Source organism: Salminus brasiliensis, chromosome 10, assembly GCF_030463535.1.
Source record: "Salminus brasiliensis chromosome 10, fSalBra1.hap2, whole genome shotgun sequence".
In the NCBI taxonomy this organism is placed as follows: Eukaryota; Metazoa; Chordata; class Actinopteri; order Characiformes; family Bryconidae; genus Salminus; species Salminus brasiliensis.
Window position 1 is genome coordinate 14591429 of NC_132887.1, and position 71351 is coordinate 14662779.

A 71351-nucleotide genomic window follows, 5' to 3' on the forward strand; every position below is an offset into this window, starting at 1 on the left:
GAATACAAATCCTCACATCTGCACAGGTCCTCTCTGCAGCACTAGTTCTGGTTTACTGGGAGTCTTAACATTGGAAAAATGCTGCAATATCTGCTCTATCTGTTCAACACACACGGTGAGGGGAATATTATGCTCCATTATGAAGGTTAGGCACTCTAGACTGAACTTATGGGCCATGCAATTACGATTCTAACGCCATATGAAATTACTGTGAATCTGATTGTCACATTCACATCTATATATTTTTTTACAGGTTTACAGCAAGCAAGGTAAAGTCTGAAGTGGAATGTCATGGTTGGTGATGGTTATTTAAGTAAATTAAGTTTTTCTTGAGGTCTAGCAGACAAAATGTAGGTTTTTGGAATTGCTTTCAGACAATTATGGCATGTATATATTTGAAGCAAAAAGTCCCCTTAGGTTTAACCCGGACACATTCAGACATCGAGATGTATGTATTATTTGTATTATTGCAACAACTGCAAATACTTTCTAAACTATGCTGTGCTCTGGTCTAATTGAGCTTTCGGGTTTAAGTAGTCCTTTAATCTTAAGTCTTGCTATATTCTAAAGCGATCAAGAGGCCACGCATTAGCATGGTTACCCAAGATGCCAAGTAGGGTAGAAATCACTGACAACACAAACTTACATTATTATAAAACAGCATTAATACACAAGATAACTGGAATTTCACCTCCATCTTTAACCCATCTGTGCAGTGAACACACACTCTAGTGAGCGATCACACAAGCTCAGAGCAGTGGGCAGCCTTTAATGCGGTACCCAGGACCTTGGTAACTTAGCAAACCTGGGTGTTGAACCCACAACCCTGTAATCAATGATGCAATCTTTTAACCACTGAGCCACTACTGCCCCCAAATAACTGCAAATGCTGCAAATCAAAGCAGGTCTGCATTCTGGCTTTGGTGCGATTGTTCTGATCTTGTGAAAATGTGAATCAATAGAAAATGGTTTGCAAATCAAAACTCACCAAACATGAAATTTATTAGTTAAAATTGCTTTCTATAAACCTTAAAACTTAGCTTCAGACTTCGGTTTCCAAAACACTCAAATTCACATTTCTAATTCTCCATATCAACATGCCACAGAACTGGCTGCCTGTCTAAGCAGTAACGGTCCAAGTATAAACAAATTATACAATATTATACACACAAATCTTAAAGATTTGTTTTTTTATTTACAGACACCTCTTTAAAAATAAGAGGAAGAACACAGAAGAAGAAACAGGTTTTCCTACTGCTCAAAATCAGAATACAAACATATTCCTCTCTGCTCTGTTGGAAAATAACAGGCACAAAAAGTACGCAATGCTGATGCAGGGCATGAGGAGATGCACTCTGAAACAAATAAATAACAGACATTCTGTGTACTCTGTAATGCATACATACACACGGGTGAAAAATTCCTGACTGACTGGTCATTACATATGTGCACTACGTAGATTAGGCAGCTGTGTGCCAGGTTTGCTGGCATGAGGATTTACAGTTTTATTCTGCCCACTCTCCTGTGTCTTAAGCCCCAAAGGTGCGAGCTTGGGCATGGGCCGCCATGACACGCCAACTTGCTCCTTCAAAGTGTCTGATGTGGTTCCCCCTCCTGCTTTCATCTGTAGCAGAGGAGGAGGAGATGGGGCATCACTTTTAACTCGGCCATGGTTGCCATCATCGCTGGCTCCTGCAGTGACATCAGACTCTGATGAATTTGGAGGAGAGTCTGACCCAAATATAACTTTGACAAGGTCATCCACCTTAGGAGGAATATCATCTAGCTCATCCTTTGAGGTGGTTGACACCATTAGATCCTCATCTAATCGGAGAAACAAGGGGCTGAGGGAACGTTCATCATCTATGTCTACACCCGCCTTTTTCTCAGTAAGCAGATCAGTCGGTACACTGCTGGCCTTTGTATCACTCGAATCTCCTCCTTGTGGCTGAGAGGGTTCACTGTTGAGCTGCTGATTAAGGAAATCCAGCTCATCAAGCAAGGACATCAGATTTTCTACTTCCGTCTCATTGTTAGCTTTATCTTTCCTTTCTTCCTTTCGCTTGGCTGTAGCATCTGCCATGTTGACCTTAGTACCCTGTTCAGGCTGCTTGGACTCAACCACAGTGTTGCAGCTTGCTTGTGTCTCAACAGGTGGAACGTCTGTCGTCTGCAGAACAACTGGTGGGGTCACAAGCAGCTTCTCTGATTGCACTAAAGAAACCACACTGGAAATCTTGGGGAGGTTTACAGTTTTCCCTGGAATTGGAAAAAAAATAAAAAGCTTATTTACAACATGTTATTATCAAAGCATATAAAAATTTATCTGTTTACACGGATTATGATCTATTTAAACCCAGGGCAGTAATTGAGATAGTAATAAGCTAAATAAGCTCCCTGGACAAAAAAAAATTGTCATCCTGCAGGTTTAGCGGTTTCATAAGGATGATTGGGCAGCAGTGGCAATCCCAGTCTACAGAAAATTCTCATCATAACTGTGGCCAAAACACAAAAGATAGGGACTGCCAGCATGTTTCCCGGCTTGTTAATAAAAATCTGCTTCCAGGCAAGAACACATTTCTGAAAGAATACTCCACAAGGAACTGTACACCATGATCATATAGAGCAGAGTGGCACGCAAGAAGTATTAGTGCTCTTGAGCAGAAGTGCTCACTTCTGCTCAAGAATGATGAGAATTTCCACACATCAAACAAGATGTTTACTCCACTTTATCACCTCTGCTCAATCTCTAAATCCTATTGCACAACACACACATATTTATAATCTTTTCATCCTTGTACAACGCCATCTGCAGGAGATCTTACTACCACCTTAAACACGCAAGGTGGTTAATGTTTTTTATCCAGAGACCTTACATACAAAACGATAATTTATGGGATACTTCCTACTGGGTGGTGATTGTCCCAAGTTAAAATTAAGATAGTTTTTTCTTTATTTTTAGTTTATATATTAAGTAAACTTAGTTTTAATTAAATAAAAAAATGCAATTTAATATTAATAGTTAAATATTTGGAACCAACACATAATGAGCATTTTAGGAAACTACCTGGACTGTTGATTTTAAGTGGGCTAAGGACCTGAGGCTGCAAAACAACTGGAACTGGATTCTCCACTTTTATTGGGTGAGATACGGCAGGAACAGATATAGACACAGCTGCAACACCTTGTTGGTTTAAAGAGGGGAAAAAGTTAGTTAATCAAAGTATGAAATACATGTTAATGTCTGAATGTTATGGGCTGAAATCATGTAAATAACGAGTCTAAGAGCTGACCTGGTGTGGCTGACTGCCTTTCACCTAAAGAAGTGATGCCAATGGGCTGAAGAGGATTACTTATAGTTATGATCTGATTACATGGCACCATGGTTTCCACCAGTGGAATTACTTGAGGAACAAATGCTGAAGAAGAAAAACAAACAAACAAACAAACAAAAAAAAAAACAGGAGACAATAAAATGTAAGGAATAAAAATGACCAACACACAAATAAATAAAGAGTAGTAGAGTTTTTGATTCTATACTGAATTTGCATTCAATGCATCCTTAATTATGTTAAGCAAAATGTTCTTATCTCCAGGCAGAGAGAACAGGATTGGTGGCCAAAGAAGACTAATGAGCACCCTTCTCAATGTGGGATCCACCTTGAGGAGGGACTGACATTGACTGAATTTGTGACCAGTGACGTCTAATGTTTTCATGTAAGAAAATGAATATTCATTTACTAATTTTGTAAAAATATGTAAAGGCCAAAGGGAATTCAGAAAGCCCAGACAATTATATTTTCCACCACTAGCTAGCACCTGCCCTAGGTTTGACTGGCACAAAACATGTATTATAATTTCCCCTCACCAACCTTGCTCTTTATCTGGAGAAACTGGCAGGGATTGAGACTTGCTTCGGGACAGGATGTTAGGTCTTGTTCTCTCGCGTAGCAACAAAGCTGGAGGAAGATGCCTTTCCAGAAGTGGTTTGGCCGCCTGACTGGGTCTCCCTATGGAATCTTTCCCTTTTTTCTCAGCTTCAGACAATTTCTGCTTAGCACTGAAATTTATGTCCTGGGACCCCAGCCTTTTCTGTCTGATGATACTAAGGTCCACTGGCTTGGAGTTAGAGGAAAGCTTAACACATCTATGCACGGTATCTTTCACATTGTCCTTGGACTGCAGCCTGTTCTGTTCTGTCCTGACATCAATGAGCGAGTGCTTTGGGACTGGCTGTGTTGTATTTCTTGCCATGTCTTGGCTCTCCAGGGATTTCTGTTTAGTGATGATTTCGCGCAGCTTCCAAGAGATGGATTCCTTAGTCTTTCCTGTAATAAGGAACACACCAACATCAGTCAATTATACATTACACAACAAAGAATACATTTTCTTCTGTGTCGAATCTACGCTTATAGCCTACACACAGTTGTGGCCTTGTGCACATTTCCCCAGAAACCTCCACAGACTACAACAACTGAGATTTGTCTGCTTGGTAGCACTGTTTTTCCACATTCACAGCCATTTTTTAATTCAGTATCTACCTGCATTTTCTCATCCGTGTCACTCAGTGGCCAGACAAACACTAAAAATTCACTCTTTCTCTGCCTCAATTAAGTGGCCACACAGATCATCCCCTCCGTCGCCATCTCTTTGTTTTGTTGCAGACATTTTGAGAAAGCAACAACAGCTAAAAGTAATCAACCAGCAAGATTCTCTTGATTTGAAGCAACTGCCTTTACTGTACAGACCTTTACTCGCGACACACAACAATCCACATGCCCACGCACTCCTCACCCCCACCCCCATCTCTGAGCTTGTCCAGAAATGCTGTGTGTACACTTTTCAACTGTAGGGGGAGCTCAGGATCAAGAAATATTAAATTTTATCTAATGCTGCTTGAAGACTGAGGACAGTGATGTTTAGGTTTTATGAGTCTGCAGTCCTTAGATTATAACAAGTCTACACAAACTGTAGAGGAATTAATACATGCCAGATAGAAAATTAAACCTGACGCACCAGATAACTGAGAAGCTAGGTGAAGGTAGTACGCCCTTTTCTTCTTCAGCTCTTCTTCCAATTTTTCCAGCTCATCTGTTTGTTTAGAAAGAGTGTGGATTTCATCGCAGGCCTAAAAAAGAAGCAAAGACAGACAGAACGACAATTTTGAGAATAAATTACTATGTTCATAATAATGAAAGGACAATGCTAATATTTGTTTTGTCCAACCAACCAGTTTGAGAATTGTCATTTTGGAGGCTTTGCTATCCTCAAGATTTATGGTCATTTGCAACTTGTGAAACCACTCTTTAAGACAGCTGCGCCTCTCCATTTCCTGCTCCTTCAGCTTCTGCTTCCTATGCTAAAGAAGGAACAGCCAAGTTTCATTTATTATTATTTCATTAAAATCAGCACATAGTTATGCATAATTTTGTTGTAGTTATAGAAGTAGAAGAATTAGTGGTAGGGACATACCAAAGCCTTGTCATGCTCCTTTAATGGACTTTGATCACTGCTGAAATTAAACAAGAGAAAAGAAGATTTACTTTGGCTTTAATTTTGAGGATTAAAACAAAGGATTGGAGGATTGGAGTAGGATACAAAAATGGTACAACAATGGTTTTCTACACACTTTGGTTCAGTATTCTTCTCATCCCGTTCTTCACATGTTTCAATATCAACTAGCTCATCAGCCTCCTTCTGTTCTAAATCCTGCATACGTAAAACCACAGATCTTCGTTTCTGGTTCTCCTCCCCATCAGAATCCTAGAACATAAGGCAGTGAGAGTGAGACAGAAGACAAAACAAGAATTACTACACAATCAAAAAGTATTGTGGTGTATATATATGTATATAATTTTTTTTTTTAATACCTTACCGTGTCTATATAGAGATCTTCCTGGTCACTGGTGTTGGATTCGTCGTACATGTCAGAGTCTTCGGTTAACTCTGAATCAATCTCATCTTCCTGCAGATCTCCAGATAACTCTGCCTTAGACTTGCCAACAGGCTCAGGCCCTAAGGTTGCATCGGTGTCAGATTCATCTTCCTCAATAGGAGCAAATTCCAACACATCTTCAGGGAGCATCTTTGGAGAACAGGCATCTGCACTTGAATCATCTTTAGGGACATGTCCAGGCTTTTCACGTGAGGTGCTGGTCTTCTTTGCCTCAAAGGTGTAGCAGTGGTCTTCAAGAACCACACTTTCAGAAGACTTTTCTGAGCAATTAGAGGATTGAATATTCTGTTTTGAACCCTCTGCCTGAACAGGGGTAATGTGGACACTGCTGTCGGCTTTCATTTCCAGGCTGTCCTGATTCTGTGTGGTTAAGGAACTAATCAAAATAAAGCCCCTATTTGCAGGGCCAGGGTTCAAAGTGTTTTTTGTTGATAAAGTGGTCACTGTAATACTAGGATTTTTTGAATCCTTGAGAACAGCCTGAGGTACAATTTTAACAATGCCTGTGCCAGAACATTCAATGATTCTTGGGACTAAATTCAGAGTACTGGGTTGGCTCAACTTGGTGCTAGAAAGAGAAGCAACTGTTTCAGCCACAGAAGCAGTAATGGCTTTAGTTGTACTGACTGTTGTAGTACTGTGTACGACTGCTGAAGTACTGTGTACTGGGGTTGGATTCTGAGCTTTCAGTAGAAGAGTAGAGGAGGTGGCAGGACTGGATGAAGTGAAAGAACTGCCATTTTGAGGCTTACTGGCAGTAGTGGCAGGAAAACGGACAATGGTGGCTACAAAAGACAAGTGCAGAGAAAAAAATGAAGTAACAAGAAAAGAGTAACTTCTACTTTATGTGAAGATACCTTAGGTGCAGCCAATTTGTATAACTTATGGTTCAACTGGTTTGCATTATCTGAATTATCCTTTTTATTAAATACAATTATCAGAATCATTTTTCATTGTAAATGAAGGCATCATCAGAATCATTACTCTTATCTAAATTCATTTTATTTGTTAGATTAAAATAGTCACTAAACAAAAATGTGAATCCAAACACTTACTTTGCCTGGGTAAGAGGGCCCTGAACTGGTTGAGGGGAACCAGCTGGATGAGCTGACCATTGGGATTGCGATAGAGTGTGCTCCCATTTGCTGTCTTTAACATCTGAAATACCATCTTCTGGCCTGGAACTGGTGGTTGAACAGATGTTACAGGCTGCATCAACCTGACTCCACCACCAGGGGTCACTGTGTGAGAGCCAGCAGTAGTGATCACAACAGTCTTCTTTACTGATGCAGTTGATGCAGACACTGGTATTGACTTAATGGTGGGGCCATCTGATCAAAAAAAGGATGAGAATCCATATCAGAATAAGCATTTCTGAAACCTTGCTTTTCACAGAGGATATACTTGTATATCTAATGGTCTCTATGGAACAGACAAGACAAGCAATCAAAGAAGGAAAATCTTTATATTAATTAAAAAAAACTATTTTTAAGGAAGTTTTGAAGGCAAAGTTGTCAACTAAGAATATAGTAAGAACCCAATCAAACACCACTTGAAGAGCAATATTCACTCAGAGTACTCTAGCAATGGATTCACAACTTGTGGGTAACGTAGTTCAAAACCCTTGTAGGCAGGGCTGAGCAAATATGGTTTGAGAAATCTGATACAAGAGAATCATTTTAAAGAAAGGGGGAGCCTCTTACTTAGCCTTTAGCATGGACACCAGACCACTTTTCTTATGTTTTATTAAAAGTAGTTTTCACGAAAGACACAGAGGGGCATATCAGCGAAATTACCTACTACTATTTTCTATGGTTTTTGCCATAGAAACAATAAATGCACGGTTAAAGGTCATGTAAACGTGGGTGCTACTGCCTGCAACTGAAGATACAGGCATTGTGGCCACTGAACTTATTATGAAAGCTAGAGGTACCTGTGAGGCCAGATGCGGCAGCTGCTTGGGAAGTCACATTTGCATTTTGAGGTGCGTTGGAGGACACAGAGACATCAGTCACTGAAGAGGAAGAGGGTTTGATAATATTTTTACAAGTACTAGTGCTGGGCAGCTTTTGTTGTTGGGAGTTCATATGGTTGATCACAACTTGGGTGAAGACCGTTCCCACTGGGGGCTTGGTCACTGTACAAAAACATTAATTGAAGAGGTGGTTATTTTTATCCTAACATATCCCTGAAGTCTCTCTGTATTACAATAATGTGTTTTGCATACTTTTATACAACAAGGTCCTGTCGTAGTTTTGTTTTCCAGGAAACTATATTCATAAGAAAGGACTTCAATGACTTAAACAAAAAAACTTAAATTGCCCCAAAAGAACGAACCTACACAAAAAAAAATCTGTATGTGTGTTAAAAATCAGACAGTTTAATCAGTTGTCTTACCTTTGGGCTTGACCGACATGACAACTGAAGGTGTGCTGGTAACAGAACTTGTAGTAGCCACAGCAGTTGTGGTGGTGGTAGTAGTAGTGGTAGGTGCTGTAGGAGACGTTGTCAAAACGGTGGCTGTGGTTACAGTCTTCGAGGCATTTTGGTTAGCCAGGCAAACCCTTCCTGTGATATAAGCAGCCAGTCTATTGGCTGGGTGCAAAGCCCCCATCTGGCCCAGTTCTAGCTTGGCTTGAGGGTATGGTTTTCCATTTACCTACATATATATAAAATAAACAAACAAACAAAACAGTAAAAAGTTAAATTTAGTATTGACAAGAATTTTGTAACAATTTGAAAACTTTTAACAGTCATTTCTGACAAGCTTTAAAATGGTAGTGTATACATGCCGTTATCTGCCCTGAAGCACCAGGAGGCTTTTTCTCAGCCTTTAGTAAACCTGCAGGAGTGACATGGGACAGAAGAGGGAGGCCTTTCACTTCACTCTTCCCTATGGTCTTAAACAATTGGTCTTCTAGCTGTTTTATCCTCTCGTTCTCTTTATTCTTTTGGACGTTCTTTTGAAGATTGGGCTGAGAGATGGAAATTTTGTATGTGATTGTGGATCCTTTGTCTGTCTCTTGGACAGTCTTAGATATGGGCTCGATTTGGTACTTTCCAACCCAGAAAGGGTGCCTCAGTCGGTCCTGAGCCATACGCTCGCACACCACACGCAAAACGACATTCCTGCTGCCTGCTGTTGTCCACTTGCACTTGGACACAATTTCCAGCCGTTTGGTAGGGCCGAACAGAGCAGGTGGTCGAAGTTCTCCTTCTTCCATCTCTGCAACACAAAAGTCCACAAGATGTTTCAATGAGCTTTAAAAAAAAAAATCATTTGAACACGAGAACAGCTTTCCATTTTTTTAATCATTACCTAAACATGGACACTTCTGATCAATATTTAGATTTCTCTCAATCTTCAATTACTATTCAGTGCACTAATACTGACCTTCTATGGAGTCCTTTGGACCAGGATGTGGACCACCCTGTTTAAACAACGAAAATATCAAGTTACGGCAAACGCTCCCCCGCACTACTGTTCAAAAGTTGTGTGTTATTCAGTTGCGAATAAATATATAATTACAAATAAATAATTATAATATCCAGTTTTAAAATAACTGGTAGATAACTATGAATATATGGAGAATAAATAACACTTTCATAAGTGGCCACAATGAAGAATATAGCTATAGTAATGATTCTAAAATAACATCAAGAATAAAACAAGTTGTAGTGCAGAATGTGTCAAAAGTGGATCAAATCTCAAAGCAGATGTCCTAAAAAAAAAAAAAAAAAAAAAAAACCCAACTACAAATAAAATCATCACAAAACTGTCTAAACAGACATGTATTATAGTGAGAGATTCCAAGGTGTAACTACTGATCAATCAACATTAGATTCTCACTTTTGTGCCCTGTTGATCTGCATTAGGCAGATCTTTCCTGCAAAATGGTCTCACACGAGCACACGCCAGACTCTCCTTGTTTCCTCGCATCGTGCTCATCCCTCTTCCATGTGTCTGGAGACAGAGGAGTTTATTTAAAGAATATATATATATAATCTAGCTTAGTGTCCCCAGTGTCCTCCACACACCAATAACAGAAATTATTCACAGAGGGTAAAAACACATTAATAAATTACACTACCACCTTGCTAGGTTGGGGACAATTCTCCAACTCTTTCTGCAAATCTGGAGAACAATGTGGCCTGGCAGGCAAAGGAACGAAAATACACTCTGGATCAGTGTAATTTTTCTCATAATTCCATAAGCGTTTAACGTGTGTGGCTGGCTCAGGTGCTGCTTCAGGACCAGAGAGAACTGCAAAGACATCATAAAATGATACATCAATTAATTTTATAGACATATTATCTACCTGCTGAGAAGCATTATATATCGGCTGAGAAACAAAATAAATGAAAATTGTTATAACATGAGAAATATATATATTTAATACCTTCAACTTTATATAGGCATACTCACTATAGGCTTTCTTCCTCTTTTTTTTCTTTGTCATATCATATCCCTTTTCATCTTGTTGATCTTCAGATACAGCTGCCCCATTTGAATTTTCATTCTTAGTAGGATTTCTTAAGAGGACAACTTTACGTCGAAGGCAGTCGCAACCCAGCATGCACTGTGGTTTGCCACAGTGGTGCTGACGCCTGTCCTGAGCCAGACTAGCACATACACACCCCAATCTGCAAAAGTCGTTCAGGCAAGGGGGGGCACGCCTCTTAATGATGGGAGAAGGGCTGCCTTTTATTTTATCCTGAAACCAAATAGAAAGAGGTGGTAAAAACGAAGAAAGTAAAGTACGACCAAAATGCATGGAGGTTGTTTTAAGCTCAACACATACCTCTGCTGTGACAAGGGAGGATAAAGCAATGGCTGCACGTTCCTCAGTGATGAAGGTACGTCGTTTCCCCTCCCAGACTGCACCATCTTCCACATCCAGTAGTTTAACCACATACTTGGACAAACGCCCCCCTGCTACAGAACCAGGGCTACCAGAGTCCTGGCCCACGGCCGCCACCAATATACTATTTATAGCTTTTCCCTCGGGTCGTACAGATGCTTGTGCGGTCTTGGATCCCTTCTTGGTCTTAATTTTATCCAAAGATTTTTTGCTTGGAGACAGACTAAACGGGGCTGATGTGTATACTGGTTTTGAAGGAACAGACTTCATAGACCTCTTTGAGGAGTTTTCCCCTGTCCTGGGGCCGTCTTTGCTGGAGGTAGCTGTTGGCTTGACTGTGCTGGAGGCTGTTTTTGCTGCACCAGATCTGATGGATTGCCTTGAAGCATTCTTTCCCAACTTTCCAAGCTCTTTGCTTTTAGAGGTCAGTGTCGATTTTGTTGACGCTACAGTAGGACTGAGTGTGTTGGCTGTGGATTGAGGTGCCTGTTTTTTTAACACACTGTCCAGGGTACGAACATAGCTTGTACTTTTGGTGGGGAGCTGGTAGGCAACTGGAGTGACAACAGCTTGGGAAAAGCTGGCAGCTCGTTCATCAATAAGCTTGCCCTCACTTTCCAGATACTCATCGAGCATGTCACTGCAGAAGGCAGAAAGATTCTTTTGCCCGGTGTCCGAGCTGGTACCTATTGCGCGGAATACATAGCTCTGGATTACTTTCTCACTCTCAAGTAATTTAAACATTTTAGACAAGCTTATACAGTTATTTACAAAATCAATCACTAGTTGATACTCCATTAGCATCAATTAATACAAGGTGAGAAGAAGCACCTCCAGGAAGAGCTGATGAGTTTGAGGAGGAAAACTTATCTCTCCAGCCTTTGATTTTAGTGAAGTCAGTCGTTTTTCCTGTCCTAGAAACAAAGGGGACTGGAAAGTCCAAGAAAGAAATATTAAGCACAAAGGGCAGAACTTTAATTGAAAAGTATATGATCATTACAGGTGCTAGTGATTTCTTAAATCATTTCACTGAGCTTTGCTACTCACCCTGTGATGAGGCCGAACTCCCAGAGTTTTCCCCAGGTAAGAGGACAGGAGGAGGAATAGGCAAGCACACACCCAGATACTGCAGATCAATGGCCAGAGAAAGATCCAACAGGTGCAACTTTAGGCCAACTGTAAACACAGTACACACTTAGCCACAATATTTATGTTTTAGACAATTCCAATTTCCACCCACTAGTTAGGACATCATCGAAAATCTGTATTATTGGGACCCCCAAAAAAAACCCAACAAAAAATAAACCTGGTCTGTTGACCCAAGACAGGTCAGGTTTACAGATTCTCAGATTCAGATATGCTTTGGCACCAAATGAGCAATGTCAATGTCCCTCAGCAGAAAGATTCATTAGATCAGGCTATGTTTTCCAGTTTTCAATTGTACCATTTTAGTGAGCCTGTGCCAACAGCAGCCTCAGCTGTCTGTTCTTGGCTGACAGAAGTGGAACCTGCCACAGTGGCCCATTTGCCTTCAATGTGTTCAGAGACGCTTTACTGCTCACCACAATTGTACAAAGCAGTTTTCAGAGTTATTGCCTTTCTGTCAGCTCTAATCAATCTGGCCATTCTCTGACCTGCATATGTTACAATGCTGCCACACAACTGGATGATTAAATAATTAATCCTAACTCTTTCTTCATAAAGCAAAGAAGTCCTCTTGTATCCCATACAGAAACACAAAACAACAACAAATACATTTTGAATTACGTGGTTCAACCACTGTGAATAAAATGATCATTCCCTTTCTTAATGGACATTATATATATATCCTATATTCATACCTGCTTGAAGCACAGGGTGAATGACCTGTCTGTGCTTCATCATTTTTAAGTCACGTAGAAGGACCTTTTCTAGTGCATCAATTCTTTCTTCTATACTTTGATGTTTTTCACCTGTTTTTTTTTTCAAAAAGACAATGAGACAAAATGAAAATACAGCTGAACAACACATTTGTAGTGGGAGTTACCATGTAGTTAAACATACAATTGTAATTCATTATTTACCATATATATTTTCTGTTTTCTGTAAAGCTTCTTCTTTAACCTCATCCCCAAGATGAATTTCAAGAGCTTTCTGTTTAAAGAATACATATCACTGAAATGATTATGTGGATAACATACTCAAATAGAACATGTTTGGTTTTATACAATGATTTAAGAAAACCAAACCAATTCTCACAACAAAAAAGCTGAAACTAAGTGGAAATTACCTTTGACATGAAGGAAACAAATAGCTGGCCCTCCACGTCCTCAAGGCTTGGCTGCATTGGGACAGGTATGGGGCCTTCAGCCACCTCTGCATCATCACTGAGCTTACTTTTTCCACCTCTCTTATGCTTCACCTTGGACTTCTTGCTCACATTCTCTGGCTTGGACTGTTTGCCGTCCTTTGAAATGCATGGTTCAGGGGCAGGCGTAAGAGAGGTCAACTCAGTACTGGCACTCTGGCTTCTAAAATGTGAATCTCCAGGACATCCAGGTTTGGTGAAAATTAAACTTACTGGTACTGATTCTAGTACGTCCACAGGTGGTCTTGGTCTATCAAATGATAGGCATGGTGGAAATGGGTCAAGTGACTTTCGAGGAGGTATTGGTCTGTCACAGAACAAGCCAGGTGGAAATGGGTCAGGTGAGGAAGGAGTTGGGCTAGGTATAGAAAACCCTGCAGATGATGGTGACAATGGGACATTGATGTCGTCTTCGGACAAAGGGGACTGATAAGGAGCCTCGGGAACAAATTCGGCACATGGGACAATACAGGAGTCCAAGGTAGCGTCAGCACTGGAATCTGTGGTATTGACATTACTGCAAACAACTTCATTTTGTGGCCCATCGAATACAGAAGCAATGGTCTTAGAAGGTGAACTGGGTGAAGGGGCACAGGGAGCATCAGATAATACTTCTGAGATAGCAACGGTGTCAGTGGTAGCGCCTGAAGAAATGCTATCGGGTACAATATCATTTGCAAATGAAGACAAACTGACAGGTGCATCTTCTTGCTTGGAAACAAGCACTGTATCAGAGGTCATATTTTCTGTGGGGACGGTGACAAAATTAGTGTCAGAATGTAGCGTTGGGGTATTTGTATATTCAGGGTCAAGGTCAGAGTCAGAGTCAGGACCTTGGTCAGGGTCTGCGACAACTAGGGAAGGAGCAGGCCTGAAAGGTATAGTCATGTCTGGTAATGTGGGGGATGTAGTCAATGATGTAGAGGATGATGTAGCTGGCAATAAAGACAAGCATGGAGATACTGTGGTGTTGGCTACAGGACTCGTCGAAGCGGGTGGGGCGGAGGTTTCTGGAGTTGGGGATGCTGCGGTTTGTACATTTGATTGTGTGGTAAGTGTGGGGCTCAGGGATGCTGTAGAGGGTGATACGTTCTCAGCAATTGAAGGGGTTTTACATGATTTTTCAGAGTGTGAAGGTGAACTAGAAGTTTCACATTTTGACTTTGGTCTGGCGGGTCTTGTTTTTGATTTCAACTGCTGTAGAAATAGTGCAAGAAGAGGTAAAGGCACAGGCTCAGCCCGCTTCTTCTTAACTTCTCCACCATCAAGGGGTTTTACCATGGTCTGTGAATCCTCTTTACCATCATTTTTTTCGGCTGTTTCACTTAATGCCGTGTCCACCTTTTCATTTACAAATGCATCAGAGTACTTACTGGAGGAGCAAATTTGCATGTTGGTTGTAATTGAATGACATGAGTCTGTTGTACTTTTAACTGTGGACACGTCTGAGGCGTTTGAGTTTGACACAGTGTTGGCATTCAGTGGCCCTTCTGCTTCAGTGACATTTTTCACATCACTGATTCCACTGCCTTTCTTTAGCTTCTTTTTGTCTTCCGTTACCTCCGTGTCTACCGGTGCAACTGAAAGGTTTTCCAGCTCACCGCCATCAGATGAAGAATCTTTCTTCATCTCTCCTTCAGGCAGACAAACAGTGTTCATCGGCTGGTCACTGCCATCATGGACTTTCTCAAGAGATATCCTTTTTACCTTAACATGAGCTCCCTTAATCAACTCAGACAACCCCTCTGCCAAAGGACGCTTCTTACTGTTAAAATCAGACAAAAAACAGAACTCATAATTAAAACAATTGCAATAAAATCCATTTAACTCTGAAGAAAATAAATACTTTATTTAATGCAGATATATAGTCACTTTTGTTTTAACATCGAACGTTTGTTGCAGAACCTTTTACTGCGTTCCATTTGAACTAGGAGGTAGGATTTTCTGAGTTCCAAGTAAGAAATTCAATTGAACACCCCCGCAAGTCGGATTGCATACTTGTGAAAGTCAGGGGAGCCTCACAAACACAGCGTTAGTAATAAGACAATACAGTTTATCAGCACTTTTATCTATTAATGTTTCATTAAATCAGTTGTCCATTCAGTACTGTCCAACATCTATCTGAGGACGTGTTTCCATGATGTTTGGATGCACAAAATTCCATATAAAGCATTATCAACTGGTATCGCCAACAGTGAAATCGTGTACATTTACTGGAATGTTTAACTGGATCGCAGTGAACTCAGATGTGAGATCATTTCCAGTTCTGTCATCAAACTTCTGATGTAAATAGAACACAGCACTTATTCTGGCAAGTCCAGCTTCCCAACACCTAACAAATAAGGTGTTGTAAAGCTATATCTACCATAAGATATTTCTAAAAAGAATTCAACCCTTTGAATATATTTTCTTTTAGCACTTCTAAAAATGGAATCATGGTTAACATATTTTGGCTTTTTGACAAGAATTTGCTAAATTAATAATAATAATAATAATAATAATTTAGATAAGGCCTGCTGCTGACAAGCATCCCCACAGCATGATGCTACACAGAGGGGATGGTGTATCTGTGGTGATGTGCGGTGTTTGGTGTCAAACAGAGCATCTAATCTGATGGCCAAAAAGCTCAATTTTGGTCTCATCGGACAAAAGAACCTTCTTCCAACTGACCTCTGAGTCTCCCACATGCCTTTGGGCAAACTGTAGTGGAGATGTAATTTTCTTCGCTACTCTCCTAACAGCTGTTGTCAGCAGAGTCTCTCCCATCTCAGCTGTTGAAGCTTTTTCAGAGTAGTCATAGGTGTCTCGGTGACCTCCTTCACTAGTCTCTCAGTTTGTGAGGATGGTTTGCTCTAGGCAGAATTACACATGTACCATATTTCTTCCATTTTTGGAATGTATTAATGATGGCTTTAACTTAACACCAAGTCAAGAGACTTGTATAGTCATTTCAGCTCCGTACAAGTACACAGTGAAATGAAATTATGTTTTTTCCAGAACAAGGGTGCAACATGGAACATGGGGATGATCAGTGACATGGACGTTTTGGTATTTTTACTCTTCAATAACCCTTTTTCTCTTTTTGATCTTTAGTGTTCTTCATGGTGTATTTGTAGCTAGGAATACTGATTGAAAGCTGACTAAATCTTCCAGAGGGATGTCTTTATACTGTGGTCTCCGTTTTACTAAATGTGAGACTACAAGCAACTATTGCCTGGACCTCTTGAATTAGATCAGTAACTTTAAATGGAATACATATTTATGCAATCATTATCTTATCTACTACGAACGATTTTAATGTTTAAAGCAATTTCCAGAAGGCAGTAACTGTAGCACCAAGAGTCTTTCGTAAGGACTACGGACAGAAGAAACCTGCAATGTTGTGCGTTCTGCTGCTATTGACAATTTCTAAAAATGTAAAAAAGGCAACTTAGAATTTACTATTTATCAGCAAATAACATTAACTAGTAATATAAAGTGCACTCCTATTTTCTTTGTTTCTAATTTAGATGCTTCAAGAAAATTTGTATCCCAAACACTGCAGGATTAGCCACTACACTCTTAAAGATGGAAGGGAAAGATGGTTCTTTAGAGCGGTGTCTAGAAAAGTTTTAGAAACACATTTACATTTTATTTTTATAAATGAGATGTCAAAATGAAGAGCCTTTTACCAATTAAGAACCATACATTTAAGCAATAAATAAACGTGTTTTAAAAATGGAAGAAAGAAAACAAAATGGAAACATTGAGAACTGATGCCCTAAAAAACTGAAGGAGGCTTACCTACAACTTTTCTCAAGTTCAGCAGACGTGGAAATACCACCGCTCACAGATTTAAGGTCTTCCTCAGCAGCGACAGGCAGGGATTGTCCTTTGAGGGCTTTTCCAGCAGCGTTCCTCTTGGCAAATAAGGTCTTAAGATTGTTCAGGGTTGTAGTCTCTCGACTGGGTTTCGCTTCACTCTCCACTGTTTCAGTGGGAAGTCCATTTTTGGGCTTGCAAGATCTGGAGTTGTTCGCATCATCTCTGAAGCCTTTCGCAAAAGGATTGTAATCAATTTTAAGCTGGGTGATGCACAGATTCTGGTAAGCTGTGACTGCAAAGAATTCTGTCTGAGGAAAACTAAAAGTTATAACATCCGGCCCGTTTAGCTCAACAGCGTCTGTGGTTTTATCTGCAGGTACAATGTGAAGACGAGGAAGGTACCGGTGCATAGAGTTTATTATAATATGACTCTCTTGGTCCAAGGGGTTGTTGGTGAGCTTCAGTTTATAGAAGGAAACAGGATTCTGCATCCAATCAAGGCCAGTTGCAGGTGACTCAGGATGTACAAAAGAGCGTACAATATGTGGATCCGCTTTCCCATTGGTCTCCCACCGTCTGTCGCTCCACTTGTAGCGGTGGTTATCTACTGGATGCATATCCATTATGAACGTATACCTCTGGAATGGTTCCAACCCAGAGATGCGGAAACGGCAATAAGGGAACATTCGCCGCCCTTGCTTGGTCAGAATCATTTCAGTTTGGCATCTGTAAAACTCATTCCACATATTATTGTTGTCCAAAGTGACAGTAATGCCTTTACAAGTGATCTCTGCTGGCAAGTGCTGATTACTGCTGTTGGTGCCTGCCATGGCTGACAAAGACATAGATGATAATTTTTGAAAGCCAACAGTGGATGTCCCCAAAGACCTGGTGTCCTTATTAGCCAAGATAGCTCCTTCGGCCTGTCCTCCACCTCCAGGATGTAACGGCTTAAGGACAACAAAAAGTGAGTGAGGGGAAGAAGTTTGAGGTGCCAGTGCAGATGTGGTCATGCCGTCCTGGTGAATCACCATTATGGCCTGATTGTCTGTGATGGCCATTGGAGTGTTGGAGTCATCTGAAGCGTTTGAAACACCTTTACCTCAGACTCATGTTTGATCTTTCAACATCCTTCAACAAAAATGAGAAATATAAAGTTTGATCAAGAACTGCTCATCATGGCAATTTCTAAACATGTTGAGCATAGTTACATTGTGTTATGTTAACAACAGTGCATTCTAGTCTTATTTTTTATCATAACTAAAGTAATAGCTTCCCAAACATTGTTCAACAAGAACACTGAAACTGCCTTTAGTACATTGTACACCCTCACATCAAACAGAATTTATTATTCCTTGATGATACTGGATAGGTGAGAGAACGTACAAAAGGATGCAAGACTGAAGAATGTGGAGAGATTCTAGACGGATGAACAAAGGTCTTGGTTTGTGCTTGTGACCTGTTCCCACAATTATTTGAGATAATTGTGTAATTGATGAATTGTGTGTGCATAATGATTGCTGTCCTTCAGGAAAATTCAACCATGACCCAATTACAGCCAAAGTTTGATCTGTAATGTCCAGAAGGAGTCCATGATGCCATGCATCATAAGATTCTCAGTACGTTGGGGAAGCTGGACCCTGCACATCACCGATCCACCACCATACTTCACCAGGGGGAATAAGTACATCTTTTTTTACTTAAATTTATTTATTTATTTATTTATTTTACTTTTAACATTTATTTATTTATTTATATTTTTTTGTACAACAAACTAACCTCCGGTGCTTGACTGGAATTGCATTTAATGGATGAGAGTTTTTTGCACGTAGTTCTGGTGACAATTGGCAATTTTTTGTTGTCTGTTGAATTATCAGTTGTCTGTAACTGTAACCTCTAACCTGTACTTTAGGAAACATGGCAAAACATGGAGAAGAGCTTGGCACACAAGCCACCCCTTCATTGTGCATGGGGGCAAAATACACATGGTTCTCTTCTAATCAGGTTCACTATATAGTACAGGCCAAAAGTTTGGATACATCTTCTCATTCAATGCGTTTTCCGACTATTTACATTGTAGATTCTCACTGAAGGCATCAAAACTATGAATGAACACGTGTGAGTTATGTACTTAACAAAAAAAGGTGAAATAACTGAAAACATGTTTTATATTCTAGTTTCTTCAAAATAGCCACCGTTTGCTCTGATTACTGCTTTGCACACTCTTGGCATTCTCTCAATGAGCTTCAAGTGGTAGTCACCTGAAATGGTTTTCAGGTGTGCCTTATCAGGGTTAATTAGTGGAATTTCTTGCTTTATCAATGGGGTTGGGACCATCAGTTGTGTTGTGCAGAAGTCAGGTTACTACACAGCCGACAGCCCTATTAGACAACTGTTAAAATTCATATTATGGCAAGAACCAATCAGCTAACTAAAAAAAACAAGTGGCCATCATTACTTTAAGAAATGAAGGTCAGTCAGTCTGGAAAATTGCAAAAACTTTAAATGTGTCCCCAAGTGGAGTCACAAAAACCATCAAGCGCTACAGCAAAACTGGCACACACGAGGACCGACCCAGGAAAGGAAGACCAAGAGTCACCTCTGCTTCTCAGGACAAGTTCATCCGAGTCACCAGCCTCAGAAACCGCAAGTTAACACCAGCTCAGATCACAGACCAGTTGAATGCCACACAGAGTTCTAGCAGCAGACCCATCTCTAGAACAACTGTTAAGAGGAGACTGCGCAAATCAGGCCTTCATGGTCAAATAGCTGCTAGGAAACCACTGCTAAGGAGAGGCAACAAGCAGAAGAGATTTGTTTGGGCCAAAAAACACAAGGAATGGACATTAGACCAGTGGAAATCTGAGCTTTGGTCTGATGAGTCCAAATTTGAGATCTTTGGTAATTTGATCTTTGAGAAAAGGTAAACGGATGGATTCCACATGCCTGGTTCCCACTGTGAAGCATGGAGGAGGAGCTGTGATGGTGTGGGGGTGTTTTGCTGGTGACAATGTTGGGGATTTATTCAAAATTGAAGGCACACTGAACCAGCATGGCTACCACAGCATCCTGGAGCGACATGCCATCCCATCTGGTTTGCGTTTAGTTGGACCATCATTTTTTTTTTTCAACAGGACAATGACCCCAAACACACCTCCAGGCTGTGTAAGGGCTATTTGACCAAGAAGGAGAGTGATTGAGTGCTGCGGCAGATGACTTGGCCTCAACAGTCACCGGACCTGAACCCAATCGAGATGGTTTGGGGTGAGCTGGACCGCAGAGTGAAGGCAAAGTGGCCAAGAAGTGCTAAACACCTCTGGGAACTCCTTCAAGACTGTTGGAAAACCATTTCAGGTGACTACCACTTGAAGCTCATTGAGAGAATGCCAAGAGTGTGCAAAGCACTAATCAGAGCAAACGGTGGCTATTTTGAAGACACTAGAATATAAAACATGTTTTCAGTTATTTCACCTTTTTTTGTTAAGTACATAACTCCACATGTGTTCATTCATAGTTTTGATGCCTTCAGTGAGAATCTACAATGTAAATAGTCATGAAAATACAGAAAACACATTGAATGAGGTGTGTCCAAACTTTTGGCCTGTACTGTAGTTCTAAGTTCTTAAAAGATTTGAATAATTTCTGCAACATTGAAAAATCATATTTGCCCAGAAATGCTTATGCTTTTAGACCTTCTGAATATTTACACTGTAATGACAATACCCTCTAGCCTTGATTATTCATAAGTTTATTTGCCATATTGTAAATAATGCTGTACGTTGTAAAATGTCTTCTCAGAACTAAAGATCTTGACTTACATTGGAATTCCAACTCACAACACTGTAGTTTAGACATTTAGTATGACACTCATCAATTTGTATAAATGATTTAAGCAATTCTGAAAAGAATGTGCCTCTTTCCTGTATAATATGCATTTACAATGCACTAATTGTGGAAGGTTGGTTGCCAACTACATTGACATTTGCATGGACTCTTAACTGTTGATGGTATAATTGCTGTTCTTATTACTATTGTTATGACATTATCAGTATACCTAAGCATAACAGTCTTATGTGGTGGTACAGTGACTTTTTATTAATGATTTGTTGTTCTGAGCAGGAGAGGATAGATCCCCCTTGTCAGTCTTGGTTCTTCCCAACTTGAAGGGAGGGAGTTGGTTCTCACCAGGAGTTTTATGTTTGTGTTTTTGTAGTCTTACTAACAGATTTGTTAAGTGGTTTTGCCACATCAGTTGTAGAAGCCATAAACAAACCAATTAAAATATTATGTGATGTAATGTGTCCATGTGTCCAAGGAAGAAAACTTACAGCATTGCTAGGGTCTCTAATTTAGAGTATCTCAATTTGATCAAATAAATCATAACTGGGCTGATGGGTGGGCACTTTGTGAAGCAGTTCAAACATTTGGCAACCGCCAATCAGTCTATAGTTTGTGAGAAATTTACTGGGGGCAATTTTAAGATAATATTGGGCAGCAACGATCACCTCACCATGACTGAAACTACTAAAGCTAATGGCAGATTCATGACTTGGGTTTTTTTTAGTGGTGCGCATGCTTTCATATAACTTCTGGAACTCAGGAGCGCAGTTTTACATACAAGATTAGACTTGAGATTTTTGGCACAAAGCTCATGGACAAATCTGACTGGATACTACCTTTAGCCATATTCAGATAAACCGACACTCTACAGAGCTAGCGCTCATTCAGCATGGCGAGTCGACTTCCATATCAAATGTGTCTCACTGTTACATTACTCCACTTGGGGACAGATGATCGTTAGCACTGGGGGTTACATGAACTGTTCATTAATCTTTACCAGCACTAAAACAGACAGTGTCTGAGAGGTAAACCAGTTCTCCAGCTCTTTGGGAGTGTGAAAAATGGCGGACACTATTCAAATTCGGGAGACCGGCTCGGATGGATGGGATAAATGCCGCCATGTTAGCTAAGCAAGAGTTTCCCCGCTGTTTTACTGCAGGTATGCTAAACCTTTTAGCGCGATACTGAGCTCGTGGTTACGATTTGTACTCCCTCAAATGTTCCGAGTTTAACCAGCTTCAAATGAAACGTATCGGATTACGCCAATTAGGGTGTAATTTCACGTCGCTGCCCGTCGGCTAACCGGAGTACTATCCATGTTGTTTATGCGAACCGAGCATCCACTACTTCCGCAGCTCGACTTCACACTTCTTTGTTTTGGTCTGCGTCGCTTCCCATGACTTCCCATGAGCGCGCGCTAGCTTACTTCACCACGAGGCCTACGGGAGAGGCAGCAACCCAAATCACGAACCCCTGCTTACAAGCGCAGGTCTTACTCATCAGAGGTGTCCCTCTTACTTCCTATTATTTATTGCCCGCTGGTTTTGAGGCCACACAGCGGTGCAGTCACAGTACAACCGGCGCTCCACAGACAAAAACACAAGTTTCAAATCACCTCTGAGTCGGGGACGTCGAGTTATTGTCGCCGACGTCGCTGCCTCGGAGGCCGGAGAAACGTGCACGTTGAGCAGCGCCGAATGGCGGGTGAATCGCAAAGCGAGCAAAAGATGGGCAGGAACCTGAACACGGGGGTCTGCTCCTCTGTAGGCGCGCGTTTTAAAGCCCACACCGAAGCGTTACCTCTCACACGCAACGTGCACCGCTCCTCCAGTCAGCCATTATGTCGTCCCCCTGTTTTGCCTGTATTGCGCTCAAAATATCATACCGTGCGTCTCACCCTCTAAACTGTACGTGCGTGTTGTGACGCACGACGCCGCGGCTCAAACAGCGCAGGGCGCGTGCACGCAGCGTGTTCGCGCGCGACCACGTGGTCGAAAACAAGAGAATGCGCATGCGCTTACTTAACACTTCGCCTGTGTCTGCGCGCTAGCTGGTCTTGATGCAGGAAAGGGGGTCTGGCTGCTGGATGGAGATTTGGAGCTTCGGAGCTTCAGAAACAAGAACGACCCGATTCTCCTTTGGCATGACGTTATTTTAAGCCGATGGCGCTCACAACCAGCGTTTTACTGCTCAAACCCAAGGAGAAACATCGACCGTGGCTGAGATGATCATGGCAGGAGCTTCAGGGATTCAGACGTAACATTTGTTTACGCCCTTTTTTATGTTTTGGCTCTGTTCTCCTGTAGCTAACGATTCAGCGCAGACATATTCTGTTGCCTCTCGCGTAGTCTAGCTGCCTAGTTTATGAAATAGGGGAAGAAGACCTAACGATAACATCAGACCAGATGGGTCACACCAGCTGCAGCATGAAGCACATGATGCTCCAGTTCCTCAACATCGTCAGTCTGTTCTCGCTGTGGTCCCTCTGTAGCATAAGAGCCAGTGACGGCTTCTCTCCCAAGCTTTCAGGCTGTATAAGCATCCAGTTCAGTTACACCAACACCCCCTCGACTCATGGACAGTCCCACGCTCACCCTCACCCCTAACGGGACCCATAAGTCACTCTGCACTACTTACAACCTACATGTACATTGAATAGGCTGTTTGTGCATAGTGTGTACTGTACGGTGTGTCTGCCATTGCGCATGGCCAGTACTGTGAATGACGCGAACATCCTGTATATTGTGTATATTGTGAATGATAGTTTGGATTGGGGTGGCTGATCTGGCTTACCCACGATATAGTCACTATTTACACAATAATATGACCAAACATAGTACATAATAAGCAGACATTTTTAGTGCCTTGATGGTAATGAAACCTGTAGTTGGTCAATACTCATGATATAATTGATCACAATAATGAGAAATACAGTTATATTACCCAGCCTTGGTTTGTAGTGTGTACAAAAGTGTGTATATCCCATGTATCTAATATTGTTGATATAAGGGTGTGTTGATCCTGTGTATGCAAGCAGTGAGTGGGTTTTGGCACCCTAGATGTCTATTACATATTATATAATATAAAGGTTACAGGGCCTAACCCTAACCTGCTGAGACTAAAATGTAAACTAATGGCTTGTCTGAGTAACTGAACTGCAGTAGCTATAAATATAAAATAATGCTAATAATTCACTGAAATGAAATGATTTTTTATTGTGTTGTGTTTATTGACTGTTTATTTACAGTATCATGATTCATTTGGACTTGTAGGTAGGGAGCACTTAAATTAGCTCTCTTCTGACATTGAATATGATATCACCGTACTGAGAAACACTCTTATTAAAACACTAGGCTGTAATCTCTTGTATTGCACTCTTAAGGATGTGTTCAAAATATCCTAACATTTTACTGCATTTTATCTGATGTACATGTCAGTTCAGTACTCATTCTAAATGGTTTAAAATGACACTAGTCATGACACAAATACATGTGGGCAGACTAAATAATATCTTTCTTGTACTGTAGATTAAATGCCATAATTCTACATTTGTTCTTTTTCTGTTTTGTAACAATGTTCAATCATCAAAAAAAATAAAAAAATAAAAATAAAAATGAACCTGTACTGTAGATTAGTCACCATACTGCTACACTTGTAACCTCCTTTAACGGCTTAAGGTTAAATTCTTCACAAGATATACTGCCTATGTGCAAAAAACACAAAATGTTCAATTGCCCCTTCCAAGAAACTGTAAAATGTAGGATCAGGCAGTGACCATACACCTTTCATAAGAGCACCACAAGCCTGAACATCATCCAAGCTGTATGCGTTGAATTCTGCTGTATGCGTTGAAGAAGAGGAGCCAATGACATCACAAGAACATAAAACATCAATGGCATCTTAACGGACTTGTACACATTAAGAATTCACATCCCTTGAAATCCCTTGATGCATGGAATGGAACGGAACATGGGCTTGATGATGCTCATAAGGTGCTTATGACATGAACAAAATTATGCCTGGTGAGGCCAAGTATTCTGATGTATGCAGCATAAAAGCTGCAGATAACTTCATAAATGTACCAGATCTATAATTCCACAGAATGTGCTTGAATATACAAATACTGCAATATTTCTTCATGGTAAACTAACAGCGAAGCAGACTTTTGATAGAGATAGAAATAGAAAACATCCCCTAAACCAGGGCTTACAGTAACATCTGTTAATAAAGTTAATAAAACTAATTTTATGGTGTACAGTTACAAACCTCTACAGCAGTTCGGTGTAAAAAATCTTGCTTCAGCCTTAAAAAAATTAGTTCATGTCTATTACCTTGGAATACTGCAGTACAACAGGTCCACTTCATAGTATTAGCAGGTGATTGTGTATTAAATGTAGGACACTTGGACAGTGTAGTTAGCATGTCCTTGTTGTGCACTACGTCACAAATGCCCCTAGTCTATCAACATTTTCAAATGATGCTTCATCCTTTATAAACTCCTGTGCTTTTCCCACAGCCACCTAATAAGCAGTCCACGTAATTAGTCCTGTAAAGGTTGGCTATAGTCCAATGTAGAAAAGAAGAAAAGGGAAGAAGAAATGACATCACACATTTATGATAATATCCTCCTCCTCCTCCTCTCTGGCGTCCTCGGAAAGGCCATCCTCAGAGCGCCTGCTCTCTCCGTCTATGGCACCACGAGGGCCAATTATGTAACGGTAGTCCCCACCGATAGCCAGTGCAGCTCCTGAGGACACCATTAGCCAGTCTTTTTCATCCTCCTCTATCCCCACGCACTGCCAAGGAACTCCCCATGAATGCTCTTCAGTGGTCAGGATCCCAGCGCCTGCCCCAAGCCCAGAGTCTGGCTCGCCCTCCTCACCTTCGAGGTTTACATAAAGCAACGGCTCCTTCACAGGTGCCGGAGACAGCCCGGCCCAGAGACACTCTAACTGGGCAATCAGGTGCTGAAAACTTGGACGGCACTTAGGGACAGGGGACCAGCAGCTGTGCATGATCTCATAACTGCACAGGAGAAAGGAGAGAGAGAGGGGTTACCCAAAGGCCATTAATTTGTTTCTCAGAATGCTTTCAGAGTTGCTGCAGTTAAACAAAACACCACATCTTTAAATAATAATGATGATAAGAATAATGATAAAATGTAATGTAATAATTTTACAATGTTAGGAGTAACTGGTGATAAACATTTATAAAATAAAAAAGTAAAATCAGTACACATTGGGCATACACAGTATATAAAGTATGTAAGAAAATATAGCTGCAAAGGAAGCAGATGAACATAGTTTTTATTTGCAAACTTCTTATTCACTGCACGTATTGTATGGAATCAAAATAGCAGTCTACACCCTGTTTTACACTCCCACAAATATTTTAAGCCACATTCAATATTTGAATAACATTCAACATTGGGGAACCTGTCAGGGTAAGCACTGGAATATTAAAAAAAGGTAAAGGTGCATGTATTTGCAATGTGTCCTCCGCATTTAACCCATCTGTGGTAGTGAACACACACACACACACACACACACACACACACACACACACACACACACACACACACGAACTAGGGCCAGTGAGCACACACACACCCAGAGCGGTGGGCAGCTAACTCCAGCGCCCGGGAAGCAAAGAGGGCCTTGCTCAAGGGCCCAACAGTGGCAGCTTGCCAAGCCCGGGAATCGAACCCACGACCTTGTTATCGACAGCCCAGCGCTCTAACCGCTGAGCCACCACTGCCATAGCCAGTTTTCCAGACACTGATTAAGGAAATTACTGTTCGACTTTTGGCTTTTTTGTATTGATTAAAATGAGCCCCATATGACCTAATTTCCCATCATTTTTTTTAAAACCACAATCAAGTGTTTGTAAGTGGTTTGTATCTTCTCTGTATTAGTGTCTTTTTTGATGACTTAATAAAATGTTAAGAGTCTTGGGTTGACTACTTAGACAGTGTTATCTATATACTAAAGAAAAGGTACAAAATGATGGGTTGAATATTAATCGAAACTTACATGTCATCAGGACAGTCAGGTGGCTGTTTCAGTCGCTCACCCTTGATTAGATACTCATAGATCTCAGAGTTCTCCACTCCAGGGTAAGGTGTCTGTCCCCGAGCCATTATCTCCCACATGGTCACACCAAAAGCCCACTGCGAAAAAACAAGTATGGAGCGATGAAATACAGCAAACTTCATTAGAGAGGGTCTATAAAGGTAGAAGTAAACAGGCAATAGAAATTGGTTTTTTTTTTTAGTAGTACATTGTATAACAAAAAAAGTATTACAGAATTTGGAGTGAGACATTTACAGTAACATGGAATCATATATAGATGACTTATATGATATATATGTATATATGTTATGAGGTCAATTGTGTTTTACCACATCACTCTGTGTTGTATAGACGTTGTCAGCCAAACTTTCCAGTGCAATCCACTTCACTGGCAGCTTGGAGACAGATCCTTGTCTGTAATAATCCCCACTGTAGATCTTCTTGGAAAGACCAAAGTCTGCTACACATACGGTCATGTTCTCATTCAACCTAAAACATATGAGGGAGAAAAATAAAATGAGCTTCAGTGAGACAATTATGACCCTGCTGTGCGACTAATTTGAGTTCAAGTTTGAGTTGAATTGAAGTTTAACTGTATGCTGTTTTCTGAGGATACTCTGATGTAACTGGATTAATGTGTGTAATTGTGTAATGTGTGTAAAGACTCACATGCAGTTTCGAGCAGCCAAGTCCCTGTGAATGATGTTTTTGCTGCTTAGATACTCCATCCCCCGAGCAACATCCAGCATGAACTGAACAAGCATTTGAAGAGAGAGGGTCTACAGGAAAGAAAGGAAACAGATGCATCCAAGAGGTCTGATCAATGTGAGCAACAATGCAAAGGAAATCGCAGATGATGCTACCCATCCAGTGTTTGCCTTAAATCTTGCAAAAATAAATCAAGAAGCAAAGCCTAACATTTTATTTTTAGTGTTGTTTTATGTTGTAAATATCATTGATTTGTTTAATAATAATGAAAAGTATGTACATTAAATACAGTCCTGCATTGCTATGCTGTAATGTGAGATTTCTAGTTTGCTTAGCCTATTTTCAAAATGCTGCTATTGGGGGGACACGTGATTTGTTTGTTGTGCCAGAGGTAAAAAAAAATCTAACATACTGAATCAATGATTTCTGCACAGATGTCAATGGGGACAGAACAGCTTGTTTATAATCACCCTTTTACTAATTAGGAAGTCCTTTAAGCTATGTAGGCCTAATCGGAGTTGGTAATGCAAAGTCACAGACACCAAATCAAAGTTGCACCTACGGTCAATTATTCATTTACAGTTCTGTAATATTTACTCTGCAATGTTACTTTTTAAGTACAGTGGGGAAAAAAAGTATTTAGTCAGTCACCAATTGTGCAAGTTCTCCCACTTAAAAAGATGAGAGAGGCCTGTAATTGAAATCATAGGTAGACTTCAACTATGAGAGACAAAATGAGAAAAATTCAGAAAATCACATTGTCTGATTTTTAAAGAATTTATTTGCAAATAATGGTGGAAAATAAGTATTTGGTCAATAACAAAAGTTCATCTCAATACTTTGTTATATATCCTTTGTTGGCAATGACAGAGGTCAAACGTTTCCTGTAAGTCTTCAAAAGGTTGGCACACACCGTTGCTGGTTATGTTGGCCCATTCCTCCATGCAGATCTCCTCTAGAGCAGTGATGTTTTGGGGCTGTCGGCGGGCAACACAGACTTTCAACTCCCTCCAAAGGTTTTCTACGGGGTTAAGATCTGGAGACTGGCTAGGCCACTCCAGGACCTTGAAATGCTTCTTACGAAGCCACTCCTTTGTTGCCCTGGCAGTGTGCTTGGGATCATTGTCATGCTGAAAGACCCAGCCACGTTTCATCTTCAATGCCCTTGCTGATGGAAGGAGGTTTGCACTCAAAATCTCACAATACATGGCCCCATTCATTCTTTCATGTACACGGACCAGTCCCTTTGCAGAGAAACAGCCCCAAAGCATGATGTTGCCACCCCCATGCTTCACAGTTGGTATGGTGTTCTTTGGATGCAAATCAGCATTCACTCTCCTCCAAACACAGAGTTGTGTTTGTACCAAACAGTTCTACTTTGGTTTCATCTGACCATAAGACATTCTCCCAATACTCTTCCGGAACATCCAAATGCTCTCTAGCAAACTTCAGATGCGCCCGGATATGTACTGGCTTAAGCAGGGGAACACGTCTGGCACTGCAAGATCTGAGTCCCTGGAGGCGTAGTGTGTTACTGACGGTAGCCTTTGTAACGTTGATCCCAGCTTTCTGCAGGTCATTCACTAGGTCCCCCGTGTGGTTCTGGGATTTTTGCTCACCGTTCTTGTGATCATTTTGACCCCACTGGCTGAGATCTTGCGTGGAGCCCCTGATCGAGGGAGATTAGCAGTAGTCTTGTAGGTCTCATATTCTGATTATTGCTCCCACAGTAGATTTCTTCACACCAAGCTGCTTGCCTATTGCAGATGCAGTCTTCCCGGCCTGGTGCAGGTCTACAATTTTGTTTCTGGTGTCCTTCGACAGCTCTTTGGTCTTCACCATAGTGGAGTTTGGAGTGTGACTGTTTGAGGTTGTGGGCAGGTGTCTTTTATACTGTTAACAAGTTCAAACAGGTGCCATTAATACAGGTAATGAGTGGAGGACAGAGAAGCCTCTTAAAGAAGAGGTTACAGGTCTGTGACAGCCAGAAATCTTGCTTGTTTGTAGGTGACCAAATACCTATTTTCCACCATTATTTGCAAATAAATTCTTTAAAAATGTGATTTTCAGATTTTTTTTTCTCATTTTGTCTCTCATAGTTGAGGTCTACCTATGATGTCAATTACAGGCCTCTCTCATTTTTTAAAGTGGAAGAACTTGCACAATTGGTGACTGACTAAATACTTTTTTCCCCCCACTGTAGCAACCATACTGCAGTGTGTGGGTAAGTGACTGAGAAAGAGAGAGAAAATCTATACAAGCTAAAAGACTTACAAAAGGGTCATCGCCAAGACGGGACATAAGGAGGAAAGTGTGCAGGTCACCATGTTTCATGAAGGGAAGGATCACCATAGGGATAGGTAACCGCTGCTGTGGACGCCTATGCAGGCTCACCCCTGTTTAAGGCGAAACACAGTGTGGTGGGCACACATTCTGTTAGTTCTGTATACTGCTAAGGGGTATTTAGTCATTAAAAAAGGAATTCTCTAAAGCCAATGATGCTTGGAGACTCTTCATCTGAGAGCTCAGTCCAGTGCTGGCCACAGACTTATCATTGTTGTGAAGGTTTACAGAAATATAGTAATGAAAATCATTCAGCAATCCAGAAGTGTGTTCACTAACCTATAAGCTGGATGACATTGGGATGGTGGAAATCCTTCATGTAGGCAGCCTCTTTTAGACACTGCTCAATATCACTTGAAGAGTTGATATCAGCTTTAACCCAAAAAAGAGAAGTGTGTAAGACAGCAGTAAGTAGTGACCTAAGAAACAAGTGTGGACTTACCATTCCCAGCCTTTTGATTAGAAAGGATTTTACAACATTAAACACTGCTCACTTACTTTTCAGTACTTTCACTGCCACCTTCTGCACTGAGCTGTCTTCCATTTTCAGAAAGGCTTCTCTCACTGAACCAAACTCTCCTGCATATAAAAATATATTATAAATATATTAAATACAAATATGAGCTACCCATCGTTTCCTAGACAAGTTTATGTTTGGGTTTTAAACACACATACACACAGTCCACCAAACAACTGTATGATTTCTGTAAATAATTTTGTGTGCAAAAATGTAGTTAGGAACATATGGAATAGCTGACCTTTCCCAAGCATGTGCCCTAGAGTAAGCAGCCTTTCTGGGATGAGGACATCCCGCAGTTTGGCCTTCAATTCGTCGTTGATGCCCAGACTGTCCACTAGAGGGAGACAGAACCAACATTTCAAATTATACTCCCTCACTACAGCAAGGAGAGTGAGGGTAAAATGTACAGTGTTCATATTTGTGTCTGTCCGTTTATTCAACATTAATTCGTACAGGTGGATTCTGGGAGCTCAGGACACTGTCTGTTGAAGGACCTTGCTGCTGTAAAGGACACCACAGTCTCTGTCCCTGGAGGCTTGAACACAGATCTGTCAAAAAGGAGAAAGAACATAATTTGATTGTGTCCCCACAGCACCACCCTACACCACCCTGATGCCGTTCACCTGTTGCCATGCATAAAAGCATTAAAGGGCATGCTTAGTAATTCACGTGCATGGACTGAGCTGCCAAAATGCGGGCCGGAGTATCCACGTATGTAGAAACTGTTAGAGCCCTGGTTGGGCTTTTATGTTTTGTTAAAGTTTTCGTTTGGGTGTGGTGGAGGGTACGTAAAATAAAGGTATGTGTGTCACTTAAACCCGGTGTTTGTGTCATCTCTGAGCCCCACTGCCAATCAGGTTGCGGTGGTCATGCCCCCTTCCCACAGGGGTTGTGCCACAACAGCAATATTCTTAAAAGATACTCACAATATTGGAGCACGCTCAAACCTACTTCAGTCAATTAACCACCAGTTACCAATCACAATGTTAGTTAGTGCCTACTATGCAAGCTTACCCAAACTGGGTCTCTTTGCCTCTTCTTTGTACCAAGACAGTCAGCAGAAGTCCCACCATTGTGGCCACCAGCAGTCCTAAGATCAGACCTACCCACATGTGTCCTCTCTGAGTTTGAGCCTGCATAACTAAAGAAACAAACATACAATTACATGTACTTAATTATGTGCCAGACACATCCTGCAGAAAGTGTGTGTGAAATATACAACAAATGTATATAGAAACTTTGGAGATACAAGGTTTTCACACAATGGATGAATGATATACAAATACACCACTGCAAGAAATCAGTGAAAACTGCACATTTATGTCACCAGTTCTATTTAATGATGTGCAGGAAGGGTGTGAGAAAATGTCTTACCTGAGGCTGGCATAATGAGCACTGGCTGGCTCCAGGGCCCACATCCTGCCACAGTGCACGCTGACACCTGGAAAGTGGCATTGAAGAAACGGCCTCCACCAGACATATGAGCAAAGTTTTCTTTAAACAGTAACGGCTCCTGGAATAAGAGGAATTAATTTTTTGTAACAAATAAATGTTTCAAATCCAGAGACATCCTGCTCACAGAGATAAAATACAAACTGGCCAAGGTTTCCTGAAACATTGCAATTACATCCCAGAAGCATGTGTGCTGGAACAGCTCTAATAGTTGAAGAAAATATGCTAAGAATGGTAGTGCTGCAGTGTGGTTTTTGGGTACAATGCTGCTACAATGATACACTGATGTCTTTTGCAAGTCAGTTGCTTATGCTGCCATACCAATATCAAGCCACTGCATTGCATTACCATACTGTTATATCAATGATAGCCCAACAGAAAGAAAACTGATGCCAGAATAAACATTAAAGCAATAATAAAGTGAACATAAAAACATAGGTAAACTTTAATCAAATAATAATGAGAGTTTATGGAAGTGACTATTGTGTGACACAGTAGGGCTGTAAAACAGGCCAATTCCCAAACTGGTTATCATTTTCTCCATGTGGCCACAAGGGAAAATGACTGTGTTTCACTCTCAGGCAAAATATTTACACATTAAATAACAACTTAAAAAATTCTATGACCACTTTAACAACCTTATGAGCTTCAAACAAACTTTCCTGCCTTAGGTTTCCAGGCAGTCAAGTCAATGCCCTATCTCTGATTATTACAGGCGTGGCACACTGACAAATAGGCCTTCCTTGCTGATGAAAGGAAAATAAAGTTAAGCAATCCCAGAACTGCATGGGAGCAGGATGCAAAACACTAGGACAATTTAGAGGAACAGCAGTTCCTTTAATATGGGTAGAGCATTTTTAGATATCAGCTATTTAACAAGTCTTACAACATTACTCCTACACTGTTCAGTTACCATTCCTGGCAGTGTTGATTTATCATGGCTTTGTGACACTGTACCTGACTCTCTCCTCCAAGATTCCACTGCACTTTGTAGGCCAGCAATCTCCCATTTAGCGCCTCTTCCTCCAACGCTGCCCACCTTAAAGAGAGCTGCTGCTCGGTCAGTTCAAAGGTTAAGTTCTTAGGAGCTGCTGAAGGTGCTGTGTATAAAAGACAGAAATACAGTTCATACCAACAACATTTATATATTTCCACACAGCTCTAGGTCACTGGTCCTAATCATCACAGTTTACTCAACTCAAAACATTTAAAACTATTTCAGAGAGTAGTATCAGTCATGAGCAGTGGGTGGCAGCACTGCAAGTCCTGCATAAGCCCTACATTGAGATGGATTGGGGGCACACACAATGGTGCATTGTACCATCAAGACTGGAATCCACTGGACTGAGGCCAGTCCTGCCAGTTTACAAACATACAAACAAGGTCGACCCCCCCCCCCCCCCCCCCCCAACTCCTCCAACCAGCCAGGCCAACTCCCCTCTTCGCCCCCTACCCCAAGCAGCTGGCTGGGGCCTGTGAGCTCAGTGCTGGGGAGAAAGAGTGGGCCTCATTGCTGGGCTGTTTATTTACTTGCCAAGCACTGACTATATTGGGCCACTCACTGAGGCCAACCGTTTTAGTCAGATGTGGATCTGAGTCCCTCTGGAATGCTTAAAATGCCAGGCTTTTATAGTTGCAGCTCTAGCAGTAGATCCATTTCTGTCTGGAATTAAAACTAGTAGTACAGGGTATAAAGCATGTACATGAAAAGCAAAGCTATTACTTTTTAATACACATAAGCCATAATGTAGGAATCTTTAAGGTCTTCTCCAGAATGGAAACGTCTATGAATTTATGAACACACACACACACACACACACACACACACACACACACACACACACACACACACACACACACACACACACCTCATCATCATGAACTGATGATTCAGCAATTCACCTTATCAAGATTTGTGTATACCTGCTTCTGGAGTTTGAAAGTCAATCCACTGGGAAAAAGGGGAGGGGCCAACTTCATTAGCACAGCGGATTCGCACACTGTAGTTGGTATGACTGTTTAGTCCACCAATCGTGTGCTGAAATGGTGGCACCGTAACTTGCAGTTCAGGAAGTTTGACCTTCCTCCCCGGACTCTTAGACATCTGTAGAAGGAATTGGGGGCAGGGGGAGGGAGATTCCATTCATAACAAACACATTAGTTACACAGCTTCAGATGAATTGCAGATCCCAAGATGACCGTTTATCAAGCCAAACAAATCCTAGAGATAATTACCATCTATTATCCCAGTTGTATTTATTTATATTGCTATTGTGTCTATTATGAGTTTAATATCCTGCCTTCAGATTCAGATCTACAGTACAAACAGATCTGGATGTAGTCAAGGCCAAATTATGTATGGAATCCCCACCGACACAGATGGTTTACTCTCTCGATTTTACTGACATTCACTTGTTTATGAGCGACCCACAGATACTGTATATATGTATATATATATTTTTTTTTTATTATTATTTTTTTTTAACCAAAAAAAACCCCAAAAAACACTTTCCTACAGCAACAGGCTTGACACTTCACATGTATAACATACCAACACTGTGAACGGCCCTTGGGGCAAACAGAGTAATGTAGAGAAAAGGTAAACTTGTGCTGTTTAGCTGAGCAATGGTGTGTGGGATGAAAAGACTACAGTACCTGAATGGTGCAGGTTGACAGGTCAGAATGGCCAGTGAACCCAGGGCTCCACATCAGAGTAACGTTATCGGACACCTGGTCAACGTTGATATTTTTAGGGGCATTTGGGAGTACTGCAATGAAAAAACACTGTCAGAACAAAGCCTTCAGTTTCCAATCGCAATACAATCTCCATTTCAATTAAATTCGGTTCAACTTCATTGTCATTATACTAATACAGGCTTGTATAGCACAAAGAAAGACTAGTTAGGCTAAGTCTCTGGTGCAGAATGTGTGCCACTTTTGACTTTTAAGAATAAGTGAATTGCTTGTACTAGGGGAAGCATTATACAAAACAACAACAAACACAGCCCACCTTTGATGTACACAGTGCCAGTCCGAGAGATAGAAATGCCTCTAGCATTCTTGGCCTCACAGTAAAACTTCACACTGTCATTCACACCTAGAGAAAAACATTGTATTAAAATAAGTGTCCTGAGCCATTACGACAAGACAAGACAAAACAGCTATATTCACCATTTGTGTCGGACATAGATGGAATTTGGCCTCCGGCTTTAACCCATCCGTGAAGTGAACACACACATACACACTAGTGATTAAACACACACAGTGACATTAAGCAGATGTGCCTGAAGCGGTGGGCAGCCGTTGAAAACAGCTGCTTCACATTGTTGTATCTGTCCAGTCTTGTTAAGCCCATTTTGCCTCAATTCATGCTGACTGCACAGTTGCATTTAGCTCATTTAGGAGGAGGCCACTAGCCAGCAAAGTTGAAAGATGGGCATAAAACACCCACCCACCACTAAACTAAACACACACTTATGGCAAAGTGCCATAGCTTTAAAACTGATGACAGCATAGACACCGACTCTATCAGCCCAAAACGCATGAAGAGCTCATACAGTAATGCAATTACTCCTCTTCATCACCATCTAAATAAGGAATGTTTCCTCAGGCATCCTTGCTTGGGCAGTATTGATTTCTGCAGCGCATTTCAAGGAAATGAAAGAAGCAAGCCTTCCAGGTATGTAACAGAAGACAGGGTAGACCTAGACCATCAGTGATTTGCAAAGAGAACAGCAAAGAGATGTGCAGGAGAGGGTGATTGCAGTCATCCACAAGTTAAATGTACTAACTACGTTACATTTACATGCATCTGCAGTGTTAGTACACCATAATGCAGTATATAACCCCTTGAAATGAACTTACACCCATAAGACAGTCCTATGGCAGAAAGCTTCAATGCCACAGCTGAAATATTGGCTCAGATTCTTAACTTCACAGTAAATCTGCTAGTATGCTTTGCGAGTAAATAGTCTCACATGAACATGTTTGCTCATTGATAAAGAAGTAGCGCAGTTACTGCCAGGTTTTATTAGTCTGGGCCATTGATACATCTCGAGTCTGCAGGGTTTAGTACAGCACATCTGTTTGAACATCTGTTCAATTCCGGTCCTTGCAGCCTGGGAGCCAGGGCAGTTTATGATAGTTTCCCTGTTCAAACGCACCCGATACAACTTTTTTGTTGTTTGTTAATTACCAGGCTTAATTTTGTAGTGTATACAGCAATATACACAACAGTGACAGAACTGTTCTGGACTGCTAGCCCTATTAGTACAGCACTGAGAAGAGAATCTACAGGTCTGTCAAAAGTTCCTTAAAAGCATTCACAAATGTTTTCAACATAGGACTCATTAAAGGATACAGCCAGGCCGTCCTCTTAAACACTCTCGCTACCAAATATGAATCCAGTCGTGATGACTGACTTCACAACAAGATATTTCCCCTCTACTATTTCAAAGATCGAGACCCAGTTAAGGGACTGGCATCACCAAATCACTTTCAAAGCATCAATGCCATTTATTATCATATTCCCACAGAATCATCATCTGTGAATTCTGACTGAATTGATTAATTAATTTCAGTGTTTATTGTGCTGATTATTTCTACTACATCATGGTCAAAAATGTAGTGTTATGTTTGATTCAGCATTTATTTTGACACAGATATTCTTATTTAGTTTATTGATTTATATTTAGGTTGGACAATGACTGGTCTGGTTCAAATGACAAAAAAGCTGTGTTCAGGCGCTGTGTTCAGGCGCTGTGTTCAGGCGCTGTGTTCAGGCGCTGTGTTCAGGCGCTGTGTTCAGGCGCTGTGTTCAGGCGCTGTGTTCAGGCTGCTCATTGAGCCTCTATCCATTCAAAAACCTATTTTTAGGTGACACACACAGTATTTAAACGGGTGGAACTTAATGATGGGTAGTTATGTCTACCATAATAAAACAAACAAAAGCAAGACTGGACATAGAGTCTAGTTTTCCACAGTGGTGGGGGAAAAAAAACTGTCAAAAGGCCTTATAATATCTTATCAACCAAAGCTACTGACAAAGTTGTCAAGAAAGCAAGAAATACAACAAAAGAACTGTGCAGATTCTTCTAAAACCTCCATAAACAGATTTTAAACAGCCTTGTTTTCCTACCCACTCAATGTGACCTTTGACTCAACTGCCCAAACCAAACAGCTCTATTTAAATTTCACACGCGATGCATTACTCAACAGAATGACTAACACATCAACAATGCTCATATCTCAATGAATGTGGGTATTAGGCGGATACAACAACAGTTTCCTATAACAATTTCAAAGAGACTTTTTCAGAAGAGAGTTACCCCGGACAAAGAGAATGGATGGGGAGGGCCTGAAATCTCCCTCCTGCGCTCCCCCAAGCCACCACAGCACTTCCACTGGCTCAGGAGGTCCAACAGCTGCACACGTCAGGTTAAAGGGAGCCCCTCGAAATGTGGCTACATCTTCAGGTTCCTTTGTAAAGTGAGGCACGCCTGAAGACACAATTGGAAGAAAGAAAAGAAATACAACTGTAAAAAAAAAAAAAAAAGGCAGCAGAATGAATGTCTGTCAACAGTTATTATTAAGAGCATTGGTGATTTTAATTTCATTATAATATGATTAACTCTAAGCTATGGTTCAATCCCATACATCTCAGCAGTGTGCATGTGTAACTGCAAAGTGTAGATGTGCCTCTGCCGAAGAGGAGAAGAGAACTGAGTAGGAAAATGGTATTGATCTACCTTCCACTGTGATCCAAGCTGGTTCAGAGGAGATGATAGTGCTGTAATACTCAACCTCACACCAGTACTTCCCTGCATCCTGCTGCTGGACTGACTTCACACTGAACATATTGTGCAAAAACACAGCAAGTGAGTGCTTTAAAAGAACACAAAGCATTAAGAGTTTGTGTAAGGAAATCAATTATTATGCTCAAATAAGTCAATAATCAATAAAACAGAAAAAGAAGAAAAATCATTTTCACATCCCTATCAGAATATAGGAGAAAGGGGAGCAACTTGGCCACTGTCACCTTGTATCGCCATTTTTGCCATTTTACACTTTTTGACATCAATTTCATGATGAATGTATAAATAGATATGTACCATTTTTTACATGAACTTCTAATGAAGTATCAAGTTCTTCTCCTGCAGTTTTGAAGATATGCTTTTCTTAAAGCTTTTTGCATGACAGGAACAAAATACATGGACAATTCAACTAAAATGCAGTGCTGGGCAGCGGTTTTAAGCACTTAATTACATTATTTAAAATCATTTATCTGTATACGTCATTATATCTATAAGCATGTTTTTACTTGTAAAAATCCCATTTACCATTACAATATGAACTGATGACTGATCGCGATCCTGGATTGGTCATGGCTCTGACGAGCTCCACCACATCAGCACTCGTGCCAGGGATTAGCATGTGGCCCCCCACGCTTGTGTTCTCAGTTTTAGCATTACTCATGGCCAGCTCAACACATCACAGTCATCTGCAGTGGCATGCTAATGTTTGGGCAACCTGGATAAAATTTGTTACTAATAATAGTTAGGTGATCCAGTATTCTTTGCGAAGGAAAGATCAGGGTATTTTTTTTTGTTTTGTACAAAAAACAGACAACAGGATTATAAACCACAAGAGACCTAAACTCTCAAATGTTACCAAGGTCCCACCTTAGTTAGCTTGTTAGGGATATGGCTTGTTTAAAGTTGTCATTAGGAAAGGCCAGGTGTTAAATTTGAAATCTTTCTAAATTAAATGGGCTCCTCTAAACTGCCTCGCACAGATTTTTATCAGACTCTGATGAGGTGCTGCACTGTTCTACTGTGCAGAGACATCTGCAATAAATAAACCTTCATTGAAAGTCATCAGAACACTTTCCTGTATCCTCACCAAAAGGCTCAGCATCAGAAACTTTAGCAACAGGAACATCTCAAAAAACATGATGCATTTCAGAAACAAAAAACTGTGAACTGATGAACTTAAAACAGATCTTTTTGCCCACAATGAGCAAAATGTATGTTATTAAGCACAATATGGATCAATTATTCTCTGGGCTTGTGTTGAGGGAAGAATGGTCTCAATTAAATAACATCATATTAAATGACAATTAAATATCATTATATTCTGGAAGCAAACTTCACACTAGGGCTGCACAATGCGTTTCAGCATTGTCAATCCAATGTGCGCATGTGCAATACATTTACGGCATTTAGTTTTGCCCTGATCTTTACGGTTTCCTGACCTAATAATCATCAGAAATCTAAGGATAGACCTCAGAAGAGCTAAACAGGGTAGCAAAGACATCTAGTAATTTAGCTCACTTAGCTATTCACAGTAACAGATAGTGACCACATATCATGCCAGATATTTGCCTTAACGTCTGCATGCCACTGTGTCTGTCTTAAAATCCATCTCTGCAGTTTTCTGCTTAGTTTATTGTATTTTTATAGCAAATATGTGATTAATCAGAAAAAGTGTGATTTTATTATATCGCTGTGTCGTATGCTTTAAATCTTCAACATGGGTTTGGTTATAAGTCCTCAAAAGGAAAAAAAATATCTAGATGCTCATGCTACACCCCCGCTCTGAATTTCCTATTTACAGGCTGAGCTGGGGGAAAGTCACTTAAAGCAGATTAACAAACTGTACCTCCTCTCCACTCTACCCACCGTTCTCTACAAATATCCCACTCAGACATGAAACACAGAGTAAACACTTCAGAGTCCTTTATATCTGCTTTTATTTACACTGTAGGAAAATCTTTTCTTCAGATTGACACCAAAAGCAAATTCATTCCAAAGTTCCAGTCTTCAGTTTTAGCAATAGGTTCTTAAATAGATGGAAAGGAATGACCTCGGCCTATTTTATCTAAGTGAAGACCACTTCACTTGCTTCATGGGGTTACTTTTAGACAACGAAACACAAATTCTAAGCAGATCAGGGATACCCAAGTTCATCTCAGAAGGACGTGTAAATGCCTACGTGTAAAAGTTCAGTCATCTGAGGTACAGTAGTAAACAGTAACACATTTATCAGCTGTAACGACACACCTTACCAGTGGATGAACTCATGACAGATAGTTCTAGGACTATAATATAAAAAATAAAGACCTTTTTTTGGCGCCCATCCTTCGATTTTTGCAGTTTATATTTTGCACCAGTTTTACATAAACTTTCTGCAGACATCCTTAACTCACCTGTGAAAGGTCTCCCAGTGATGGGCTTCTAGAGTAATGTACATCTGATCTGTGCTGTACAGCTTTTCTCCATCTTTCATCCATACAATCTCCGGCTCACTCAAGCCCTCGATGGCACAGCCCAGACGGGCCATGTTACCTTGGGTTACAGTGAGGTTGGTTGGGTTCTTGGTGAACTTTAGCCCTGAGAGATAGTGCACAGTACAAATTGGAACATCTTGACATGTGTTACAAACAAGGCAATTATTAGAGTCCTAACCACAGCCTCTCCTTCACAGTTTTATGTTTGAATCTGTTTACTCACTAGGATTAAATGACGTTCAGTTAACGATATTAAAGCTGTGAAGTAGGTAACTGCTCACAAATAATGACCAGCATTGGCATAACTGCGCAGAAGGAAAGCACTGAGAGGGTGACTGTGATGGTCCATCCATGCACATGCTTTCTCTGAGACACGTGAACCCAGACAACTCCAGCTTTCAACTAAACACACTTGGAGGGGATAAGCTAAATGTATTTGGAGGACAACTTGAACTGTCCAGTTCTGTTACATCAGCTAACAGATGCCCACACTGGCTCACACTGCGTTAATGCCACAGCAGGATAGGGATAGGAAGATAAACTACTTTCCCATTATGGTCCCTGGGACTCCCAGAAAAAGGAAGGCAGAGGCATCAGCAGGGACTCCATTTGTAAATACAAATATTTATGTATAAGCAGTGGGAAATAATTATATGAACTATAACACTGACCCCAATTCTCATATTGGTGCACGGTGGAAGTGGGTGATACAGCAATAATACAAGATCATGATATGAAAACATTTTCACAATTACAATATTTTTCAACATTTTTCAAACAATGTGAAACTATGATTTATTATGCCACATAGTCTAGGTAGCTTTTGTACCCAGCTCTGTGGTCTCTATTGTGCCTGCACCACTGCACAGACCTTTGCCAGTGCCCATGTTCTAACTGAAGCGAGCAGACGTAATGCAAGTTGCAGAAGGATGAAAGCTCTAGTGTGGCAGCAGACTACAGCTGGCTTCAACAGTGCTGTAACTTCAGCCAAAGCAGCCTGATCAATGCCCACATTCACTGGCTATGAAGGGACTAATATGGGGAGTATTAGAGGACAACCCAAACGTGCTTGATTGGGAAACAAACACTGTGATAATATGGAGAAATAATGGAGATCATTTTGTTTGTATAAATGGTATCGTTCCTCAAATATTTACTGTAACTGAAGCAATGATCAAGTCTAAATCTTTTTTCAGGAGTTAAAGCACAGGTTGATTTTAAAGCATAGCCATCATGGACTGCATGCTCACTTCTGACTGCTGGATCCTTCTATAGACCTGGAGCTATCTAATGCCCCTGTTTCAGTACAGCCCGGCTAGCCAGTAAAGCAAGCTGCTGTTGTTGCTGCTGCTGTTGTTTTGACTAGTTTAAAATGTCTGATATTCTGTGTCAAATCCGCTTGAATTTATTCAATTTAATCAAACAAACAACTTCAACTCTGTAATTACAAACAAGCTAGAATTTGGTAAGGATTATTTGCCACTGGTTACGCTGTTTATAATTATTTATCCAGCCACAAATCCGCGAAATTGGACTTAAACTTACCATGAATTCCTTCACCGTAATGTACGAGGATAAATATTATCCAAAAATTAATTCCCATTTTAGCATCCTCTGATAGGCGATTCGACCGGTTCACATTAGCTAGTGCTAGATCAACACGACCACAACTTTAAACCGCCGCGACGGCTGAATTACTGTGCTCGGTAGTTGCAGCAGCAAGTGCCAAACAGCAGCTCCACAGTCCCGTCTCCAGAATCTCCAACACAGCAAACGCCACAGACCCGCTCAGGCTTCATCACCGCATCAAGACCTTCCATAGTCCAAACAGAACCGATAAGTGTCTCAACATTTCGGCTCGACGGTCACGGTGTTGTGAAGGGAACGGGACGGCTACTCCTCACACTTTCAAATGTTTTTGGTCTTCGAGGGAACCAGTTAAATGCCTCATCACGCCCCCTACAGACGATGCGATGAAACAACTAGACCAGGCTCCGTCTCAAACCTCTCTCTCTCTCACCGCTCGACCTCTGTCAGAAGTGACATTACGGGCAGATTTCCCAATTAAAAACTCTTTTAAATCACGGTAGCTAGTGCTAACTCTTTTACACCCGCAGATTTAGCTGTCGCCAGGCAATCAGCTGTCCCACATTACAGAAGACGGATTTTCCTCCATAGAGGGCCAGGGTTGCCAGGTGTTACTAAAAATCACTTATAGACAGTCCACAAAAAGTTAGCCCAAATTGTTTGTCTAATCAAAATGTTCGACAAAAAAACAAAATAAACAGAAAACTATCTTTATACTACCTACTATATTTTATAACTGCCATTATTAACACTCTTTATTAATAATAAAATGCGTACGGGACGTATCTATATTTGCTGAACACTGCGGTCGTCCTAATAAAACAGTATTTTAATTATTTCAAAAAACAGTTGCCATGTGGATCTACAGAGAGATACATATTTGTGTTTTCACCTTTATGTACACCCGCTGTACAATATATGACTGCTTAGGAAGTGGCTTTAAGCTTAAACTATAAGTGGATTCAAATTGAGAACATGGCAACCCTGTCCAGAGTGAGCCAGGTCCAGCCAATCAAGAGCTTGGCTTCTGTAGCGTTTCAATCAGGTCCACGGTAATCTAGCATGGGAACAAGTCTCTTTAGTAAAGTTAGATGATTTTAATAGATGTTACATTTCATTTACGGTCTGTTTTTAGTAAATTATGCTCATCGTTATATCATTAATGCTTTTGGACTTGTACAGTTCCTCCCTAAATTCCATAAGCAAGGCCTTCTGCTGCCCCTGTGTTTGCTGACTACAACACTTTCTTGCACACAAGCTTGATAGACAATACATTTACTGTCATGTTTGTAATACAGTATAACATTCAATTGTCAAAGACAAATTATTCATTTATTTAAATATATTATTAAAAATGAGACAATAAGCAAACCCCTGGCTGCTTTGCTAAGCTATAATCAGTTGTTTAATAGAAAGTAATTTTTGCTGGTTTGTATAATGTTAGTCATAGATTTGCTTCTTAGGTATTTTACCAAGGTAGTGAGTATGCAATATTCTTAGCTATGGGAGCCCTAGGCTGCTGACAAACAAAGCCATGGGCTGTAATATCAATGTGTTGTGTTGATATTTTTGTACTTTTAAATTCTAACCCCTATATTACACAACATTGTTGTTAAATATGGTGCATGGAAAATAGGCGGAATGTCCTTCATCACTATTAAATGACAAAAGGAATGCAAGTAAAATGAAAGAAACAGAAGAATTCATGCAGAGCAGACATTTGGTAAAAAGGTTTGGTCATTTAAACAGAGGAGAAAATAAGCGGGTGGGATATACCCGGGGGCACCCCCCCCAAGTTACCTTCTAATTTGGAACAGGATCTCCTCGCAGGAAGAGAGGCAGCCACTCTGCATGGGTGTACACCGCAGACAAGTTAACTTAACAATTAAGAAGACTAAATTACAAACACATGAAAACAAATATTTATCGCAGCATCAATGTCCTTAGAAACATATTTGACATGTTTTCTTACTTAAAATATGTTTTTTGAGATGTGCATTTTGTAATGTTGCCCTGAGGAAAAGTCCCGCAATTGTTGCTCCCTCTTGTTGTGACTTGATGAGTAGATGAGTATATACATTTTTATCAACTCTTTGAAAACAGGAGATTCATGTGACAATGAGGATGACATAGCCTGTTTTGGTAGGGTTTTTTTTCCCCCACCTGCTCAGGTCTCCTAGTTTGACTTGCTAGTCCAGAAACACCTGTATGCTGGGTGTGTTTGTCTTTTTCCATTATTTTCTCTTAACACTTTTCATCAAAAGGCTTGTGTTTTTGTACCATTGGTGTAACTACAATCTTATGCTTTATGAAAATAACTTGTAAATGTAAATCTGTCTATCTAGAGAAGAATCATCTCCTGTTTGGACCTGAGTTTAGTGAGATTTTACATTTTCTAGTACTTCTGAGCATACTGAGCTGCCTAAGTCTCTGAAGACATTTACATTTACATTTACGGCATTTAGCAGACGCTCTTATCCAGAGCGACTTACAAAGTGCTTTGCTATTTACCCAAGAAAAGCCTTAGCTAGTTAGAATAGGCTAATCATTCAAAAGATACCTCTAAGCTTAGACATCAATGGAAATACAATTTGTGTCACCACCTTATAAAAAAAATATTCTAGTGACCATAAAGAATATTAGGGCATTTTCCAGCCCTTTATAACATGCATTTGTTTGCAGTAGTTAAAAGAGTCTCTACCTCTTAAAAGACGATTCTTCTGTTTTTAACACTCACAAGACCATGTCCCCTAATGCTGGCTCAGTAACTTGTGAATTGGTAATAGACCAGTTTAGTTAATCTCTGAACCTGGCAGAGATGAGATAACCCCCCCCCCAAACACTTTAATTGATTGCTTTACAAATGAATATTCTTTGTAACTATAATAATTACAGGCACATGTGATCTTTAATAGTCGTGTCATGATGACACATAGTCATTAGGGATGTTTTGTAGGATGGTGTTTATGGTTTTTTATGTTTGAGGTGTTCTACTAAAGGCTGTTATCAGGACTCTTTTGCTGTGCTGGGCAGAACAGAAAATGAACTTGTGAGCTTTGACCGCAAGAGTATACAGGGTATACAGTATAACTACAGGGCAACAAACTGCCTGAGTGACATGCCTGTGACCTCTCCTCAGTATGGCCTACTGCTCCTGTTCGACATGGCATAGAGTCGTATAAGCGCCTGAAGACCAAATGTTTTTTTTTTCATTTGCTTATTTCTTCTCAGTAACTGTTTAGAGACTTTAAGAAACAGAAAGACTCGTTGACATATGGAGACTGATTGTTCCTGAAAAAGGACACAATGACATGAGATAAGAACTCATCATCTTTAAGCTGTTATGGAAGCCAGAGTTGAGCCCTTCACAGTCATCAGAGCTGAAAAACAAGATGTTAATTAAACACTACTGGCGTTGCCATATTGCTAGATTCCATGCAATGGTTTTATATTTAGTTATAAGTATTAAGACTTTATATGTTTCAAATTCTGGATTTCTGTGATTTTAATAGAGTGAATGAGAAGCTGTGTATTTGATCCTTTTGATTCACATATCATTTACATCTGTGTTGTTGGAGGGGACACCCAAAGGTGCTCTCAACCCCTCTCAATGACTGTTCTAGTTAAACAAAAGGGAGCCTCAACCGTGACTGAATATGTATTTGTTTTCCTTTATAACGAGTCGGTCATTGAAAAGCAGCAGTGACAAAAGAGGGGTTAGGTAAAAAGCTGTGGATACAAGCTTGTTCTGCCTGCTGAAGACTCATGGTATTCTCCCGTTTGCAGTACAGACACTAGCTGCTGTAGTGCAGTGCTAAGTTCATGGGTGTTGTTTTGCTTTTATCTACAGAAATGCAGTCCTAACACTTTCCACAGTTTCCATGCAGTCCAGCGTATAATGGCTGTGGGAAATACTACATGTTTGGCTTTTATGGATTGTAGACTTTTCAACATAAATTCAACTGCAAGGCATCATTATTTTAGTCCATGTGTTTAGGTTATGACAGAGCTAATATACACACATGGACTTAACAGTGCAACAAATGGCCAGTACCAAAAAGTGTCTAATATGCAAAAGTGAGAACTATCCTAATGGTCTATACTAAAAGAATTAGTTTGGACAACCTAGGAGGCAGCAGATGTCAATGAGAATGTTGAGCATAATGAAGCTTGGGTCAGGTAAAACAAGAGGTTAATACATGAAGAAAGAAACATTTTTATTTTATGTTACATATTAAATTGAGAGATGGCCACAATGGTTTCAACACTGTCTGGAAGGAAAGCACAATTCAGTCAGGTGTGGTGGGTGCCTAGGCATGAGGACTGTACTAATATTAGTACTACGTTGAGAGAGCAAGAGTGTGAAGCAGCATTGTAGATTTAGGAGTTGATGCAGTTATTGTTCTTACATAGTAGTGCAGCACTTCTCAATATTTTATTGAATACACAGATATTAAGAAGAGAATTAATAGCTAGTTAAAGGCTTTAGCCATCCTCCAGCCCAATAGGTGGCAGTAACACAGTTTGCATATGCATTTCTAGCACTTCAACACAAAGAAGAAGAAGCATGGTCCAAACCAGTGGGCTGAGAGTAACTCCTACACTGGTCACAATTATTTTAGTTTACTCAGCTTCTTGACCAGTTGTTGCATGACCATTACGATCAACATATGGCCAAACTAGTACTCAAAATTGTTTGGCTCAACTCAGGATTAAATAGTCTAGTTTGACCAAACCAATATTTATAACTAATAACTAATGTTTTTCAAAAACAGATTCAGTCTCTTTAAACTTCATTTTATTAAGAAGTAACATCAAAACATGTAAACCAGTGAAATCAGATTCTGACCCTAAGGCCCCATTCACACTTGGCGTTAGCATGCGTCCTGGGTGGTCTGATCATAAGTGGCCAACACAAAGTTCAGGTGTGAACGGGATGAAATGTGTCTCGAGGACGCACTGTAATCCAATCACCCAAACCACATTTGGAGGTGGCCAGAGACGCATAGGGTTTCCTGTTAACGAACATTACTGGGTGTGCAGCCGGTCATTAGATTTTAACTAAATTAGTCAACTGCTCTAATTAATGCAGATTTCACACTGTTTGTAAATCCTTGTTGACTCAATAATAAAATAATAATAATAATTTCAGAGTTGGATCTGTCGCTTTTTCATCTTTCAACATTTTTTAGCAAAGGGATGTGTTCCTCTTGGAATATAAAACATTTCCCATCCAGGTTTTCTGCGTTTGATAGTTTACTGTACAACACCCGCTTGTCATCGTTGCTCTCTAGCCTCTCTAGTGCTGCTTTCTGCCCCCTGGATGCGCACGCATCTCTGTGATAACGCGGCACAGAAAGCCGTCTATAAGACCACATTTGTACAGTGTGAACACCAAAGAACTCAATAACTATGCACCTGCTTGGCGCCCCATGTCAGTGCCTCGGGTTGTGTAGTTTGAACAGTACAGCGACCTGACGACTCTGTAAGTGGCGTAGTGTGTCGAAGCCGTTGAGCACGGGAGAGTGACGACATTACTGTGCGCCATGCTTCTCCAGCGGAAATAATGGGAGAAATCACGGTCTCAGGAGACGCCTGTAAAATGCCAGGTGTGAATGCGTTTTGGCATACGTTTGTGGTTCAGACCACCCACCCGAGACACATAGCTATGAATACATAGATGTTGCCTAAAGTTGCTGACCTGTATCTGCATGATGTTAAGCACTGCACTGCTGCAACTCAAGTGGGTAATTAGATGAACGAGAAGGTGTTCATGTAGCTGCGTGTAGATGCAGGGTAGAGATGCGTAATGGTTCCGGTGCTTTGGGCAATAATCACGAAAAAAACTATTAGCTAAAGTTTTATACATGAAATGTTAACAGCAAATGGCGTTTTAGCAACTCACAAATCTCTTCTCTAAAGGCAGAAATCGGTTTCCAAAAGTCAGAAGTCGACTCAGGGATAACTTTTCAATCTGCGAAAATAGCTGCAACTAAAGAATTAGTTTTCAAAAGGCGGAAATCAACTTGGGAATCACTTTATAAAAGGCAGGAATCGACTCAGTGTTTGCTTTTCAAAATATGTATAAAAAGAAATTGACTCAAAGTTAGGAAACGATTCATGAATTGCTTTTTAAAAGTCAGAAATCGACTCAGGGATCACTTCTCAGTCACAGCGACAATAGCTGCAACTGTTAAACTCCGCATCGTATTAACTGTGGTATTCGGCATTTAGGCAGCAGTGCCCCATACAGGTGAAGCATGTCCCAATTCTGCTCTAAACCCTTTAACGCCGTAAACGCTCACGCTCCTTTTACCCGCCTTTCGACAACTTCATTGAAGTGCACTTCCAGGAAAAAAAACACTTATGGCAAGAATTGGGACAGGGCCATGTATTCTGAGTAAAGTATGTCCTATTTATCAAAAGTGGAAAAGCACAGTGAGCAAGACTACCTCGTGCACCGCTTTGGTTTTTTATGTCCGTGTGTTTCCAACTTAATAATGCTAAATCCGAGGTCACCCTAATTCTAATGGTCACCCTATTCTAGCGCTTCTTATATTACGGTTTCATCTTTGTTAATTAGAAGGAGGACCAGTTGGGACTTCTTCGTTATTGTTCAAATCTGCAAGTCCACTTTTTTTTTTTTTTTTTTTTTGCTACGGCAGTCCTTATTTTAAGCCCTATGTAGTGCACTACAAAGTGAGCGAAAGGTCGTTTGGGAGTCGCCCCATAGCTTCTTGTTGAATATGAACTTTTTACAAAAGCCATCATCTGGCCTCCTCTAGTGGACAAAGTGTGCAACAGGGTTTCTGTTCTTTACCCCCCCCCCCCCTGTTTCCCTTGGGCTGTAATCCGGAGCACGTCCCGGGCTGTACTGTAGGAAGTCTGGTAGCTAGATAGCTAACTTTTAGGGGAGTAGTGTAGATACACACAGAGTCAGCCATTCTCCTGCTGGTTTCCATGGTAAGTTACAAAGCCATGTCGGTTGTAGCTACATAAGTGAATGCTACAGCTCTAGCAAGCTGTTTCCACTTAGATACTTGGTTAATAAACCGGATAACTTAAGAAATAAGTTATGACATAAAACGTAGTAGTTAGCTGAGCTACTTGAGAAAACACGAGCAATGTGTTATTGTTGTCGTTAGCCAGCAAGCTAAGTTAGTACGCTAGGTGAGCTGCTAACTACCCGGCCTGCTAGTTCCCTCACACGAAACCCCCGTCTTTTACCTTTCCTCTCAGCTATTAGACGGCAACCCAGTATCAGCCTCACTTTTGCCATTCGAGTTTCATTTTCTCCTCTGCTTGTGTGTTACCGGCCCCCGTGTGAGGGGTTTGTTGTCCTCCCTTCCCTCATGTGTATCAAGTTGCCTGTAAGTGTAAACGGAGACGCTGCGTGTGAAGTCCTGCTGTCAGACAGCGTTGTCTTGCAGTTCTGACCCATGAATTTGAGAAGTATGGAGCACGATGTCAAAAGCGCTGTCCAAAGGGCGAAACATAAAATATCAAGCTTGGAGAACGAGCTTTATTGTGCGAGGTGAGTGTTGGCTCTGGAAAACTGCGGTTGATTAGCCTTTCTGAAGCTCGGTGTTTCCCGTCTCTCTGAAAGACATGAGGGAGCCCTATTAAACCCCACACTGCGGTCACTCGGTCGAGTAGATATAGATAAAGCTATCCTCTGAAATTTACAGCTGTTCCTTTTCAACCCTTTTCATCAGAGTGAATCTCACCTGCTGTTCTTTCCTTTTTTGTGGGATGTTGTAGGAGTAGAGTATATGCTTTAATATATGTGACATCTATTAAATTAGCTCGCAGACATTGGCTTTTGTGATGAGGTCGCTGGTAAGGTGTTTTGTGATGACTCTTCCATGCAGATTATATTTTTGCAGCCTGTGCTGAACAGTAGAACAGTGCACCACCACTCCGGTGTCAGTTAAACCTTCCTGCAGGTCTTTGGCTTTCTGGCCAGCAAACGAGCACAATTGGGAGAAATAACTGGAATGAAGGAGAACACTATTGCATTAGTGTTCTGATGTGAAATGGTTCAATGCAGGGAAAACGTACACACTCAGATTTCTTTACAGTGGTGGTAATAGGAACTGGGGGTGACGATGTCTGCTAGACAAGTGTAGCCTTTTTATTTACTGCCCAAAGCAACCAGTAAATCTACACGTGTTTTCTATATGTTAAATGTAATGTTGATGATGGTAAAATAGTGATAAATCGGACTACAAAAAGATGGAGACCATGTAAATGTATTTTAGGTCAAACTCCTGTTAAGTGTTGTAAAACAATGCCTCAGGCATCAGGCAGCAGATTTGTAACCATTTGTGTAATCACTTTCTGTGACGTAGCTTTCCCCATCTCTTTGGACCATTCTGAATAACTGTAAATTAATAAATCCTAATGATTTAACTATGCAGAAATTTGAAAAAGACAATAGTGGAATTCCCCTGTAAACCATGCCCAATAAGTACATTTAGATAAATACTGCTGTATGGCAAAGTGTGGGCACTCCTGGCCAAATTACATGTTTTTATTTATTTATTTATTTTTATTTATTTATTTATTTATTGTTTGTAAGAAGTATACACAACCTCTGCAAGCAGTAAAGATGCACAGTTATTTTATATTACATGAACTTAAAAAATAGAGAAAAATTGTTGCATGCCCAAATATTTGGTTGCCCTACTATGTCAGTATGTAGTACCACTCCCTTGGCAGATATTGCAGCTCGCAGACATTGGCTTTTGTGATGAGGTCGCTGGTAAGTTGTTCTTCTGATGACTCTTCCATGCAGATCATGTTTTTTGCAACCTGTGCTGAACATTAGAACAGTGCACCACCACTCTGTGTCACTCAGTGTCAGTTAAAGCTTCCTGCAGGTCTTTGCTATCATGGGGGTTGGCTTTGGCTTTCTGGCCAGCATACGTGTACTTCTGTCTGTCACTATATCCAGATCTTGCTTTGATTTTCACAGTTTTCCTTAATAGCTATTTCTTAATGACTTTTCAGACAGTAGAAATTGTCAGCTGACAACCCATGGTTATTAAGAACCCACGGTTTAAAGAGGTAGAAATTTATTATGCTCTGGAATTATCATCAGCTGACAATTCCTTATAACAAGCTTTTCCTGCCTAACCTGTGCTAATGAATCAGTTAAGAGCCTAACAAGTTTAGTCTTTTTTAATCTGAAGTCCACTTATTTATTTTACATATATTTATTAATATTTATTTTATTTTGTAAAGACCATTTTCCAGTATCTCCTTATCCTTTAAAATTGTTTATTTCCCTAAGCTTCACCTCTAATGGTTGTGGGTTTAGAAAAAAAAGTCTTTTTTACTACTTTTTGACTATTTTCAAACTGCTTTTTTATGATTTAGAATAAATCATGTTTTTGTTACTGTACCTTCAAGGCAACTAGGTGTCCTGTAATGTGCTTCATTTAAAAAGCAGCATCATTTCCATGTATGGACCATATAGATTGAGGAGGAAACACTGTTTTATAATACTAAATAAAGATTGTTGTTATAAGCAAGGAAAGTTCATTAAGTTCATCAAGTTCCTTAATTTTTTTTTTGAGATATTAACAACTGCCTGTCCTTCGTCCAACCAAAAAACATGTGCTTTATTTCATGCTCTTTTTTATTTATTGTTTAGTTGCAAAGAGAGGAAAAGGCCTGAAGAATTGTGGCCCTGAACATTGCTGAAGAGATTAGTCTGACCCAGATGTGTAGGCATATGACCAGCTTGTTACCAGACTCTATGGGTCTGGTAACTACGTGCACCTTGAAGGTTTGGGTTCTGAAGGCAGTGAGATTTCAGTATCTTCTGTTCTCTGTTCTTCAGGGAGAGCTGCTCAGAGAGTGAGGAGGAACCATGGAAGCACAAACAAGAACTGAAGGATTCCCTTGTTGATATGTACAAAGGTAAATTTGAACCATATTCTCCACCCCGCTCTTGTTGAAGGTGCAGATGTAAGTTCAGAGATGTTTTTTTGAAGCTGTGTGCTGTGTAATCTTTCTAATAATTCTGACTTAAAATGCTTCTTTAATGTGTAATGTTTTCAGTCTACCCTGAAATAAATTCAGAAAGTGATTGCCATGTTCTTTATCCAAGTTACAGTCCTCAATATATGCTTCTTTTAACTGCAGTGAAAATGCATGGTTTGCGTTATTTTGAGTAATGCATGATATATAGTTGTGTGAACAGAGGTGCAGTGTACAAGGAAATTGGCAGTTAGTAGAAGGCTAAATATAGTACAGACTCTGTGAAAGAGCCTCATAAATCCCATATTACTGTAGATAAAAACGGTGTAAAGGCAGCAGAGTAGAAAGTAGTGTAGAATCTCCCCACAAGAGGGCACCCTTATTACATGTTGCTGTGGGCCATCATCTCAACTGTCTGACTGACCGTGTTGGGCAATTGTTTCATAACAGTAGGTAAGGATCTTAGTAGCCATTGTTGGATAAGGAAGCAGTAACAATAGCATTGCAGTAAGAGGGGTTTATTCACAGGGAAAGTAAGTTTTTCATCATGAGAAATGCTGAGAAAATCTAAAGAGCGCTTATTAAAAACATGTTTTGTTCAAAATGTTGATTGGTAGAAGGTGAACTTGAGTACATAAACAGTCCAATTATTTTACTTTAACTCAACCGGTGCATAATATGGATATGCACAGTACTGTACAGTGTGACAAAATGCCATATAAAGCTATTCATTTGAGCAATACATGTTTTTTTATTCAAACATTAAACATTAGAATAAATCCCAATAAATAAATAAACAAACTGTACAGCATGATTCAATGTGTGTGAGTGTGTTAGCTTAGCCATTTCCTCTCCACAGCTCTCCACAAGGAAACCCAGTATTTACAGCTACCTTCTAATACATGGTTTATCTAATCAGTCCTTCAGTTAAGTAAATCATGTGAGCTGCTGGTGGAAATTCACACAGTGAATGGACCGGTGTCCTTCTGTGTTCTAACATATCAATAACTTTACTGAAAAAACAACATGTTCGTACTACTGGCTTTATTCTGCTTTCTTACAGTATTTACTAAATAATTACAAAAAAAGAGAAATGGGACTGTCATAAATAGCCCTCAAACACAACTCACACAATATATTATTACAGAATATAATAATATACAGTACTCTGAGAATTACATTCAACAAGTTGTTTATCAGGACCTAGTTTTCCCAAAGCATCTTAAAGTTAAGATCATCCTAACTGCCAAAGAGTGTGTTCAGTGTGATGCTCACTCAACCATTTAATAATCGTTTTTGTGCCAAGATGCATTCAGGAAACCAAATTATTAACAGTAAGCACTTATTTGCTTATGAAAACACACATTTGAATAAAAAGAAAAATCAGGAATACAGAATTTATGTCAACAGTTTATAGCTGCATTTGGAATTATTCAACATTCATTGCAAATTAGACAAACAACTAAAAGTTTTAGCTGTTTGCAATAAACTAATCAAGCAAGAACATGTGTGTTAAATACCTCAACACTTATATGAGGGTTTTATGAGGTTTCCCCTCCAAATTCAACACAAAATGACACTTTTAATGACTGCTGCAGTCTCAGAAGTATTCAACCCCTACACGACAAGCATCTTTAGTGCTTAGTACCCTCTATTTGCTGTTTGCTCATGGGAATTGGCCTCCAGTTCTAATATTCTTGGGTTTGCGTGCTGCAACCACCACCTTCAAATCCCACCAAGGATTTTCTATGGGCTTCAAGTCAGGCAACTGTGACGCCCACTCCAGAATCTTCCAGGGCGTCTTCTAAAACTAAGCCTGGCTGGACTTTGAGATATATAGAGAGCGCCATTTTTCTACGGACAACTGTGCTCTCTCTGACTCTGACTTCAAACTTAAGACTCTCTGTATATAGTGGTAGTGCATTAGACGGTGGCTGAGCCAATCTGTACTGACATTGCTGCATAATCAAATGTCACAATCAACAAATCCCCTAGCCAGTCCAGGTATTTGATTTGTTTTATCTCAAGCACATCTGATGTAATTAATAATAGCATTGATTTGCCACCTGATTTGCAAATGTGTGTTCTTTTGAGGGATTCTATTCAGGGGGTTGAAGAATTCTGAGACTGCAGTCGTCATTAAAAGTGGCATTTTGTGTTGAATTTGGAAAAATAGCTTGTTAAACTAGTGGTGTTTGCAAACTGCTGAAAGTTTGTCCATTTTGTTAATAAAATCTATTCTAATGGTACAAGCAGAAACACGGTTATTTCTTTACATGCCTAAGACTACACCAAACCGCATAAGATGCCATTAGCTGTTTCAGCTTGCAACTTTTCTAGCTATTGATTTTCAGCTGAAAACTGAAGTATGAATAAAGAGCTGCTGCTCAGGTGCATATCGTCTTCTCACTGTTAGACCTGAGACCTGAAGTTTAGATTGTGACCTTCATGCTGTGTCTTCCTGAGCTGTCTGTGTTTGTTTTTGACATAACGCCTCGCTTGCCGTTTGGGTGATATGCTGTGACTGACATCCTGGTGTGGTGCTGCCTAAAGCACTGCATCCTAGAGATGGGTGGAGGCTAGTACCTGAAACAGGATCTTACTTAGCATGCATCCTGATACCTGTGCCTTCACACACACACGCAAGCACAATCCGCACAACGATCCCGTGTGTTAGTGTGTCTATGCCTGAAGGGAGTCCTGGCTGCATGCCCAAGTTTGCGTATAGGTATACTGAAGTGTAGTGTACCTCATCTGATCTTATCCCTGATCCTCTGACTCCAGTCCACTAGTAAACATGTGTGTTTGGATGGCCAAGATAATGCATGGTTTGGGCATCAGCAGAGATTATTTCATATGTTTTTCTAAGGTTCTGTTTCATAGCTGACAGACCTGGCATAGCAGCTCTCTCTTCTTTGTCATTTTGCTGTGAAATAGTGGAACCATCCCAATCGAGCCTAATCTGGCTTGTAGGTTAATTTAATTCATAGTTATTAACCTTTTCCACAGAGACTGTGTGTGCAGCCTCTGATGAGCCTCTAGATCCCACTGGCAGCCACTCGTCAGCAGCACGACAATGAGCAAATCCCTAATTCCCACTAAAACAAGAAACACTTTGCTGCTTGGATCCCAGTCACTTTAATGAGGCCCATGCAGGTGAAATAACAGGTGTCAAATCCCAGCTTGATGGGATCTTTCCACATGAATATTCCTATCAGGATTATTACTTATTAGAAAATGGGGTGATGTGTCCATTCTTGCCAAATTAGCAGACATGAAGACAAATTAGTTAGTTTTGTTAATACACAGAGAAAAGTCTTTGTCTTGATGTCGAGTGCTTTTCCTTTGATTGTGCAGTCCTTCACAATGCTTCGTTGTCAGTACATTACCTACCTTCACCCTGATAGGCCGGTACTTGCTGTACAAAAGACAAAGAAAGACCTTCTGTGTTGAGAATGGACCTTAATGAGTGGTGAAAATGGAAAAGGATTGCTGCAAAAAATGCTAAACAATACAGTGGAATACTGTACAGTGGCAGAAATCCCATCAATTCCCCTTCAAAACAATGAAGTACAAGTGATTCTTTTTTTCAAAATTGATTGAAAGACACTTTAACTAACTTTAATATTTAAAACACTTAACATTTATTTTAAAATGTTGAGTTAACCAGCCTCCAGGTCTACAGATCTGCAGGTGTACCTGTCCCTTCTTCCACTGTGGTGCTAATCAAGAAGCTCTTTAAACAAAGAAGCTGATGCTGCTGTTGGGAAAAAAATGGACTGACGACCCCAGACTCCGGACCTCAAAATCAATGAATTTGTAACGTGTAAGGCTGAGCTTTGGAGGTGTGGGAAAATCTACCTGCAGAAAAACTCTAGGTGAGTCTCCTGAAAAGAATAGAAGCTGTAATAAAGGTAAAAGCTGAACACACAAAACGCTGAAGCATCGGATGTTGAATAAACTGGTTGAGACTTCTGCATAAAATGCGTAATTTGTACTTTGTGGCTGTTTTGACTGGAAATGAAACAAATGGAAGTCTTTTAATGTTTGCGCAGTACTGTAGCTGTTCAGCGACTGAGCTACAGTTCTGTCTGAATGTTTTTGTGCAGCTCTCAGCTAATTACATAGTCGCTACTGTGATCCAGAATTAAGTTTCCTGCTTGTGGAATAGTGTTTGAATGTGCTATTATACATTCTGTGTCCCTGCTGCTTTTATTTGTCTGCGCTTGTTTGGAATAATCTCACTGCCATGAGCTGGCTTGTGTTATTACAACTGATCTGTGGTCTGGTGGTGGATTGTTTTCTTGCACGGGTAAACTGTTCTTTTGCAGTTCAAATTCAAAGCACACGCGCAAGTCCATCATAACAAACACGCCGAGTTTCCTATGGAGTTGAATTGCTATTCCTCGCAAGGAGGGCGAAAGAAAAGGCCACAGTCTCAACAAGCTTTGTTCTTAGCAGGTGGATCAACCTTTGACTTAGCCTTTAGTCCCCCACCCTCTGCGCTAGCCTCCCAGGCAGGAAATGTACTGTTTAGTCCCGTCAGCTCTGGTCCTCCAACTGCGGCTTACGGTGGTACGCGGAGGCCGCGGTGTGGTCTTCTGTCCTTTTGGCTTTTTCCACCAGCCACCCACCCTGAGCTCCCTTTCCGCCGTGCTTCGCCTCATAGAGGGCAAGAGGCGCATTTGCGGCCCTTTCGCGGCTTCCTTGTGGGTCCCATTGAAGTTCAAAATCCCTGGAATTGAGTGCCGTGTGGCCTAACAGGCTAGCCCTCTGCCTAAGTGGGTGGTCCACCAGCGCAGAATCGCAGGCACACAGATAGGGGGATTCCAAAGGCCGTCCCCTTTTGTCTCTGTATGTTGGTTTAAGGAATAGACCCAGGGTGGGCACTGCTTAACCGAAGTAGGCTACTATGATCTACCACCAAAGAAAACAACAATCTCTCACACAAACATTTAAACACAGCTACTGAAACTCAATATAGGCAAGTGTGCTGGAGATGTTGGAATGTTTTGAGTTTTTATTTCATCATTCATCTCATTTGATCATATTAACAATTTAGGGGTGGAGGGTAGTTTGCGTTAAGGAGAATTGAGCTGAACTGGGAATTAATTACCAGGGTGATGGATCAGGTCCCACTTATCTGGGTCTACGTTTAGGGTTGGCGGTGTCTCAGAAGGATTTTTTTCCCAGTTACTTTTTATTCCTAAGAAAGCACTTCATCAGATTTTTGCAAACTAGGGGTGCATGATATGGGAATTGTGGCAAATGCAGTTATCCAGTGTATGTGCGTATCTGCTAATAGCTGCTGATACTTATTTCTTATAAAATATAAGAATATTAAATAAACACCTATTTATGGGTATATAAGATTTAGTACTATGGGATTACGAATGCAGCAGAATTAATAAAATCCAGATATTCTAGTGCGGTAAAACCACATCAACATTCTGCTTTTCCCGTGTACCACAAATACATCACCAATTGTCTGCTGATACCAATATGATTCCGATGTCATTGTGCATCCCTAATGCAAACTAGCCTGCCACCCAGTTGCGGGATTCCAGCAGACCTAGTGACGGCCCGCAGAGCGGAGAGGAAAACAAACACGCTCGGCTTTGGTGTGAACCACACATGCTTAGGAACTGTTTGAACAGGGAGCAATTCAAACGGTCACTCCTGTGGCCTGTGTTCAAACATCAAGTGGTAATGAGGACTGAGTGGCTGGTCCTGTTGCCCCGGCCTCGTTTCAATCCTTCAACACATTCCTCTTCCCAAAATCACTTCCAAGCACTTGGGTGCTTTTCACAGGTTGTTTAGCCTTCTTTTAGCATTTTAGTACAGAGTGCCCAGAAAATCTGCAAGGATTTCTTCAGCAATGCTATAGAAGAACCACTTTTGGTTCTATAAAGAAATGTGAATGTGAAGAAACTTTTAAGGTCTAGGGAACCTTCATGTGCCGTTAAGTTTTTTTTTTTGTTTGTTTGTTTGTTTGCTTTTTTTTTTATCCAGTTTAAATGTTCTGTTTTCCCAGTTTGGTAGTGCTAATTAACCCACCCGTTTGAAGCTCCCCTAGCACTAGCAATCCTCCCAACGCTAGGAAGGTACAGACCTCTCATTTGATGCACGCAAAGCCAACCACCGCCTGTTCTCGAACTGCTGCCGATGCAGCATTGCTGGGCAGCCGACACACTCTGAGGTAAGCGCCAGGTCCCCAGCTCCAACTGCACCGGTTAACAGATGCCTGTGCCAGCCAACATCGCTTAGAAGTGATGAGGGGAGAGAACATGGCCAATTGAGCTCTCTCTGACTCTGGCTGCTGATGGCAAGGCGGCATGGTGACCTCCCTGGCCATAGTGGTAACACATTAAACTGCCTTCACACGTATTTCTGTTAGAAACATGGTTCTTTATGGAACCAAAACTGGTTCTTCTATTGCATTGTTCAAAGACCCATTTGAAGTACCTTAATTTTTAAGAGTGTACATGTTGGATGAAAGTCAAAGTAGGCTTCTAAAATACAAAGTGTGTGTGTGTGTGTGTGTGTCCGCATGCTCGTGTGTTCCCCAGATTTCTTTGTTCCTTATTGACTTGCTTGTTCCATAAAGATCTGCCTATAGCCTTATCAGATCAGCATGAGCCGGTGTTCAGCGAAGAGGAGATACTCATGTGGATACTATTTTACATCAGCTTCTCTCTAAATATTTGCAATGATGTACGTCCCTGTGTGCACACTGCACCACCTACATGCCTTAGCCTCCTGCCGTGCCAGCAACTGGAGTGGAGAGCTGGCAATATTTGTATGTCAGACAGACTTTTTTATTTTTTTATTTTAATGAGGCTCATTTATTTCTCAATATTCTTCAGCTGAGAAAGAACCCTGGAATGTTGTAGAGTGTTGACTCTACAGCCTTGGCACTTCAGTCCCCCGCTGTTTAAAGCCGGTTTGTCTGAAGGACAGGTCGAAGCACGAGCATCACTCATCCTTTAAAAAGTATGGGGGGGAAAAGAAAGGGCGAGAAAAGCTCTGTTTGAATTCAGCGCTTGTGCGTCGCCAAAGTTCAACTTTGCTGTGCGTGTTGGAGAAAGGATTTTCAGAACAAAGGAAGATGTGTTTGCTGAGGATCCTTGCACCACTAGCTACGTGTGTGTTTTAGTGTTGGGCTCAAGGCGAGGTGGCATGCACAGTAATAAGGCTGGATTTGTAACCGTTTGACTGTTGCCTTCTAAACGAAGAGTTAAATTTCACTCATACATTGTCTCCACTTGTTGGGTTTGTGCTTTGAGCGAAGGGCTAAAACCGCTCTTATTTGTGCCCAACTGAGAAACTTCAGCTCTGTTTGTTTTATGAGATTTTTTCTTTTCTTTTTTTTTAATTTTATTTGAACAAAAGCCGTTTTAGACCAGTGTTCTAGACTTGTTCAGTGAAACTCATCCAGAGACGGAAACGACAAGAAGGCGAGAAGGTGAAACTCGCAGTCCGAGCGTCTCTCGTAAGACAGCTGACCTTGAGTTGACTCCATCCTGGAGCCCCACCTCTCTTACTCGGCGTCTCTGAGATGACTAATGGCCGGTTCATGACTTGTGTCACCACCTTGCACCAGTTTCACAACCTTACCTGCTACAATAAGGCTTTGTTTCCCCTACGTTTATACACTCCGGTTAAAATGCTTTTAATCTTATGCTTTGAACTTTTTTTTAACACGGAAAGGAGTGCCTTTCTCTCAGTTAGAAGAAGGAGGAGGCTTTTAACATGTAAATCAAATCTCTAAAAACAGAGTTATGATGTCACAAAGTAATTATGGCAGGTTTATAACTGAACTGAATGCTCAGTGAGTTATCATATCATAAACAGTTCAGTTTACTTTATAGTTGGTATAAAAACTGTGTGTGTGTGTAAAATCATTGTTTAGTACTTAATCACATAATGTGGAAAAAACATTTATTTAATGCCCTGATGGTAAGATTTGACAAGTTTCAGAAAATTGCCTCTTACATGCCCTTTATATTATTATCCTGATCAGCCAGTGCAGTAAAATATCCATACCAGGCGTTAAAGTATGCATATTAAGATCTAAGTTTTATGTTTTAATAATCTACTCATTGAAGAACACACAGTCCCTCTGATAATCTCTATGGTAAGAAGAACATTTGTGATTAAGTCACCTGATCAGAATAAAGGTCTTCATTGCCTTCATTCTGCTGCTATAACTTTACAGCCTATGCCTTTGGAATATGAGTGAAACCTTGCTCCCACCTGTTTTCTCCTCTTACTCACTGCATTAAGCTCATCGTCAAATAGCTTCTCCCTCTCCCTTCCAAATGTTAGCCAATGCAAATCTCAGCTTAGCCAGTATTTACAGACCCAATTTTGAGGTTACCTTCAGCAGATAAAGTATAGGTTCTCTGAATTATTCACTATTGACATCAAAAAGGTTTGATAGAAATGGTATTTGTCAAAGCGCTATAATGGAAACAAGTTCTTTAAAGATTTACTCTGTAATTTGTTGCCAAATTAGGTGTCAATTAGCCAATGTTATGATGCACATCAGTATATCAGTAGCATGGCAGCCATCTTCTTAGTTTGTAAAGTAAATAACAAATGGCAGTTAACTGGAACAGTGGAGGTCAAGTTGAGGTCTGGAAGACCTGAACTGCTCGCTAGAAAGGCAAGTCAGAACCGCTGTTTTACTGCAAAAGACCGTAAGGAGAATTTAGCAGACTCTGCAGTTGATGGTGCACTGTTCTACTGTGCAGTGACTCCTTTACAAACATGGCCTTCATAGAGAGTCAAGTTAAGTGGCAGAACTTTAGATCATGTTTTACTCGCTTAGCTGTTGACAGTAGCAGAAAGTTTGACCTAGGGTGCATATATATGCCGCTGTATATAGTTTAATACTGAGATTAAGTTATTTATTTATTTAAGTTATTTTTCATTGCCAGAGTAATGTAACTATAAACCAAATAAAAATAAACCGACATGGGCAAGATTACGTCAATTTACATCAAAAGGTTTGAATGTCAAATTTCTACTTATTTTCAACTAATTACCAAATCCTAATATTAAGAATATTCACTATTCCACAGTACTCTTTCAGTTTTTTGCAATATCATTTTTAAAATGCAGCTAAATTTTTTTATTTTACAAACTAGGCCAACCTTAAAACCCAAAATAGACTAAACAGTGACAATGCTTTGTCTGTATACAGCAAAACTCATCGTCTCCTCTTACATCTAGCTACCTTAAGGTCCAGTCTTGTATGGAATTCTGCAGATGAAATGGTATTTCATAGGTGGAAAAAAAATTAGGTGCTTAATTTTGATGTATGTCCTCCGTTTCCAAAAATGAGTGAATTGGTTCAGAGGTAGTACTAAGCTACCCTCTCCATACTATAGCGAATTAACCAGATGATGGAATGATCTCACCATCACAGTGGAGGATTAATTGCTCAGTTCATAAAAATATCTGTGTCTGTTACGGGAAGAATAGCCTACAGAACTTGTCCATGTTCAAATCTGAAGGTGAATGAATTGACTGTTTCAAATTGAGTCTCTGTTTTGCTCTGTCTGTTGGATGTAATTGCACATGATGTCATTCAACTGCTGGGTTTAAAAGCATTAATTATAATTCATGTAGTCTGTGTAGAGTTTACTCACTCGTGTTCCTCTAACAACAGTAGGAATTAAATGACCCTGTTTGTTGTCTTTGTGGTTTGGATTGCAATCTGCTGGCTAACCGTTTATACTGCTTTTAGTAGTTTGAAATGTTTTAATGCTCATTTGTAAGTCGTAAGTGGCTGTACTGCACTGTCGAATGTTCAGTATAGGATTATATACTGAATATAGTGGAACAGAATCCTTCTGAGGATCTTTTTCTTCACAAAACTCACTTGGAGGCCACCATGTTTTAGCGCAGGAGGCAGGAGATAGAAGTGCTTCCTGTCTCTCCATACAGCTCATGGCTTTCCCACACCCAAATTAGCTGGAACTCGGGGAAAATGAGGCACTCATCCTGGTAGATTTGGCAGGTCATTCCGCCTCCCCTCTTAATGCCTGGGGATCAGTGAATCTCGGCCTGTTAGATGCCTCCAAGGCTGGATCCATCAGGGGGATCTGAGACGGCACTGCTTCCTCATTTCCCCCAATCTCAATTCAATTACTGCCACGCCTGCCCTGAGAATGAGATTAGGCCTGTAAGACACGTTCCCCCATCGCATAGAGCCCACTCTGCCTATTAGATATTTCAATCATCCAGGAAACAAAGGGCTACTGCACTCAGATAGTCTGCATGAAGTTAGAGACTTCTTGCTCTTTGGAATGATTTGTTTGTGTTGTAGCTATATTATCTTACTAATAAAGTAGCTCAAATTAATGTCACTGCTGCTCCGGACTACACAAGGGTTTATTTTTAATAGTGAACTGCCATTATAATGAATTGGGATTTGCAGTTGGAATGTAGCTGTGATTGTAGGAGGGTTAAAGTGCGTTTACGCTTTGGTTCATTTGTTGATCACCACTTTTGTCATCTTACTGCCTCCGTCTCACACTTGTAGACCATATCTTTCTGACCTGGTTAACTATTTACTCAGCCAGGTGGATGTTTATAATTTATAGGACGACAAGTTGATGATTTGTTTCTCGTTTTCCTTTGACGCTTTGACGAGTTCAGTGAAATATGAAGTGTCTAAAGGTCAACTGCATCATAAATGTTCAAAGGATTCATTTAAAGGACTGAATTGATTCTAATTAAAAGATATTTTTAGTTACTTGCTTATCGCATTTGAAGGAAGTCAATAAAGTGCAGTGGTGGGGAAACTAACCAGACAAAACAGTGTGTTTTTAGGCAGAATTTAAAAAAAATACTGTCTGCTTCAGGTAGACGCAGAGTCCAGGGCTACTCTCTGTGAAAGACTTTTCTTTTCCTCTACACCTTGAAGAACCATGTTTTACCTTCAAATTGAAGGTAAATTCCTTTGTGTCCAGGAATGGTTCATTAGACCTTTAAAAACTTCTCTATTACAAACATGATTCTTTGTGGAACCAGAAGTGCTTCTTTGATGGAATCACTAAAACAACGATTTATAGCACCTTGATGTCTGTTCATGCAGACCAGTATACAAGCTTCTTAATTCACTGACTTGCTTTCACCCTCAGTTCTTATCTTGACTGCATTAAACGTGACTGTTTTTGACAGCACTTTAAGTGGTAGATGTTAAACAGCCATGGAGACATATGTGCCGGCTATATATACTGTAGCCGAATGATGAAACAGTGTATTTCAGGCGTACGACGCAGCAAGTCAATAATATCTTTTGATCCATCAGGCCAGGTCCACTCAGTGCCTCACAACAGCCTGTGACAATCAAAGTACACAGCAGGCTCTCGCCAGGTGCTGTAGCCGACAATGATGTGGAAAGCGCCTGTTTATCCTTGCCGAAATCAGTTCATGTCTGCGTTTTTGTTGGAAAGTGTGGCCGTGCTGTACAATTAAACCTGCTTTATGTTTCTCTCCAGATTAATGTCCGTATCAAAATTCATAAAGAATCGGTAAGATGAGAAGCCTGAGCTCGCGGATTCACAGGGATTTTGTATGAAGCCCATTTAATCAGGATAACACTGTTATTAATATTCATAAAGTCAGCTGGAATACAAATGACAGACTGAGGAATCTGGAAACTTTTTTGTGGCAGAAATGTATTAAACGGAGCTTAAAAAATTAATGAAATTGAGTTTATATTAGACAAAAATGCAAAACCCTGTATTGGTTGATCGTAATTGGGCTTAGACGTTTCTTTTTGAAGAATTCCATCTTTGACGGACATCAAAGGCATTTTCAATGAATGCAATGCATGAATGGTCATTTAAAAGGATTTAAAGACATTACGCTGCAATAATTGTACATGAATAATAAGTAGCCCACAGAGGCAATTAGCCTAAAGTCTACAAGACCAGAAAATGAAGATCATCGGAAGACAGTAGAGGACAAATTAAAATGAGAAAAGTTTGAACTAAAGCAAGAAAAAAAAAAAGATTTGAAGATGATAAAATTGTTATTGTTGCGTTATTGTTGATTTTATTGTTTGCACAGGTCGCTGTTTTTTGGCCCACTTATATTTATTAAAATAAGAGAAATGTAAATGTAATTAAAAAGTGTTTTTATGAGGCGAATGTTTTTAAACCTCTTTAACACATACATTGCATGGAGCTGGTTGATACAAATGTTGATTTCCCTGCCCTGTTTTAAAACTGTAGAACTAAATGACTGAACCACAGAAGACATCCTTCAGCCATAGAACATTATAAATGCGTTCTTATGAACGTGGTTTTCTGCAGTGCTCTGTGTGTGCTGATGCTAATAGCTCATTAATCTGTCATGAAGAAGCTGCAGATTATGTAGAAATGTAGATGTGATGCTAATTTACCATCTGGAAAGCCGACAGAAACTCTTCAGAAGAAGCAGGCATCCCATTGCACGCGGCTCAGACTTCAAACTTTCATTAAGCCAGAGGGAGCTCTTTTCTGTTTCTCGCTATTGGTTTATTGCAGAATATCAATTTCATTAAGTTCCTCCTAGGTAATTCTCGGAGGAAACAGCGTCAATCAGTGAATCAATCCAAATTTATTTGGTAAAGCGCCCTTTTCAGAGCTCTTTGCAGTGTGCCTCCCTGAAAATTACGAGACTATCAAAAGGTCAGGTTTGTATGCTTGCCGTTGTTTTTCCCCTTTCTCTTTTCAAAAGCTACTTTCTCATGTTCATGATAAAGGATTACGCGACTCCTCAGCCATACCTACCATCTGAAAAGTCCTCTCCACCTCCCCTGTGTCTGAAACTCCTGCGTGCAGGGCCAGCTCCTGCCCAGAGTCTATCACTGAGATTAATGGAGCCCCGTGGTGTCTCGCACAAAAAGCCAGTTGTCCGTTCACGCCTGACTGTGCCTGAGCTGAATAGTGTGTGAGCTGTGTGTGCTGGCTTACAACACAGGGATAACGTTCCACTGGCATCTGCCCCAGGGGTCACCCCCCCCACCCCCCCAGTCTAGCACCCAACCTCCCAAGAGTGCAGACGCTTAGCGCCTTTTTTCCCCCGCTCTCTCACTTGCTCTTTTTTTTTTTTGCCATTAACTTATACATTAGTTGCTCCCCTTTTTTTATTCTTACATTTAGTTTTTCCAAATTTTTTCTTAGAATTTTCTTGTATTGTTTTTTTTTCTTTCCTTTTTTTCATGAGATGAATGCGATGGAAGTTAGAGAAGCTCAAAAACAGGTAGTATGCCTTTGAGGTGACAATTTGTGACTGTTCTACAAGATAGGATCATAGAAGGTCACGTGCTGTTGAGCTAGACTTTATCCTCTACAAACATGTTTTTTTCCCCATTTCATCCGTAGCTGGTACGCAACTGTGAGCATCACTGATCTACAGGCCTGTTTGGAAAGTTCAGGGATGTCCCGTGTTTGGCCAGGTTATAGCTCAGCAGATCTACTCTGCAACTATCTGGTAAAGCATAATTAGCTTTGTTTTTTATTTATTTATTTATTTATTTATTTTTTGGTCTTAGCTGCTTCACCACTAGAGGGTAGCCCACTCCCACTGCTGCATGCGGCGGCACCCAGCAACAGGCTCCATCTCTGAATGTCAGCGGTGCTCCTAATTGCCTCCAGCCTATTTGTTGCTTGCTTATGAATTAACTTGCATTTATGGAACTGAATTATCCACCATCAATTACCACGAATTACACCTGAGAAGCTGAACTTTAATTGGCGCGTCCTAACGAGGATCTGATATGGCTTGAGCTGTATTAAATGAGTGTTTACTTTCCTGATGGCTAAAAGCATTAAAACGATTGCACGATGGGATTACGATTTGTTAATTGACCTCGTTCATTAGTCCTCCATAAACTGTTAGGTAGAGCTCTGGTACACAGTGGAGGGGATAAAGCAAAGTCTTGGAGCACAATTTTCACTCTGCAAATTAAAGCTGCCTGTCTTGTTTTGCTGTCTATGCTCCAGAGGTTATTAAAGATCGCTCTCCGCCCAGTACCCCTGAGATCATATTGACGGGCTATAATTAATACTAACCTTTCTAAGTCTAATGGAAAGAGACTGACTGAGTGCCTGTGATGAAAAGCATTTTTTTTGTTCTTGGAGAAATTAATCATACCTTCTATATATTTCCAGCTAATCCTAAAGTCAACGAGGAACTGAAACAAAGGCTGCCGTCCCCTGTAAAGCGGCATTGTTCAGAGACCACACCACAACCTGGGTAAAGATGCCTCTCTCTGCTCATTTTACATTGTTTGTCAATGGCTTTCTCCCACATGTGACAATTAAGGACGAGTTTTTAATATGCGGGAATGTTTATCAGTGTACATTGCTGCCAGTGATTACCCTCTGTAATAATATCTTTGCCAAGATGTCTTTTCTAAATCCGAAAGGATGTTACAATGTTTAAAAATCACATGCTAGTGTAGTTATTTTTTTTGTGAGATGCATTTTGGTATGGGATATAAATACCATTTTTTCTGTAGAGACTGTGCATTAGTGCAGTTATGGTATGTGTTTGTATATTACAATGTTTTTTGGGGGGGGTTGCTGTTGTGGCACATTTGAACATCAAGTCCTTCAGTATTTTGATTTTCACAATTCATTGTTTTCATATAGTGCCTTTCACTTAAGCTTTTCGTACACTTAATGTAGGTGAGCATCACTCTTTTTTCTTAACAAGTGTACTGCTGCTTTTGCTTCCAAGACCATGTCAGATATTTGCCATGCCAGATATTTGCATTTGTCATACAAGCATATTCTCCTTTTTTTGTTTTTATAAACACATTTACATTTACACATAGTGTAATTAAATCAGATAGTGTATTTATAACTAAGTAATAGAATGAATTTAAATATAATGTAAATACAATGCTGTCATATTAGTAACAATGACAACATGTAAAATATTCAAGCTCCCATACTGGCTAATTTTTAGGTGTGGGAGAGCAGCTCCCATTCTGTCAGCAGAATGTTCCCTGCCCTTGTTGGGTCAGAACTCCCTCTCTCTCTCTCTCTTTCTCTCTCTCTCTCTTGCTCTTAAGATCTTTGATATTTACCTCATGTACTACCTGTGCTCAGGGCTTTGAAAAGCAAGCGCAAGTCCATCAAAGACTTCACAGTGATGTCCAGTTTATCAATATTCTCTGTCCTCCGTCCTTGTACAACAGAAGCAAAGAAACGCTACTTTGTGTTTCGTACCGCCTCCATTTAACATCACGCGTGTCAAGACAAAGCTGTGCATTTTCATCTTTTGTAATGTATTATTTTCAGATTCCCTGGTCGAGGCTCTAGCCCAGATATATCTCAGAGACCATCGGAGACAGACAATCCTGAGAAAAAGCTTGCTAAAGGTATTTTATAAAAATAAATAAATAAATTGTTATTGCTTATGGTTGTGTTTATATTGTGTTGCATAATTTTCTTCTATATAAGTTTTTCATTAATTAATTGTTTTGAAAAACCTCATCTCCATTATCTGTTCCTCATCTGGCCACTGTATTGTATGTGTGATTATTTGCACTGCGCAGTAATTCTTGTTTCTTTTCCCTCATTCCCTCTTAAGCATTTGTCTGTTTTGAGCAAATGGCTCAAGATTTCAAGAAGAGCTTCTTTGTTTGCCCGTTTGTTGTTCCACACGATACATAAACATTTATTTACAAGTGTAAATCACCTTCAACCATAGTGTCAGTCTGCCGTCTAATAACTTTGCCTAGGCCATAATGCTATGGCAGAGCCACTATTTAGATAAACTGGTTGGAATGACAATGAGAGATAAACAGCGTATTTACCCACCCTTCACCAAGCGCTCCTGATACGCAAATTTATTCTGACGCGCTGCTCAAATATACATTTGGGCTGTTGCTGAACCACTTCAAGCCCCTGCTCGCCACACAGGTTTTAATACACGCCAAGACGACTGTTGGTGACGGAACAACAGTTGCCTTTCCGTTGGTTTGCTGTTTATTTATATTGTTAGTTTCTGTTTATTTCTTTATGAATTTTTTCCCCTTGCGTTTTAGCGTTTCAGGCTTGGGCGTTGAGTTGCTTTAGAATTTCCTTTTGGTCGATTCCCATAGGAAATAACCCAGGTCTTCTCCTTAGTTAGATGAAATGCCTGCTCTCTCGTTTGTGAGGAAACGCTACTTTAAACGCACACTCATACTTGGGAGCAGCTACCTTTGTGAGAGCCACCCAAAGAGGGGCGGGGGAGAATTAAAGAAGTAACCCAGGTTAAGGAACAATGTATCGAGAAGTCGTGTATTTGCCGTGTGACAAAGGGCTTATATAAATGTGTTTGGCGTTATTATTCATGGTTGAATTTGGTGTTTGCACTGGTGAGTCTTAGGGAGAATACTAATAACTGTCTCCAGCGATCCTGAGACCAGAGCCCTAGCAACAAAGCTATGAAGCAGACCTCCCTGATCTCGACTTCAAAACCTGACCTTTCGCTAAATAATTGTGGCTGCTAAGCTGGAGCTTTTTGGACATTGTGGTCGCGAGGCTGCGACTCCTGCATCACATTGCATTTATTAATGCGAATGCCCCCCCCTTCTTTTTTTCTTTCCCCCCTTTTTTGTTCTAGAGAGCCGTGCTTTTGAAGCAGTGATATGCTTTAAGTAGTCCGTGTTTGAATTTGACTCAATTTGAATTGCACTGATGTCAAAACGATTTATGTATATTTTATAATCACAGGCCAATTTTTTTCCCCAGTGTAGCACTTGACCCCAGGCTTCCCCTTGCACTTTTATTTGAAACAGGCTTGCAGAAATTTTCAAATAGAATTTAATAGAGTTGTGGAGTTTTAATCAGCTACTGACTGCCTTTGCAGTTGCAGGGAATGAAATTGAATTGGCTGTAATTACGGCTGCTGTGGTGGTTTTGATTGAGTGTGAATAGTGGGAAGGTTTTGGTGGAGAGGCAGTGAAAGAGAGGGAGAGAGAGAGAGAGAGAGAGAGGATCGGCCCTCATCGGGGAACAGAGTGAGTGCTCAGAAAGGCTGCCAGCAAGACAGGCCTTGGTGTTTGTCTCGTAGCCTGTGACTCTGGCCCTGAGCGCTACAGAAACATTGACAGAGGACCATGCTTCCCCCTCCTGCCAGTCATTCAGCCTGGCTCGCCACATTCCCCCCTGTGAAAGATGGCCAGACCCAGTTTCCTTTTCAGAGAGCTGACGCAAAGCAGCCGAAAAAACCAACAGAGCTGCTTTTCAACTGTCAGACCTGCTTCTCAAAACAGGAGAATGGAAGTCTTGCACATTACATCTGGGTGTGATGTTTCTCTCTGGACACTTTTGCTTTTTATGGGTGGTACTGCATTGCTTTCTCCTTTAGAACTGAGAGGAAACTGATTATTGTCCTTATATAATTAATATGATTTGTTTTTCTTCATTTTTCACGCAGGGTTTAGCCCACCAACACCTAAAAAAGGGCCAGTGGCTGGGCCACCTCCACCTCCACCTCCACCTCCACCCCCACCCCCACCAGCCCCAGTTATTATCATGGAAGAGGGGAGGCTGTCCCCCCAAAGAGCCTTCACACAGCTTGGACTGGACAGACAGGAGCTTGACAGCAGTCCATTGAGCAGACCTGACTGTAGTACCCCTGAGCCCACTCCACCTAGGTCAGCTCTGTGCATACAGCTGAAAGTAGTGTTATTTTGCGCAAGCACACATGCATGTAGCTTACTCCACATGAGCTAGTGAGAAGAAAGAAACCTGTAATCTACCTCCACACCTTACCAACACAGTCTTCCAGGTTACAGCACACTATCTGGCCATTTTACATGAATCATTGGCGTTTAAAGGGAAGACGGAGGCCTACTGGAGGTAGTCTTTGGCCATTGTGAAATGGTTATAATTAGACCACATAGTGAACATCCTTTAATGAATATATGAGGCACTGCATTTTCAGTGCCTCTTTAATAAGACCAGAATCGAATTCCTGGTTGCAAGAGGGAAGTAATTTACCTGCCAATACACTGCAGTAATACTTTAATATTACCTTAAAGGTCAACTGTATGATTTGCGTAATATCTCAAAGTAAATAAGACACAGTAATATTCTTGAAAGTTTGAAATTGCATCCCTTGTGTATTTGATAATTGCATGTCAAAATTTGACCATGATTTCATTAGTGTTGCCCGAATGGGAGTTTAATAAGAGCATTTCTAATGAATTGTTGTCTCTTTCAGAAGAGTCACAGATGAGGACCATGGGAATTCCAGAGTTAGCAGTGAAACCAAAAGGCAAATCCCAGTCCTTGATAAAGAAAAGAACATTGCGTTCCTGTTGAAGGAGCTGGACTCCCTCAGAGAGCTCAATAAGAAGGTAAAGATAATTCAGGAGTCGAATTCCACTCACTTTTTGTCAGATTTGGGAACACGTTTATTGACCGTTGTTAGTAGAGCTACAGTAGGACTTGCACAACCTTTGCAGGCGGGGATGTGAAATCTGTAGGCACACACATAAAAAATAAAGATGCTTCAAATGGTTCTATAAGCAAGAAGAACCACTGTTGGTAATAGACATTGTAATAGAGAAAACATTTACATGTTCAAGGGTTCTTTATACCTTTTTAAAGCTTGCACGTTGTTAATAGTTAATAGTTTCTGTTAGGTTTTCTCTCTTTCACTAACTGTGACACACTATAGATGTAAAATCTGAAGATACAGATAAAACAAAGCCTAAGTACCTGAAGATCAGTTTGTTGCTGCTACTTTATGCTGCATCATTGCTCATCTGGCGGTCTTATAATGGGCTGGGGCGCAGAGGCCCACTGAAATGACTATAATTGATGTACTAAGTTTGCAAGTAGCTGTGACTCCTGACAGAGAGGCAGGAACATGTCCCGAGAGTGTGTTTTTGCTGGCAGAGCGGTGAGAGAACCTTTTGAGGACTCCAGCCCAGCCCTGCTACATTTTCAAAGTGCAGGGGGGACAAAAACAAGCTGGGAGAAAAAATATTTTAGACAGAAGGTTAAATCGATCATTTAGCAACCCGTAAAGTATCGCTCCCCAGTCCAGATTTTTAGCCATCACACAGCAGTTCTTCTTTTTTATTAGCAGTCCAGAATAATGTGATGGAGAAGCTGGCGCTACAATTACCAGAGAGCAAGCAGGACCTGGCTGAATGGTTGTGTTGTATGGTTTTTTTGGGGGTTTTTTTTGGTTTGTTTTTTTTTGTTGTTTTTTTCCAGTTGCAATCCCTGCCCAATCTGACTGGACATTCCAGACAGAGGTGCTGACTTCTGGCAGAGCACAAATTCATACTGAATCCTTCCCCTAATGTATTATTCTTTCTGTGCAGAATGACATTCAGAGGTACAATATATGACGTGTGTGTGTTTGTGTGTGTGTGTGTGTTACACAGCTACAGGACAAGCTGGCCCTGAAAGAGAAGGAACTGGAAACTAAGCGACTGGACAGCCAGCTTCTGGAAACGGAACTGGAGGCCCATGCTTGTGAGAGAGCTGCAGGTAGGGGAGGTCGAGAGTGAGGAAGGAACAAGAAAAAGAATGATTGTATGACCTAATCAAACTGAGCTGCACATAT

General features: G+C 40.6%; 3 protein-coding genes across 8 annotated transcripts in view; 1 reads left to right on the plus strand and 2 right to left on the minus strand.

Moving 5' to 3' along the window:
- Positions 1-973: 973 nt before the first annotated feature.
- Positions 974-22727, minus strand: mgaa (MAX dimerization protein MGA a). 3 transcript variants are annotated; one of them, XM_072689381.1, is made up of 25 exons: positions 22425-22727; positions 16949-18100; positions 13088-14930; positions 12882-12951; positions 12660-12770; positions 11866-11994; positions 11650-11748; positions 10759-11504; positions 10383-10671; positions 10051-10220; positions 9807-9920; positions 9351-9387; positions 8749-9182; positions 8354-8615; positions 7890-7970; positions 7012-7287; positions 5876-6741; positions 5630-5763; positions 5473-5512; positions 5231-5359; positions 5017-5128; positions 3873-4328; positions 3294-3419; positions 3068-3184; positions 974-2259 (listed from the first exon to the last, which is right to left on the minus strand). In XM_072689381.1, the coding sequence occupies exons 2-25, from the start codon at positions 18028-18030 to the stop codon at positions 1439-1441; spliced, it is 8544 nt and encodes a 2847-aa protein (XP_072545482.1). In that variant the 5' UTR covers positions 18031-18100; positions 22425-22727; the 3' UTR covers positions 974-1438. The 3 variants fall into 3 exon arrangements, with proteins under 3 accessions (XP_072545482.1, XP_072545481.1, XP_072545480.1); XM_072689380.1 differs by having other exon boundaries at positions 5473-5509; positions 7890-8093; positions 22425-22726; XM_072689379.1 differs by having other exon boundaries at positions 7890-8093; positions 22425-22726.
- Positions 22728-24017: 1290 nt separating this feature from the next.
- Positions 24018-42312, minus strand: tyro3 (TYRO3 protein tyrosine kinase). Of its 2 annotated transcripts, XM_072689382.1 has the most exons (19): positions 41736-42312; positions 40110-40293; positions 37651-37751; positions 37231-37401; positions 34914-35000; positions 34559-34671; positions 33827-34007; positions 32861-33003; positions 31826-31964; positions 31466-31592; positions 30905-30999; positions 30690-30785; positions 30430-30510; positions 30211-30303; positions 29863-29984; positions 27550-27659; positions 27210-27369; positions 26842-26978; positions 24018-25834 (listed from the first exon to the last, which is right to left on the minus strand). In XM_072689382.1, exons 1-19 carry the CDS (start codon positions 41791-41793, stop codon positions 25414-25416), a joined length of 2619 nt encoding a protein of 872 aa, XP_072545483.1. In that variant the 5' UTR covers positions 41794-42312; the 3' UTR covers positions 24018-25413. The 2 variants fall into 2 exon arrangements, with proteins under 2 accessions (XP_072545483.1, XP_072545486.1); XM_072689385.1 differs by lacking the exons at positions 37231-37401; positions 37651-37751; positions 40110-40293; positions 41736-42312 and adding an exon at positions 35075-35404.
- A 6309-nt stretch (positions 42313-48621) lies between these two features.
- The window catches only part of mipol1 (mirror-image polydactyly 1), a 58053-nt gene continuing 35323 nt past the window's right edge, over positions 48622-71351 (plus strand). Inside the window, exons 1-7 of one of the 3 annotated variants that reach the window (XM_072690383.1) lie at positions 48622-48740; positions 51625-51704; positions 65939-66023; positions 67076-67155; positions 69204-69423; positions 69993-70128; positions 71170-71275. In XM_072690383.1, the coding sequence (XP_072546484.1) occupies positions 51695-51704; positions 65939-66023; positions 67076-67155; positions 69204-69423; positions 69993-70128; positions 71170-71275 (637 nt within the window). In that variant the 5' untranslated portion in view covers positions 48622-48740; positions 51625-51694. Of the gene's footprint in view, positions 48741-49152; positions 49312-51624; positions 51705-65938; positions 66024-67075; positions 67156-69203; positions 69424-69992; positions 70129-71169; positions 71276-71351 lie in introns of those variants that run through there. The other 2 variants (XM_072690381.1, XM_072690382.1) reach the window with 2 other exon arrangements.

Coding starts and splice junctions, on each gene's coding strand:
- mgaa (XM_072689379.1), bottom strand. CDS start 18,030: ATGGCCATCACAGACAATCAGGCCATAATGGTGATTCACCAGGACGGC. Junction 11,995..12,659: donor TCACCCTGTGCTTCAAGCAG/GTATGAATATAG, acceptor CTGTGTTTACAG/TTGGCCTAAAGTTGCACCTG. Junction 5,360..5,472: donor AGGAGCATGACAAGGCTTTG/GTATGTCCCTAC, acceptor TTCCTTCTTTAG/CATAGGAAGCAGAAGCTGAA.
- tyro3 (XM_072689382.1), bottom strand. CDS start 41,793: ATGGGAATTAATTTTTGGATAATATTTATCCTCGTACATTACGGTGAA. Junction 26,979..27,209: donor ATACAACACAGAGTGATGTG/GTAAAACACAAT, acceptor GTTTTTTCGCAG/TGGGCTTTTGGTGTGACCAT. Junction 25,835..26,841: donor CCTGACTGTCCTGATGACAT/GTAAGTTTCGAT, acceptor TCTCCTGTGCAG/TTATGAGATCATGCACAGCT.